The sequence below is a fragment of the Miscanthus floridulus genome, chromosome 2 (genome assembly GCF_019320115.1).
Source record: "Miscanthus floridulus cultivar M001 chromosome 2, ASM1932011v1, whole genome shotgun sequence".
In the NCBI taxonomy this organism is placed as follows: Eukaryota; Viridiplantae; Streptophyta; class Magnoliopsida; order Poales; family Poaceae; genus Miscanthus; species Miscanthus floridulus.
The window spans coordinates 178,752,817-178,824,299 of record NC_089581.1 but is presented as its reverse complement, the minus strand read 5'-3'; the positions used below and the strand labels follow the sequence as shown (position 1 = coordinate 178,824,299).

Genomic DNA, 71,483 nt, shown 5'->3' with positions numbered 1-71,483 from the left:
CCTTGGCAAGGGATACTTGTTCTTGATGGTGACTGCGTTCAAGTTCTGGTAATCAATGCACATTCTCATTGAGCTATCCTTCTTCTTGACAAATAGAATAGGGGATCCCCAGGGTGAAGCACTAGGTCTGATATATCCCTTTGAGATGAGCTCATCAAGCTATTTCTTGAGCTCCACCAGTTCATCAACTGACATGCGATAGGGTCTCTTGGCAATGGGTCCCGTCCCTGGCAACAGATCAATGATAAACTCTACATCACGGTCTGGTGACATACCCGGTAATTCTTCAGGGAATACATCGGGATAGTCTCTGACTACTGGCACATCATGAACTATCTTCTCCTCTTTTTGTGATTCTGAATTTGCTTTAAGGACACATAGGATAGAGGTGGATTTTCCAAACTAGGGTTCACATCTAATGACTTGGCCTGATGGGTGGGTCACTTGGATGTATCTAGGTGAACATGATATGATACCTTGGTGAATGGTTAACCAATCCATACCTAGGATGATATCTAGGCTAGTGGAAGGTAAAAGGGTTAGGTCAGCTTTAAAGACAAGACCCTCAATGGTAAGACTCACTCCCTTGCAGATGTGGGTGCATTTTAGGTCTCCTAACGGTGAACTGGTGATGATAGGCTTTTCACGTGGGGTTACAGGCAGGTCATGCTCTCATGCAAACTTGGATGATATGTATGAACAAGTTACTCTAGAGTTGAATAGAACTGATGCAGTGTTGCCATTAACTAAAAACATACCATACACCACATTAGGGGCAGCTTGTGCTTCCTCGGTGTCTAGATGGTTGAGACGTCCATGAGTAGCAAATCCCTTGAGCTGAGACTTCTGAGCAGCTAAGTTCTGAGGGCACTCAGCGGCTTTGTGACCTGGTTGGCCACAAGCAAAGCAGGTGAAAGGCATACTGCCTGTAGGGGTTGGTGCGGTTGCCGTCTAGTTTCCAGTGCTTGGTGCGGAGTTGTTCTGTGCTGGGCGTTTATTCACTGAGTGGGGACGGTTAAAATGGTCCTGAGTGTTGCGATCCTAAGCATAACAGTCCTGGATGTAACAATCCTGAGCAGGGCGGGAGTATTTGGCGGTGTAGCCTCCACTTCCCCTACTTGATCTAGGGTTGTCATCCCTGTTGTGGCGAGAGCGTTCCCTGGATGGTGCATCTCTATGGAACCTCTTGCGATCATGACCATGGAGAGACTCCTCAGGCTTATGCTTTCTCTCCCTGTACTCTTCTCTAGCTTCAGCATGGTCCTTCTCAATCTGGATGCAGTGATCCACCAGAGCACGCAATGTGTTGCTCTCAATACCGCCAAACTTCAGCTTGATGTGCGGGTTAAGTCCCTTGCGGTAGTAGTACAGCTTCTCCTTCTCAGAGTTCACAACATAGGAAGGGGCATAGCAAAGAAGATTGGTGAAACGAGTAGTGTACTTAGTCACCCTGTTCTTTCCCATCTTGATGTTGTGGAACTCCTTAGCTTTGGCCTCGATGATACCCTTGGGAATGTGGTACTCAGTGAATGCTTCAGTGAACTCATCCCACAAGATGTGGGCAGGGTCCTCATGGGAATCACTGAAACTGTCCCACCAGGCGCATGCTGCACCTGTGAGCTAGTGTGTGGCAGCTCCAACACACTCATCATCGGTGAAAGTAGTGAGGTCAAGCTTCTTCTCCATCTCCTTGAGCCAGTCATCAGCTACAAGTGGGTTAGGGTCGGTGCCATTATAGGTAGGTAGCCTTAACTTCAGGAATCCCTCTAGCTTCCTTTAGAAGTCATTCTGCTGACCTCCCTGGCGATGGTTTGCTCCTTCAACAAGAGCTGTAAGAAGCTGGGTCTGCTGTGCCATCACTTCTGCCAGGTTTGGTGGTGGTGGTGGAGGAATGTTCTCCTTAGGCGGCGGAGTATTCTCTAGGTGGAAGGGTATCCCTCCACATCCACGGCCACGGCCACGGCCACAGTTGTTGCCACCACATCCCCCATTTGGTTCAACTGGTTCAGGGGTGGGCGCACGTCCACGGTTCATTAGGCGATTAGATCGGTGGTTCGGCATCTGCAACATGGATCATAGAGAATTTAGTGCTTATGCCAAAAGTGCTTATAATTCAATCTGATTACATGATTTTTGATGATTTAAAGAAAAACATTTACACTATCCAACACTCATTACAAAGAAGCAATAAGATCCATAAGATGCAATAAGATCCAAAATATTCATTACATGGGTTTTATTACATGGCATCATCTCCAGTAGCTACACTTGAAGACGTGCGAGAATCGTGTTACACATAATGTCTCATAATACATCTCATAAGGGGTACATCATGGGGTACATCTTATGGAAGCTACTGACATGACTCATGACCATGCAGGGTCATTCTACTCTAACTCGTATACCGTGGCTGGGATACGATTGTTCTTGATCTCGATCTCCTCGTCAGACTTGTGAAGTCGGGACACGTACTTTAAGGCCTCAGCAAGCTCCTCAGTAGGCTTGGCTCCAGGTAGGGTAGGATAGGCGTCTAGGTTGAGGCGAGTCAGGGCTAACTCAAACTCCTCTACCCAAGGCTTCGTCTTGCTACAAATCTCCTTAGGTAGCTGATCCCACATACCCTTCATCTCCCTGAGGCGCTTCCTATTGGACTTCTGCCAGGCCTGTCGAGTCCTCTCACACTTGTCCTGTAGGTACTCGTTCTACCTGAGTGCCTCGATTAGGTGACCCTGGTTGCAAATGGCCTTCTTTCTGAACTCTTCTAGATCTTGAGTCATGGTCTTGTTTCGGGACTAGATCTTCAGCATGTCAATCCCCTTGGATCTCTCTCTATCTCCTCTGCGGTTGAACTCGGCCTTCTTGTCATCCAACTCTCTCTGCAACTCCAAGACCTTACTGTCGAGGTAGCAGTTCCTATTGCCTAGGTCGGTGGCTTTGTCCCGTAAGTCGTCGACCTCAGCTCTATGGACTTCCTCACGACGGTTGAGCTCATCCTGTAGCTTGGCAACTGCCTCCAATAGACTAGCTCGCTCCTATGCTCCCTACGAGTCTCACTCCTAGTACTCCCACCGGAGGGCCTGGTCCTGACGTCTCCTCTGCTCCAGCTGGGTCATGTACCTATCCTGCTCCAATAGGTGAATAGCTAAGACACGAAGGCATCTATCCTCCTCGACAAGGATAACTCTGCCTGCTGTGAAACTCTACTTACTAGGGGTAAGGCTGAGGTCGAGGGCTTGGGGAAGTAGACAGAACTCTATCATCTTCAGGTGCTCGTAGTGGTCCCTCATCACTCTGCATAGTGCCTTGTGTGAGATAGCCTGCAGTCCCTCCTCGACTATGTCCTCTATAGTCAACTCGGTGAAAGCTAGGACAGAAGGTGAGGTAGTGCTAGCTGGGAACTCCACTGAGGTGACAAATCGATCCTTTGATTCCTCCTTCCTTAGCTGGCTTCTCGGTGTAGGTGACCTTGACAAGCTCGTCGGGGACACCTAACGTGATGAGAACTCGGCAGAGGGTCTATGCAAAACACCCGAGCTCACGTAGGTCAAAGGTAAGCTTGACGTGGTCCAGAGGTAGCGGTCCTAGAGGCGGCCAGTCGACATTCGTTGCCATCTACATGTTTCAAGGGGACATGTGTTAGCAGCTCAATAAATAGATAAGCCTTGCATAAAAGTAAATGCAGGGTCGGTATATAACCGAAAGAAGGGTTGTCCACATCCTATTCTATCATCCATTTCTGAGGGTTTCGTCCTATGGTCCAGCCGTCCCGCACCATATAGGGCGAGTGGTACGTAAGGTTTCCCGATGAATCTGAGTACTAGTAAGTCCTTAGGGATGACCAAGCCACAATGTCTCCATTAGGGTTTCCATTTACCGTGACACCACAGCACCTCCATCCCGGGCTCCACCCGTCACAGGTTCACACCCAGGTCCATCTCATATACCATTTACCCACCACAGGTATCCATTTCTAGGGGTGCCCAGGTAGCATCCCATAGCAAGACTTGCCCCAGGCTCGTTGTATACTCCAACTTGATCGATACAACCCTCACCCTCCACACACCCAAGTCACACACACAGCACTCTCCCCGTAGTCCAGAATACACCACACATTAATGTAGTATAAGCGTAGTAGAAGTACAAGCAATTAAAATATAGCAGTAAGCGTGTGTCTAACCTAATAGCAGGGTATGTAGGGATAAGGTTGCGTCAAGGTAAAGGCCATCAAGAAAGCATACTACCATGTAAGTCCTATCATAGTATGATTATAACAGTAAAGTAAAGCAATAGCAGTTCTACATTAGCCATGCGTAATAGGTGCTACAAGATTAGGTGGGATGTGGCACCTTTAGTGTAGTCGTCTCCATACTCCTCACAGTACTCATGATCCTCGTCTGTCTGTTTCTCCTCTGAGTTTATAAACGATCGCATTATAGTCGCGTTAGCGACGTCTATAGAATAGCACAAAGGAGCAATGAAAATTCAAAAGAGCTAGATGCACTCAAACATGGGTTCATTGCGTAGGGCTCGATTTTAGATGAATTTTGGTCCTAGTTTCGTATTTTTCTGAGGTCATATGAATTAGTTATGAATTTCCAAAGTTTAAATCTATTTCTGAAAATGGAAAAAGGCTGAATTAATCCTGGGCTAACACGTGTCATGCTGTGGTTGGTCCACGTGGCTTGCTGACGTCAGCATGATGTCAGCATCACGGTTCTGAGCTGATAGGTGGGGTCCAGCTAACGTCAGCATGACATCATCAACGTCATCGTTACCGACAGGTGGGGCCAGAGGCTATTGAGTCACTGACAGATGGGTCCGGTCAAAGTCAATGTCGGTCAACGTTGAGTCAACGGTCAACAGTCAGGGTCACTGACATGTGGGGCCTGGGCTACTGATGTCAGCAGCTAATGTCAACGTGACATCAGCATGATGTCACCCTGGCTGCGGGGGCTGTTGTCATGTGGGTCCCGTGTGACGTCAGCGCCTGTCGTGTGGGTCCAAAGTGTCCGTGTCACTGACATGTGGGGCCAGGTCAACGATCAACATTGACCAGTCAACGGTCAACACGGACGGGTCTCAAACGAGCTTCGGGTTGGGCCGGTTTGGGCCGGGCCGGGCCGGACACGTGGCATGCTGTGACGCAGCCACGTCACGGCCGTGGGCCTTTATTGGGCTTTGTCCACAGCGCGACTCACACTGTGTGGCTCACGGTGGACCAGCGCTCATGGTCCATAGACCTACGGCGGGGCGCATGGTGGACCAAGTCCACCATCTCTTCTCGTTGGCTCGGCTCGTGTGCACCGAGTTCACGCACAGGTGGCCGGTGAGGGAGGAAGCCCTCTGTTTCTCCTGCGGCGGTGCCCCCGCCGATAGCGAGCTTGCTTTGAGCCCCTATGGTGGCGCTGGTGTCCGATTGGAGAGGGGAAAAGCTTCCCCGGGCCACGACGACTACGTTGGTGGGGTCAAAGTGGTGGCCAGAGCTTCCCAAGGTGTTGGCCACGGTGAGCGACGGCTCGGTAGTGCTCGCCGGTTGCGAGGTCGCGCACGTAGCCCCACCAGTGGCTAGTGCTGGGCAGATGAGGCTTCTATGGTTTCGTGGGTGCACGGCCAAGGCGTCCAGGGCTCACGGCGAGGCTACGGGTTCCCAGGTGGCCGGTAGAGACTCCAGCGGCCACGGCGACGGTGACGACGGTGAGGTGCGCGGGTGATCTATGGGGCTCCAGCGGGGTAGTCACGACATGGTTGCAGTTGTGCGCGTGGTGCATGTGTTCCCAGTGGCCGAAGACAAGGCACTGGCCTACGCGCTCTCGGGGTGGAGCGCCATGGCCGACGGTGAGGTTCGGCGGCAGAGAGAAACTGGAAGGGGGCTTACCGTGGGTGGCGTGGAAGAATGGATGGCGATGTCATGTTGATTCGAGGCCGTGAAGCTCCGGAAGCCATGCAGTGCCGTGTCGAACCGTGTCGGTGATGTAGACGACGGCGTCGCTCTCGGCTACGACGACCTCCTCCCCCGCGGCGGCTTCGGCGTTTTCTCCCCTCCCCTTCCTCTTCTCCCTCTTCTTTCTTGGCTCGGTGTGCTGTGGACGGCCACCAAGTGGCGGCAGGTGACTGGACGAGTTCTAGGGCTCTCGGCCGAGGCTCTTATAGTCGAGCGGGAATCGGCGAGCTCGGTGATCGGCGGTTGGGGATTCAAGGGCGATCGGGGCGCGAGCTTGCATCCAACGACCGTGAGGGGTTTCGTGGGCGTGGCACAAGGGGGGGCAAGGCCATGCCCCAGGCGTGACCCCCTGGCCCGCTCCCTGTCAGTGCTGTCGGCGCTCTGTCGGAGGGAAGAATCGGCGTGGGCGTGGAGAAGATGAACAGGGAAAAGGCTGACGAGTGGGGTCCGTTGGCAGCGGCTGTAGGCGAAGGAAAGAGGGGCGTGCGGGTGAACAGCGCGTGGCTGACGTGCGGGGCCAAATGGCAGCGACCGCAAGTGAGCTGAGGGCGCGCGGGCGTGGGCGGCCTATTGGGCTGGCTTGCTGGGCCACGTGCGCATGCGCGTGCGCTGAGGCTGGCTGGCCGGCGCGGGCCGAGCCTACGAGGCCTTCTTCTTCTTTTTCTTTTTATGTTTTTCATTTCTTTTCCATTGTTTGAATTTCAAATTTGGTTTAAAATTTGAATTTAAAACTGAGGTAACTTGTTCGGCAATGTATCAAGTGCAAACCAACCTCTCCGTGCAAACCATGCAAACCAACTGCGGGGGAGAGGTGGGAGGGGGGATTTGCAAAAGTGTGATTAGGAGCGGGCGTAATTACACTTTTGCAAATCCCCCCTCCCACCTTTCCCCCGCAGTTGGTTTGCACGGTTTGCACGGAGAGGTTGGTTTGCACTAGATATGTTCCCAACTTGTTCACTGTAGTTTAGAGGATTTTGTTTAATAATAATTTTATGGTTTATTACTTTAATGAAATTGTTAAGCTTAACATAAAACAAATGAAAACCCAAGTCACAATTTAAGTTAACATTGTATGCAACATCTATTTGTTAGAAATTAAATAATCATAATCAACATATGACATGCCATGCTTATGTGTTGACTTAGGTTGGGTTACTTCTAATGCAACTCTTAGGTCGGGTTTCTTTACATGACACTCATTATCACATGGGAGCTTTGAAAAAAAAATTTGTAGTTGTGTCGGGGACCTAATACCAGGGTACCCCAGGAGGTGGAACCGATAACCACCAAACGTGAAAAACTTCCGGACGCATAAAGGCGTCATGTCATCCCTTGTTCGAGTAACAGGAGTTTGGTTCCGCCTCGCCCGACACCTTTGGGACGGGCTCGGTCTCGCCCGAGGGCCGAGGGATAAACTCCGTCTCGCCCGATGCCTTGAGGGCGGGCTCGGTCTCGCCCGAGGGCTAAGGGATGAGTTCCGTCTCGCCCGATCCCGGAGGGGCAGGGTCAGCCTCACCCGACGCCTTTGTGGGATAACCCTGTCTCGCCCAAAGGCTCAAAGCCAAACTCCATCTCGCTCGACGCCTATAGGGCGGGCTCGGTCTCGCCCGAGGGCTAAGGGATGGATTCCGCCTCGCCCGATCCCAGAGGGATAGGGTTAGTCTCGCCCAAGAGATAGGGATTGATCTCCGCCTCACCCGACGGCCTAGAACGAGCCTCGCCCTGATCGATATCTATCCCTCATAATGATGGATACAGGACGAGACAAGACGTTCAGGTCAACCATGGCTCCAACGACCATACCCTGCGCCTTGGTAGGAAAAGGACTGCCAGGGAGCAATAGGACTGATGCTTTAGACCCTTCCGGGCACCGCTGAGCCCAAAAGGTATTACAGGTGCGTGCATCTCACTCGGTAGAGTTGTAGGCGCCGCCTTCAGCTCTGGGACACGGAACCCAACAAAGATATACGACAACCGCTACGCTCTGAGAACGGATTTGCTATCTCCATGAGCGACGGATACTCCGTCACCGCGCTATGGACCCGAGGGAGCGGGGCCCTCTTCCCGACCCCTTAGGTCCTCCTAGTCAGAGGGCCTTGGCCACGGCGCTACACCGGACCCCAACCCTGAATTCTCCCTACAAGAATCATGGGAACCAGAAGGCGTATGGAGCAAGGCTGGGGGGAGGCTCCTAAGTCAAAACCACTGTACTACAGCCCATACCCTGCGCAGGGCAGCATACTGTGACTAACCTGACATCCTACAGAGACATCGACAATATGGTAAGCACTTATCTTCCTTCGCACTCATCAGAATTGAGGACCTGACCAGATAGACATGAGCCCCAAGGCTAAGTAGAGTACGCATCCTGGAGCCCTCACCCTTGTAAAGCCAGCCCCTTCATCTATAAAAGGGGATGCACATCCTCCATCAAAGGGACAGAAAAAATAGGACCGAACAATAGAACGCACTCATACACACGAGCAGCTACGAAGCTCTCGACCACCTTTCAATCCTTCGATCAGACTTGGGACCAGTCCCTCTCTCAGCAGTTTGTATCCCTTACTACAGACCGTTCACGGTGCTAATAACACAAGCAGCAACAAACTGGACGTAGGGACGTTCCGCCCGAACCAGTATAAATCCTGTGTCCTTTAGCGCACCATCCGAGCCTAACGCGCATTACTATAAATTTACTTGCCGGTGCTTGTACGAAACACCGACAGTTAGCGCGCCAGGTAGGGGCTTTGCGCGTTCCAAATCAGGTCTTGGATGGCCACCCACGCAATCACCTGGGCCCCGGGCGCACACCTGCGTTTCGGCGACCTGGATTTCATCATCACATTAGGAGGAGAGCTGGCGCTGACTCACTCAGCCGCTCCGTCTCTCCCTTCCATCAACCTGAACCGTCTTAGGCTTGAGGGTCCACCGGGCAACTCCCGGGGAGACTCGTCACCCAAGGAGGCCTCTCACAATGCCACCATGTGTCCGGAAGGGTCCGTATGGAGCGCCCCGACAGCGTTTCCGTTCGGTCTCCGCAACATTGCGGCAACCGTTGGCCGCCTTCTGGCGCTACGTGTGGTTCAACCACCCACGGACATCGAGTTCGTGAGGGCGATTGAGCGGGATACGGAGACCCTCTACGAGCTCCTCAACGAGGAGCCCGTATCGCTCTCCAGCTCAGATTCCAGTAGGGGGAGTCACCACCCTTCCCGGGAATGCTACATGACACAGACCCCCGAGGGTCACGTCGAAAGCGCCTCTAGGGAAGAGGCCACCCCTACAAACAATCCTGACAGCAGATTCGGGGAGGAGGAGACAGCCCCATCTCACTTGAGGATGGAGTAGCTAAAGGCTCGTCAATAGGAAATCAATGAGGCCGGGCAAGGGCTCGCACAGGAATACGCGGACATCAATCGTGAGATTGAACGCCGCAAAGACGGTGGGCGCGCGCGCGCCACAGCCCGCACCGTACATCAAAGGATCCTCACCGATGATGGGGCCTTTCCTCACTTTGCTCGAGCTAGCCAGAACATCGCCGCAGCAACCGCCTTGCTGCATGGCCTCCCGGAGGCCACGACGTCCGACGATCGACGCGCTTATCGGGAGATTCGCATGTTGCTCGAGCGTGCAGCAGCACAGCAGGCGGAAAGTTCGTTGTCTCGACGACGCGAACCCGACACCAGCCAGCGCGCGCCCTCAGTGCGTCCCACCAAAGACGCATCCGTACACCAAACACCGCCAGCTGGCGGGCAGCCCTCCGTCGTCCCTATACATCAACGCCTCGGCCATGGCCGCGACGTACGTAGCATCATCGACGCCCGGAGACGTGCCCTGTAACATCTCGGATGTTTAAATGTTAAAATCTGACATGTCATCATATGCATTGCAAAGCATTTGGCATTTGGTGAAAACTTTGATGTGCATTTACTAAAACAAGTTTACATTTGTGTAATGAGTGTTGAATTGTATTGTTTGACTCAAGTTCAAAGTTTGCCTGGGTTTTGAATTTTTTCGAGAAAACCCCGCGTTTCAACGTGTAAACCCTACCCTAAAAATCCATTTCAAAATCTAAGCATATTTTGGGGTTGGGCCCAAAAGCAAAAGTGTAGAGCTTGGCAAGTTATACAAAGTTTGTTTTTGGAGTTTTTCAAGTTGTTTAGAAAATTTTTGAGTAAATCAAAAAGGCGTAATTCGGTAAATTTCCCTATTCAAATTCAAAAGTTCATTTCAAAATCTAGACCGAATTAGGAGATGGTTATAAAAGCAAAGTTGTAGAACTTTTGATTTTGAACAACTTTTATTTTTGGAGATTTTTGAGTTGTTATGAAAATTTGAGAGTAATTTGTGAAATTTGGCGAATGGCAAACTTGTAATTTCTGTGAACAGTACTCACCGCTCAGGCTACACCGGCGGCGATCTTCGGCTTGCTTCCAGTCGCGCGCGTGGCCGTCTGGGCGTCGCGTTGGCGCGCTGAAGACTTCGTTGTGGCTTCCTTGCGCTTCCTTGGCTGCCCTATAAAGCTCTGGAGCCGCCGTCGTTCTTCTCTCTTCGCTCTCTGTTTTTCCCATCGCCGCTGCTCCATCTCCGGCGAGCCCGTGCCGTCGTTGTCGTGCTCCACCGTCGTTGTTAAGCTAGTCCCAGCTCCGCCTGAACCTTGCGCGTCCATCTGACCCACCAATTTGGCTTGTCTTCACCGGGAACTCGAGTTTCATCGCCTTCTTCCTCGCGGCCGGTAACCTCACCGTCGCATGCGCATCTTCGTGGCCAGAGTCCGTCGGTGAGCCGTTGCCTTTGATTGATGTCCCTTTAGCTTCATCTCGATGCCGTAGTGCTCATTTCACTATTATTTGGCCGTTTTATCCACTGCAGTCGCCGGCACACCGTCACCGACGATCCTTGCTCCGCCGTCGTTGCTGTTCACGTCGACCCGTGTCTACGTTGCTTCTCCGGCCTTAATTCTTGCTTGAACGTGTTCGTGGTGAGCTACTGGATCTTCCCATGCCCTCTGTTTCCCCGTTTTCGGCTTTGTTTCGCCGGTGTAACGTCGCCGAGCCACCGCATCCGCCATGGCCGACGCCAAGCTCGTAACTCGTAGTAATTCGTCTAGCTAGTGCCTTCAGTCGATACGCCGGGATGATGTGGTCATTTTGGTACCTTGACCGTCGCCTTTGGACTCACCGTCGGTGAGTTTGCGCCGGTCAGCGCCGTCGTCGTCGTAGTCAACACGCGGGAGGTAGATGATGACAGGTGGGGTCCGATGTCAGTGACTCAACGTTCAAATGGATTTTTTCTATTTTCAGATTTGAATGAATAGTGTCTATTTTTGTTATTTTTGTGTAGATTTATTTAGAGCTCCAAAAATTATGAAAATTTTTGTGTGACTTCTCTGAGATGTATAGTATTTAAGAAAAATATGAAATAGTGTTTTTCAGTAAGTTTTAAATGTGATAAAAATTGCTCAATTTATTCATAAATGGATTTCCAGGATTTTTCTAGGCTTATTTATTTATCCAAAAATTATGAAATTTGTTTTGCCACTTAGTTAACATGTAATGAACATGTACTAAAATTTTGGGCTCAATTAGAATAAGTTGATTTATTTCATAATTTTGAATTAAATAATTAATTCATAAAAGCAAATAGTAACCTTTAGTGATTTAGGTTTTGTTTGGAATTTTGGATTGAGTGATGACCTTGGGTCATTTGTTGTTAATGATCCTTGGCAGTTGATGTATGTGTTTACGAAAAAGAATTAGTTTGTTTGACTTGCAACTGTACCGCGAAGGAAAGTTGTATTCAAATTATTAATTTTTCATCCCTCATCGAGCATCATGTTTCGAATTCCGCATCATGTTAAACATGGCATTGTTATTACGTGTAGTGAACGAAGGTGAAAACGTGGTAGTTAATCAAGCCGTTGAAGAGGTTAATCCGTCTATTGAGGTCGGGTCGAATACTCGTGTAACGTCGCAGGAACCGGACTTTTCCGTCAACGAAGGCAAGCCCCGGATGCATACAACCCTACCTTGTGTTTTATAAATTAATTTCGCTTTTGCTTTCCGTTACTGCATTAAGTGATTAGGAGTTAAGTAAAAGCCTAATTGTTGCATTACCACCCTTGTTATTCCATATTTACCATATTACCAGTTTTAAACTCGTATATGCCTAGTCTTGCTTAGCTATGCGTAGAACGATGAAAGTCGGGTGACTACCTGCCACCCGCAAGTTACAAATGGAACACTGGTTAACTATGTTAACATGTGATATGGGAATGTGGAGTAATAAATCTAGACCGAGCGGACTCGGTGAGTGTGAGCCACAAGACATGGAGGTCTTGTGAGTGGGTTCTTTCCGCCTGTGTCGATTAAGGCACGTCCGTTGTTGAATTGCATGAGGTGAGAATTTGTAGTACTAACCACATACTCCGGTAAGCCTGAACTTGGCAATTCTACTACGAGAATGGCTACTCGCGCACTGGGAGTGGAGAGATGGCGGGAATAGCGTGTACCCACGTGGCCATGGGCTAGAATGGTGGAGTACTGTGTTCTCGGGTGGCACGGACCTGTTTTTGTTTTAGAGGATCCGAGGGTAGGTTGGTATATGTAGGTCAGGGACCTGCATATGTCGTGTGGTCTGGAATTCCCAGCTGGGTGTTAATCGGTTCGAATCGTCGTTGCTCCTCAGTTATGGAGACTCAACTCACTGTTCATCATCATAGAATTAATAACCAGAACTTAAATAAGGCTTGTGAAGATGTTGGATATGAAGTTTCATGATCTCAGTGCGGATCGTGTCAGCTTTGTATATAATTCTCGAGAAGTTTTCTATATAAAGAATGTTGTTAAAAGAGCTTTTACGTAAAAGAACTTTGATCATTGTTAAAGATATACCTTGAATCCTTGAGCCTGCATTACTGAGTTTATCAGTTAAGATTTCGGATAAGTCTTGTTGAGTACCTTTGTACTCAGGGTTCGTTGACCCCTTGTTGCAGGTGAGCCTCATGAGCAGATCTGTTTTGGATCGTGCTGCATGACTATCGTTCGTTCTGACGATGAGAATTAAATGTGTGATCCTTGGGCAGGATATTTATTTTGTGTGTTAAGTATATGTTAGTTATGCCACTCTACTACTACTATGGTTTGTAATAATTATGGAACTTAGTTTGTAAGGTTTGAAACAACTGTTTGTAAACTATGTTATTGTAAGACTTCCGCTGTTTTTACTCTGGTTTTGATATTTGAATAAATGTTGTAATACTACAATGACTCTGTAACGTGATCCTGCTCAGAAATCGTGGATGATTCGGGGTTCCCCGAGGACACCCGACAGTCTTTTTAAGTTATTGGAAACATATGCATAAATGTCAAAAGGTCGTCGGACAGTGACAGGTGCATGTGGGCCCTATAACTTAGGAGGTTCTGCCACAGAATGGTATCAGAGCGATCGTTACAAGGTTTTTGTTGTATTATTTTACGAAAACTTCAAAATGAATTGGGATGACTAAATTTAACTTGATAATTTGGTCCAAATTGCTTCTGACTTATCTTAATTCTTTCTCACCATTCCCTATTTGATTAAAATGTTTTGTGTGGTGGAGTAGTAATTATACTATGCCCTATATAAAAATAAATGTTGTTTATATGCGTTATAAACTTTGATGTTTTTGTTCATAAGAACGATTCATGCATCATGAATAATTCACTCGTTACTTCCTTCACCTCTTAGTCTGGAGTTAAGTAGTGAGACTGGTTTGAGGAATGTAATCCATCTTAGCTACTCTTTGGATTTTGATCAAATGGTCTTACTTGGATTAAATTGGTTTCCTACAGTATGGCTCGTGCCAAGATGACGCCCCATAAGTCCACCGGACCCAAAGGAGTTCCTCGTCACCAACTTGCCCCTAGAAATGATGGTGCTAGCAGTAGCAGTACTAGGCCTGATCCCCAGGCAGAGATACAGAGGATTTCCACAGAGTTAGCACAATCTACTAGAGATAGGGCTTTGGATGTTATGCAAATAGGTGAATTACAGGGTCAATTGAGGCAGCTCACCACCGCGCATAGGAACTGCGAAAGTATGTTAGTTCGTACGGTGGAGGGAAGAAATGAAGCTTGGCACAGGGAAAACATAGCTAGAGCTAGAACTCATGAGCTAGAATTCTATGTAGAAGATTTAGAAGAACATAATACATATCTACATGAGGAAGTTCATAGGCTTAGCAATCTACTGAATCCAAATCATGAGCCTCAAGCTGATGCCATGGACCCCGGTGTCATCCTTGCCGATGATGATGAATTAGGAGAGGAAGAAGAAGAAGATCCTGAAGAATTAGTAATGATCGATGAAAGTGATGATGAAGGCGGTAATAATTCCGGAATGGATACCGAGCCTGAAGTTTGAAGAAATTGAGGAAAGGAGGAGAGTTGTATAATAGTAGCTCTAGTTAAGTTATGTAGTTCTGTTTTCGTACCCGTAGGTTTGTTTGTACATTAGTAAGCTCCATGTAATGTGTCTAGAGTAAGCTTTGGTACAATTCAATAAAGACATGTGAATAAAGTTTGGTTTGTTATGAGCAGATGCGTCGTACACGGGGTTCGTTTATTCCGGGAACTTCACAAGATGAGGACGGTATTCCTGATCCGCCACCAATTCCAACCAATTTAGTTGATGCTATAACCGCACTTGTCAATGTGACAGCTGAAAATTCTCGTTTGCTTCATGAGATGGCTCAGAGTAATCAGAATCAGATGTACGGAAACCGTGGACGCCACCATAACCGACAGGAGGCTACATATGTTGATTTCACAGACACAAGACCCCCAGTGTTTACTAAGGCAGATGAACCATTGGAGGCTGATGACTGGCTTCGAACCATGGAGCAGAAATTTGACCTTATCCCATGCACAGAGTATCAGAAACCTACGTTTGCCGCCCAACAACTTAGAGGAGCAGCAAGTGCTTGGTGGGCAAACTTAGTGGCTATGCAACCAACTGGCATTCCAATAACTTGGGCTGAGTTCCGTACAGCCTTCAGAGCCCATTATATCCCTGAAGGAGTAATGGCTATGAAGCTAGATGAATTCCTTGCTTTGAAACAAGGAGATCAAAGCGTGATGCAGTATGTGGGAAGATTTAATCATCTGTCCCAATATGCATCCGAACATGTCAATACCGATGTCAAGAAGAAGAGGTGGTTTATGAGAGGCCTGAATACCAAGTTGCAGACTATGATGACCACTTGCACCAATGTCACTTATCATGAGGCAGTAAATATTGCAATTGCTTCAGAATCAAAGTATCGGCAGCACAAGGAGCTCAAAAAGAAAAAGAGTGTGCCGTCTAGATCTTTTGGGGGAAATCCGAAGAGGCAAAGGGTGATTTATCATCTAGTACATCATAATCGTCCTCCTTATCGTCCGCCACAGTTCCAAGCCGGGCAACAGTCAAATGTCCATCCTGCTATAACCTATTCGAGTTCACAGTCAACCAATGCTCCTGGTGGCAATGCTCCAACATCCCAGGGTCACAACTATCCGTGCTATAATTGTGGAAGGACTGGTCATTTCTCCAGGGAATGTCCATATCCTAGGCAGGCTAATCAAAATTATCAGAAGGCTCCTGCCAATCAACAATAGGGTCAGGCACCAAACAAGAATCCCAATCAGAATGCTCAGAAGGGCAAAGATGAGAGGAAGATAGGACGGGTGTTCTATATTCAAGCTAGAGAAATTCCGGAAGGGGAGCCAGTAATGATGGGTATGTTTCCTGTTGCCAATCACCCTGCAGTTATACTTTTTGATTCTGGCGCATCGCATTCATTCATCAATAGAACATTTGTCGTGAAGCATGAAATTTCGATTGGGGCAACAAAGGAAAGTTTCTTTATACAGTCGCCCGGGGGACGTCTGTGTACTAAGGAGATGGTATACCAGGTACCCGTAAACCTGGGTGGGCATATTTTTCCCACTACCATGATTATCCTTAAGGATCAGGATATAGATGTAATCTTGGGAATGAATTGGATGTATCAGCATAAGGCTGTTATAGATGCTTTGAATAGGACCTTAAGAGTGAGTTTGCCTGATAGTAATTCTCAACTTCTTATCCAACTTCCAACCCTAAGAAGATCAGTGAGTAAGATTTGTGCAACTGTTGTCAAAGAGATTAGTGATATTCCGGTGGTGTGTGGATTTCCGAATGTGTTTCCTGAAGATTTACCCGGTCTACCACCTGATAGGGATGTACAGTTCAATATAGAGTTACAACCTGGAACAGCTCCGATTTCTCGGAGAGCTTATAGGATGCCACCTAAGGAATTGGCCGAGTTGAAAACTCAGTTACAAGAATTGATTGAGAAAGGGTTTATCCAACCTAGTTCTTCACCTTGGGGATGTCCGGCAATTTTTGTGAAAAAGAAAGATGAGACCCTGAGGTTATGTGTTGACTATCGTCCATTGAATGAAGTGACCATCAAGAATAAGTATCCATTACCTCGGATAGATCTGCTTTTTGATCAACTGGCCGGAGCCAAAGTTTTCTCCAAGATAGATTTGAGATCAGGATATCACCAAATCAAGATAAAGCCTGAGGATATTCCCAAAACGGCATTTACCACAAGATATGGGTTATATGAATACTTGGTAATGTCTTTTGGTTTGACAAATGCTCCAGCTCATTTCATGTATCTTATGAACTCAGTATTCATGCCAGAGCTAGACAAGTTTGTAGTGGTGTTTATTGATGACATTTTAGTATATTCCAAGAATAAGAAAGAACATGCAGAACATCTCAGAATTGTTCTGACCCGCTTGAGAGAACATCAACTATATGCCAAGTTCAGCAAGTGTGATTTTTGGCTTAAGGAAGTGCAATTTCTTGGACATGTCTTGTCAGCCGAAGGAGTTGCACTTGATCCCAGCAAAGTGAAGGATGTGCTTGATTGGAAACCGCCAACCACAGTTCATCAAGTTCGGAGTTTTCTGGGTTTGGCGGGATATTACCGTCGGTTTATTCCAGACTTCTCAAAGATATCAAAGTCCATAACTGAATTGTTGAAGAACCAAGTTAAGTTTGTCTGGTCATCAGATTGTGAAGAGGCTTTCCAGACTTTGAAGAGACTGTTGACTACTGCGCCAGTGTTAGCCCAACCTGACATCGAGAAGCCGTTTGATGTTTATTGTGATGCTTCAGGTATTGGTATTAGATGTGTGTTGATGCAAGAAGGCCGAGTCATTGCCTATGCATCTAGGCAACTTAAGCAACATGAAGAACATTATCCGACTCATGACTTGGAGTTAGCGGCTATGGTTCATGCTCTAAAGATTTGGCGGCATTACCTGCTTGGTAATACGTGTCATATGTATACAGACCACAAAAGCTTAAAGTATATCTTTACTCAGTCAGAGTTGAACATGCGACAAAGAAGATGGTTAGAACTGATTAAGGATTATGATTTGGAAGTACATTATCACCCTGGTAAAGCAAATGTGGTTGCAGATGCTCTCAGTCGCAAAAGTTATTGCAATTGTTTGACAGTGAGAACAATGGGTTTGAATTTATGTTAAGAAATGGAAAAGTTGAATGTAGAAGTAATTCAACAAGGAAGTTTGACCAACATAATTATTGAAGTCACTATTCGAGATCAAGTTATTGTTGCTCAGAAGGAAAACAAGGGTATAGCCCATATTAAGGAAAGAGTCAAGAATGGAAAAGCGGAATGCTTTAGCATTGACAATGAAGATGTGTTGTGGTTCAAGGATCGCCTGGTGGTACCAAAAGTTCCTGAGTTGCGGCAGTCAATTCTAGATGAAGCACATGCTACTAGGTTATCCATTCATCCGGGAAGTAACAAGATGTACCATGATTTGAAGCAAAGATTTTGGTGGACTAAAATGAAAATAGAGATTGCTAGATACATAGCAAAGTGTGATATTTGTCAAATGGTGAAAGCTATACATTTGAGGTCTGCTGGTGAATTACAACCATTACCTATTCCATCTTGGAAGTGGGAGGACATAAGCATGGACTTTATTGTTGGTCTACCCAAGACATCAAAGGGATTTGACTCAGTATGGGTTATTGTAGATCGACTCACTAAGTCAGCGCATTTTCTTCCAGTCAAGACAATATATCCTACAATCCAATATGCCAAGATGTACTTAGCAAGAATCATGAGTTTGCATGGAATACCCAAAACTATTGTGTCAGATAGGGGTACACAGTTTGTCTCCAACTTTTGGAAACAATTGCATTCTTCGTTGGGTACTAAACTTCTATACAGTACAGCTTATCATCCACAGACTGAAAGAGTCAATCAAGTACTTGAAGATATGTTAAGGTGTTGTGTCCTTAACTATTCCAAAAAGTGGGATGAATGCTTACCTTTAGCCGAGTTCTCATACAACAATAGTTATCAGGAAAGCATTAGAATGGCTCCATTTGAAGCACTCTATGGTCGTAGATGCAGAACATCATTGAGTTGGTCTGAGCCTGGAGAAAGAAGATTCTTTGGAGTTGATCTTGTGAAAGAAACAGAAGACAAGGTTAGGCAAATACATAGTAATTTGAAGATAGCTCAGTCCCGCCAAAAGAGTTATGCGGATAGACGACAGAGACCATTGGTATTTAACAAAGGAGATTTTGTATATCTGAAAGTATCACCAATGAAGGGAGTTAACCGTTTTGGTGTTAAAGGAAAGTTGGCACCCCGATATATTGGACCCTATCAAATTTTAGAGAGGTATGGAAAAGTAGCATATCGTTTGAAATTACCTGAACATCTTGCAGCTGTGCATGATGTGTTCCATGTTTCTCAATTGAAGAAGTGTCTCCAAGTGCCTGAACAAAATGTTGAAGTTGAAGGAGTGGAACTAGAACCGGATTTAACTTATTCCGAATATCCTATCCGAGTGTTAGATCAGAAAGATCGTGTTACTCGAAGACGGACAATCAAGTTCTATAAAATACAATGGAATCAACATTCAGAAGAGGAAGCTACTTGGGAATCAGAAGATTACTTGTTAGAAAAGTTTCTCGAATTTTTAGCGTCAATATAGAATCGAGTAATGTTAGTTGAGCTCGGTAGTACATGTTGTGTTTTGTAAAAGTAACCTTAGCTGTTTTATGGACAGAGTTTGTATGTGTTCTTGCGACACATTTCCTTTTCCATTACATACCCTATGGCTTTGAATCTCGGGGCGAGATTTCTTTTAGGGGGAAGGATTGTAACATCTCGGATGTTTAAATGTTAAAATCTGACATGTCATCATATGCATTGCAAAGCATTTGGCATTTGGTGAAAACTTTGATGTGCATTTACTAAAACAAGTTTACATTTGTGTAATGAGTGTTGAATTGTATTGTTTGACTCAAGTTCAAAGTTTGCCTGGGTTTTGAATTTTTCCGAGAAAACCCCGCGTTTCAACATGTAAACCCTACCCTGAAAATCCATTTCAAAATTTAAGCATATTTTGGGGTTGGGCCCAAAAGCAAAAGTGTAGAGCTTGGCAAGTTATACAAAGTTTGTTTTTGGAGTTTTTCAAGTTGTTTAGAAAATTTTTGAGTAAATCAAAAAGGCGTAATTCGGTAAATTTCCCTATTCAAATTCAAAAGTTCATTTCAAAATCTAGACCGAATTAGGAGATGGTTATAAAAGCAAAGTTGTAGAACTTTTGATTTTGAACAACTTTTATTTTTGGAGATTTTTGAGTTGTTATGAAAATTTGAGAGTAATTTGTGAAATTTGGTGAATAGCAAACTTGTAATTTCTGTGAACAGTACTCACCGCTCAGGCTACACCGGCGGCGATCTTCGGCTTGCTTCCAGTCACGCGCGTGGCCGTCTGGGCGTCGCGTTGGCGCGCTGAAGACTTCGTCATGGCTTCCTTGCGCTTCCTTGGCTGCCCTATAAAGCTCTGGAGCCGCCGTCGTTCTTCTCTCTTCGCTCTCTGTTTTTCCCGTCGCCGCTGCTCCATCTCCGGCGAGCCCGTGCCGTCGTTGTCGTGCTCCACCGTCGCTGTTAAGCTAGTCCCAGCTCCGCCTGAACCTTGCGCGTCCTTCTGACCCACCAATTTGGCTTGTCTTCACCGGGAACTCGAGTTTCATCGCCTTCTTCCTCGCGGCCGGTAACCTCACCGTCGCATGCGCATCTTCGTGGCCAGAGTCCGTCGGTGAGCCGTTGCCTTTGATTGATGTCCCTTTAGCTTCGTCTCGATGCCGTAGTGCTCATTTCACTATTGTTTGGCCGTTTTATCCACTGCAGTTGCCGGCACACCGTCACCGACGATCCTTGCTCCGCCGTCGTTGCTGTTCACGTCGACCCGTGTCTACGTTGCTTCTCCGGCCTTAATTCTTGCTTGAACGTGTTCGTGGTGAGCTACTGGATCTTCCCATGCCCTCTGTTTCCCCGTTTTCGGCTTCGTTTCGCCGGCGTAACGTCGCCGAGCCACCGCATCCGCCATGGCCGACGCCAAGCTCGTAACTCGTAGTAATTCGTCTAGCTAGTGCCTTCAGTCGATACGCCGGGATGATGTGGTCATTTTGGTACCTTGACCGTCGCCTTTGGACTCACCGTCGGTGAGTTTGCGCCGGTCAGCGCCGTCGTCGTTGTAGTCAACACGCGGGAGGTAGATGATGACAGGTGGGGTCCGATGTCAGTGACTCAACGTTCAAATGGATTTTTTCTATTTTCAGATTTGAATGAATAGTGTCTATTTTTGTTATTTTTGTGTAGATTTATTTAGAGCTCCAAAAATTATGAAAATTTTTGTGTGACTTCTCTGAGATGTATAGTATTTAAGAAAAATATGAAATAGTGTTTTTCAGTAAGTTTTAAATGTGATAAAAATTGCTCAATTTATTCATAAATGGATTTCCAGGATTTTTCTAGGCTTATTTATTTATCCAAAAATTATGAAATTTGTTTTGCCACTTAGTTAACATGTAATGAACATGTGCTAAAATTTTGGGCTCAATTAGAATAAGTTGATTTATTTCATAATTTTGAATTAAATAATTAATTCATAAAAGCAAATAGTAACCTTTAGTGATTTAGGTTTTGTTTGGAATTTTGGATTGAGTGATGACCTTGGGTCATTTGTTGTTAATGGTCCTTGGCAGTTGATGTATGTGTTTTCGAAAAAGAATTAGTTTGTTTGACTTGCAACTGTACCGCGAAGGAAAGTTGTATTCAAATTATTAATTTTTCATCCCTCATCGAGCATCATGTTTCGAATTCCGCATCATGTTAAACATGGCATTGTTATTACGTGTAGTGAACGAAGGTGAAAACGTGGTAGTTAATCAAGCTGTTGAAGAGGTTAATCCGTCTGTTGAGGTCGGGTCGAATACTCGTGTAACGTCGCAGGAACCGGACTTTTCTGTCAACGAAGGCAAGCCCCGGATGCATACAACCCTACCTTGTGTTTTATAAATTAATTTCGCTTTTGCTTTCCGTTACTGCATTAAGTGATTAGGAGTTAAGTAAAAGCCTAATTGTTGCATTACCACCCTTGTTATTCCATATTTACCATATTACCAGTTTTAAACTCGTATATGCCTAGTCTTGCTTAGCTATGCGTAGAACGATGAAAGTCGGGTGACTACCTGCCACCCACAAGTTACAAATGGAACACTGGTTAACTATGTTAACATGTGATATGGGAATGTGGAGTAATAAATCTAGACCGGGCGGACTCGGTGAGTGTGAGCCACAAGACATGGAGGTCTTGTGAGCGGGTTCTTTTCGCCTGTGTCGATTAAGGCACGTCCGTTGTTGAATTGCATGAGGTGAGAATTTGTAGTACTAACCACATACTCCGGTAAGCCTGAACTTGGCAATTCTACTACGAGAATGGCTACTCGCGCACTGGGAGTGGAGAGATGGCGGGAATAGCGTGTACCCACGTGGCCATGGGCTGGAATGGTGGAGTACTGTGTTCTCGGGTGGCGCGGACCCGTTCTTGTTTTAGAGGATCCGAGGGTAGGTTGGTATATGTAGGTCGGGGACCTGTATATGTCGTGTGGTCTGGAATTCCCAGCTGGGTGTTAATCGGTTCGAATCGTCGTTGCTCCTCGGTTATGGAGACTCAACTCACTGTTCATCATCGTAGAATTAATAACCAGAACTTAAATAAGGCTTGTGAAGATGTTGGATATGAAGTTTCATGATCTCAGTGCGGATCGTGTCAGCTTTGTATATAATTCTCGAGAAGTTTTCTATATAAAGAATGTTGTTAAAAGAGCTTTTACGCAAAAGAACTTTGATCATTGTTAAAGCTATACCTTGAATCCTTGAGCCTGCATTACTGAGTTTATCAGTTAAGATTTTGGATAAGTCTTGTTGAGTACCTTTGTACTCAGGGTTCGTTGACCCCTTGTTGCAGGTGAGCCTCATGAGCAGATCTATTTTGGATCGTGCTGCATGACTATCGTTCGTTCTGACGATGAGAATTAAATGTGTGATCCTTGGGCAGGATGTTTATTTTGTGTGTTAAGTATATGTTAGTTATGCCACTCTACTACTACTATGGTTTGTAATAATTATGGAACTTAGTTTGTAAGGTTTGAAACAACTGTTTGTAAACTATGTTATTGTAAGACTTCCGCTGTTTTTACTCTGGTTTTGATATTTGAATAAATGTTGTAATACTGCAATGACTCTGTAACGTGATCCTGCTCGGAAATCGTGGATGATTCGGGGTTCCCCGAGGACACCCGACAGTCTTTTTAAGTTATTGGAAACATATGCATAAATGTCAAAAGGTCGTCGGACAGTGATAGGTGCATGTGGGCCCTATAACTTAGGAGGTTCTACCACATGCCCACGGCGACGATGGAGAAGCAGCGCGCCGCGGCTATCATCCCCGACGTGGTGGGCGCTACGACAGCAACGAGGACCGAAGCTCGAGCCCCGTTCTGCCAGGCCCTCAGGCCTTTGGCCGGCACATCCTCAACGCTGTGTTCCCCCTAAGGTATCGTCCGCCTACGAACATTCCTAAATATTCTGCTGGCGAAACAAATCCCGGGCTTTGGCTCGAAGACTATCGGCTTGCATGTCCAGGCCGGTGGTGCGAGTGATGATAATTTTATTGTTCGCAATCTCCCGCTGTTCTTGGCCGACTCGGCACGAGCATGGCTGGAGCACCTACCATCCAATGCTATTCAGAGTTGGGCGGATCTAACTGAGATCTTCGTGGGTAATTTCCAGGGCATGTACAAACGCCCTGGAAACCCATGGGACCTCAAGAACTACCGTTAGAAGGCCGATGAAACCCTCCATGGGTACATCCGGTGCTTCTCCCGACAGTGCAATGAGCTCCCGAACGTCGCCGACGCCGACGTGATAGGAGCCTTTCTGTCCGGAACGACCTGCGAATCCCTGGTCCACAAGCTAGGACGCAGGGGCCCACGAACTACCAAGGAACTTCTGGACATCGCCACTAGTCACGCCTCTGGAGAAGAGGCAGTCGGAGCCATCTTTGATCGCTCCGACAGAAAGACCAGGCGGGACGAGGACGCCAGCGAAGGCACCTCCAACCGTCCCACCAAAGGGAAAAATAAGAAGCAACAGTGCGACAACTCACTCGCGGCCGCTGCCGACCGCAAAGGTGGCCGGAAGCCCGCGGAGGGCACTCTAAACCACTTCGAGAAAATGCTCGAGGGGTCATGCCCAAACCACGCCTTTCCGGCCAAGCACCTATACAAGGAATGCGGCCTTATGCGCAAATACTTGGCCGGGGGTCTGCACAAGGAGGAGCAGGGGAAGGAGCCTATTCCCACCACTAACGACACGGAGGAGAAGGACGACACCTTCCCAACTCCGACCGGTGCCCTCATGATCTTCGGAGGATCAACGGCCTACGACTCCAGGCGCCGCCAGAAGGTCGCACGTCGAGAGGTCTATACCGCTAGACCGGCTATACCAGCTTATCTCCGGTGGTCAGAATCCGCCATAACCTTCGACCGGACCGACCATCCAGATACCATCCCACACCTGGGAAGGTATCCGCTTGTCGTCGACCCGATCGTCGGTCCAAAGCGGCTCACCAAGGTACTGATGGATGGGGGTAGCGGCCTCAACATCATGTACGCCAAGACGCTCGACAAGATGGGCGTCGACCGAACGCGCCTCCACCCCGTACGAGCACCTTTCCATGGCGTCGTGCCAGGAAGGCAAGCTATGCCGCTAGGGTAGATTGACCTGCCTGTCACTTTTGGGGATCAATCTAATTACCGGACTGAGACCCTCACCTTCGATGTAGTGGGGTTCCCGGGGACTTTCCACGCCATATTGGGGCGACCATGTTACGCGAAGTTCATGGCCGTACCCAATTACACATACCTGAAGCTGAAGATGCCGGGCCCCCATGGGATCATCACCATTGGCACCTCCTTCCAGCGCGCTTACGAGTCCGAGGTCGAATGCTGCGGACACGCATCCGCGGTCATCGCATCCGAAGAGCTCACCACCCTCAGGGAGAACGTCATTGAGGGGACACCTGACGCAAAAAAGTCGTCTGGATCGTTCGAATCGGTAGAGGGCTCCAGGGGCGTCCTCTTGGATCCCAGTAGCTCCGAGGGCAAAGAAGTCCGAATCGGGACCACGCTCTCCTCCACATAGGAAAGCGCGCTCGTCGACTTCCTCCGTGCCAACAAGGACATCTTTGCGTGGAAACCCTCGGATATGCCGGGCATCCCGAGGGAGGTCATCGAGCATACTCTCTAGATCCTCCCGGGCTCCAAGCCAGTAAAACAACGCCTGCGCCGCTTCGACGAGGAGAAACGCAGGGCCATCGGCGAGGAGATAGCCAAACTACTGGCCGCAGGATTCATTAAGGAAGTATACCACCCAGAGTGGTTAGCAAATCCTGTTCTTGTCTGGAAAAAGAGCGGGAAATGGAGAATGTGTGTTGATTATACTGGCCTCAACAAAGCGTGTCCAAAGGATCCTTTTCCTTTGCCACGAATAGACCAAATAGTCGATTCCACCTCGAGGTGCGAAACCCTCTATTTCCTTGACGCATACTCAGGCTACCATCAAATCGCGATGAAAGAGTCCGACCAGCTCGCGACATCTTTTATCACGCCCTTCGGATCATTTTGCTACGTCTCAATGCCATTTGGTCTGAAGAACGCTGGGGCAACGTACTAGCGCTGTATGCTTAGTTGCTTCGGAGACCTCATTGGGCGAACCATTGAGGCCTATGTCGACGACATTGTAGTCAAATCTAAGCGGGCTGACCACCTTGTCGCCGACCTTGAACGCACCTTTGTGAAACTCCGGGCGAACGGCATCAAGCTCAATCCTGAAAAATGTGTTTTCGGGGTCCCGAGGGGCATGCTGCTCGGCTTCATCGTCTCCGAGCGTGGCATCGAAGCCAACCCAGAGAAGATATCAGCCATCACGAGGATGGGCCCGATCCAAAACATAAAGGGGGTTCAGCGGATCACCGGGTGCCTTGCCGCCCTCAGCCGATTCATTTCACGCCTTGACGAACGAGGACTCCCCCTTTATCGACTCCTGAAGAAAACTGACCGCTTCGAGTGGATGGCCGAGGCTCAGGAGGCACTTGACATGGTTAAACAATTTTTAACTAAGCCGCCGGTCCTAGTTCCTCCATGCGATGGAGAATCTCTCCTACTATATATATCGGCCACCACCCAAGTGGTTAGCTCCGCCTTAATAGTAGAGCGAGAGGAAGAGGGGCACGCCTTCAAGGTGCAGCGCCCTGTATATTTCATCAGCGAGGTGTTATCCGACTCCAAAACCCGCTACTCCCAGATCCAGAAACTCCTCTACACCGTCCTCATCACCAAAAGGAAGCTATGCCACTACTTCGAGTCACACCCCGTGACAGTAGTAACGTCGTTCCCCCTCGGCGAGGTCGTTCGTAGCCATGACGCTACGGGAAGAACCGCAAAATGGGCACTCGAGCTGATGGATCAGGGCATTTCTTATGTCCCCCGAACGGCGATCAAATCTCAGGCACTAGCTGACTTCATCGTGGAGTGGACCAAGGTCCAGATGCCACCAGCAGCCGTCGATCAAGAGTACTGGATAATGTACTTCGATGGATCACTGATGAAGAAGGGCGCCGGAGCAGGACTAGTCTTTGTATCCCCCCTCGGGGTCCACATGAGGTACATGGTTCGGCTTCATTTTCCCTCATCAAACAATACTGCAGAATACGAAGCGCTCATCAACGGCCTACGAATCGCCATCGAGCTGGGCATCCGATGCCTTGACGTCAGGGGCGACTCTCAGCTGGTCGTCAACCAGGTCATGAAAGAGTCGGGCTACCACGATACCAAGATGGAGGCATACTGTCAAGAGGTCCGACGTCTGGAGGACAAATTCGATGGCCTCGAACTCAATCATATCCCCAGGCACCTCAACGAAGCGGCCGACACACTCACAAAAGCAGCATCCAGCCGAGAGCCAGTTCCAACAGGCGTCTTCGCCAGTGACCAACACAAACCCTCGGTACGCTACGCGGGGTCGGAACAAGCCAACGATGGCCCTTCTAGTCCGACCCCCAAGGCCGATCCGCCAACTGTTCCTCCCGACCCCGAGGTCATAGAGCTTGAAGAAGACCCAGCAATGGAGTCCGATCCTCCCAATGACTGGAGAACGCTTTACATCGACTATCTCCTCCACGATGTACTACCAACCAACAAGACAGAAGCCCGACGGCTCGCGCGACGCGCCAAATCCTTCGTTCTTGTAGAGGGCGAACTCTACAAACGAAGTCACATCGGAATTCTTCAGCTTTGCATCCCTGGCGAACAGGGAAAACTCCTACTGAGTGACATCCACGGTGAGGCATGCGGACACCATGCCGCACCAAGAACCTTGGTTGGGAAGGCATTCCGACAGGGTTTCTATTGGCCCACCGCAGTAGCCGATGCCGAGCAAATTGTACGCACCTACGAAGGGTGCCAATACTACGCTCGGCAAACACACCTCCCGGCCCAGGCTCTCCAGATGATCCCCATCACGTGGCCCTTCGCGGTCCGGGGGCTTGACCTGGTTGGGCCACTTAAAAAAGCGCCCGGAGGCTTTACCCACCTGCTTGTCACCATAGACAAGTTCACAAAATGGATTGAAGCTCGGCCAATATCCACAATCAAATCCGAGCAAGCTGTGTTGTTCTTTCTCGACATCATCCATCGCTTTGGAGTACCGAACTCCATCATCACAGACAACGGCACGCAGTTCACCGATAGGAAATTCATTCGTTTCTATGATGAACAACACATCCGAATCGATTGGGCAGCCGTCATGCACCCCCGGACGAATAGACAGGTCGAGCGCGCAAACAGCATGCTTCTTCAAGGCCTCAAACCCAAAATTTTCAACCGGTTGAACAAGTTCGGCGCGCGTTGGCTTGCTGAGCTCCCGACTGTGCTCTGGAGCCTAAGGACGACTCCTAGCCGGACCAACGGCTACACACCCTTCTTCATGATCTACGGCTCCGAGGCCGTTCTCCCGACGGACCTCGACTATGGAGCACCAAGAATCAGAGCATATGATGAAAAGGGAGCCGAGGCATCTCACCAAGACACCATGGACTAGCTGGACGAGGCCCACGACATCACCCTCCTCCGTTCAGCCAAGTACCAGCAAGCGTTACGGCGGTACCACAGCCGATGGGTGCGGGGTCGAGCCTTCAACGTCGGAGACCTCGTCCTCCGCCTTGTGCAGAGCAACAAGGATCGTCACAAACTCTCCCCGCCCTGGGAAGGGCCCTACATCATCGCGGAAATACTTCGCCCAGGCGCCTACCGGTTGAAAACCATCAAAGGCGAGGTCTTCACCAACGCCTGGAACATTGAGCAGCTACGTCGTTTCTATCCTTAAAATAAGCTTACACTTTTCTTTATCAGTTTTTGTCTTAACAGAACCCCGATCCTTAGTGATTTCCGACCCCTGCAAATCGCGAGGGGTCAGACCTCACTCGGGGGCTGGCATGTGATCGTAACATATGTTATGTGTAATACAAGTATCGCGCTTGCAAAAAATCCCTGTGTTATACTTACAAACATTCTATAAGTTTTCCATTTGCCTCGTAAATAAGTCTCGAGGGCTAAGATCTTGGGAACCAATTCTGAATACAACTGGTAGGACTGCGAGACACCCACGCCCCAGTGGCTGCAACCTCTTTGCTCACCAGTTCAATCAGAATTAGTTCGCCCACGTTCCTAACTTCCTATGACTTAGACCATGAGAAGAGTTGGAAAGCGCTAAAATGACTTGCCATAAGCAAAGGATGTAATTTTGTTCATTTTTTGCACGAATTCACCACTTATGAAGCAATGTCATTACAAAAAGGAACAATATATTCGGAGGACTGTTTACTCGGGGGCTTCCCCACAACGTTATTTCATTACAGTCTCGGCTCAGCTCTACCATAAGTACTACTGCGGTCGCCGTGCCACGCTCTCCATCGGTGACGTCCGAGGCATGTACACGGGCCAGCTCGTCTACTGCGGTCGCCGTACCACGCTCTCCATCGGCGACATCTTCGCTGGATCCTCAAAGGCGCCACCATCTACGACGCCTCCACCGGAGCGTCCGGGGACTACGCCATCGTCGTCAGCCGCGACCCCGGCAGCAACGCCACCGCCATGATGTCTGGAGACTACGCCATCATCCCCAGCCATAACCCTGACAACGGCGTATGGGCAGGAAACGCCTCCCGCTAAGGGAGGAGCACAGCGAACGACGGCGCAGTCAACGACGTACGACGCCCACCGACGCCTCCTTTCCTTTGGCAGCAGCGACTCCTCAGCAAGGGCCGCGCGCACCATCTCATCTACGTTGGATAACCTCCGGCTCGACATCATGCACTAGACTCACGAGCAAGTTTGTAAGTTCTCTATCTCTCTCTGGCATTACTCTTCCTCACTCAGGAACCACCGCGACGCATGGACGCGTTTGGCGGAAAGGAAGAAGAAGGAGAGATAGCGGCTCGGAGGCAGAAGGGGAGGTGGGATGAGAGCTCCTCTCCCCCTCCCTATTTAAAGAGGAAGCGTTGTAACTAAGGAAAGGCGAAAGGTCGGACGAAAAACCCTCTCCCTTCCCTCTTTTTTTTAATATGCAATCAATGCTGATTGATATCTAAGGGGACGCGCTAGAAGTGACGGGACGAACCCCAGTCTGCGAGGCGTCCCTCTTCGCTCAAACTAAACACTGCCTGGGTACGGCCCGCCACTGACCCGCTCCGGACGCGGCGATTAAGGCACCCACATAGGCAGACAACTTTTCGCCTCCCCATGCAGGACCATGGACGACCCGACGACGGGACCTTTCAGATCTCCTGGGTTGACCGTTCGGCCCAGAAGACACGACGAACGAACGACCAAAGAAAGATAAGCCTCTCAGCTTTCTCACTTTATGCATTAAAATTCGTTCGCAAGATTCCGATCCCGTCAAATAGCAGGGACGCGAGCATCACTCGGGGGCTACCGAGGATGACTACCAGTCTAGACATCCTCTTCACCCAACCCCTCCGAACGCCTGAAACTAAGGGCGCGACATACAGGCACAAAGCTTTGAGTAAAACTGGACGAACTAGCAAACCCTACGCCCCGATAGCTACGGTGTTTCTGTTTACCAGAAAAATCCTACTCAACGCCCCTCGCGTCTCTAGTTTCGACGTCTGCCTTCTCAAAGAAGGGATCGGAGGGGCCCGCCTATAGAGTCTCCCCCAAAGGAGAAGCTGTCAGGCTGCCCAAGTTAATCAAACGGCTCGGATCGTCACCGAGACACGAAAATAAAGAATAGCAATTCTTACGCAGGTTTTTTCAACCTCGTCACAAATGTCAGGGCCCGAACCCATCTGGTAGGAGCTTTTCCGCCACTCATATCACCAAGGTAACGTTACCGACCCCGCCTTTATTTTCAATTAAATGTTGCATTCAAAACATTTCATATGCAAAAAATTGCATCCCAACGATTCGTGTCGCACCACGAAACGGTTGTCGCCTCATTCGATATAGGCAACCATAGGCTGAGGTTCGAAGGTCGGCCCGCAAAGGGCTCGAGGCCACCTCACGCCGAATAGGGCCAGGGAGAGATAACCAAGACGAGCCCCAGCGGCCCTGCCCGATCCCGCTTAGAAGCAAACCGGGACGTCTCGACCTTCTCTCGTTCGATTCTAACCTCGAGCCAAACCCACAGAATCTCCATCGAGGAGAGGCCATCGGCCCCCTGAGCTTATCGAACGACTCAGGCATCTACCGGGAGGCGGGTTAAGAAGTTGTGGAGTGCCACCAGAGGGCTCTGCCGACCCCATCAGCAAATGATGGACCCGGATTCCGCACGAACGTACCCGTTAGCGAGCTCGTTGAGCGCGGTACTCAAGCCGTCGAGGCAAGTGTCGTTCACTCAGCCCCTCCGATTGCGAAAACCGAGGACGGGGTAACACGCAAATAACGGCCGACCCCTATCAGACCCTAACAAGGCTCGGGGGCTCAGGCCAAATAATGCAGGGACACAGGTTCAAAGGCCCCACCTGGCCGAGCCCATAGAGTCCCCAGTTGGGATTTCTGTTGGAAGACAGGGTGGGGATTATTGCGATGACATCCATTGTCACCAAAACCACGATTCTGGTCTCCAGTAACACCCGACCCCAGCAGGTGCGGGGGTCGGACCTTACTCGGGGGCTGTTAAGGTACGGCCACCTCCTTTCCTCCCTTCGGAACAATCTCCTCGCATTATAATCAGCGGCATAATTCAGGGGAACATATTAGTAAGACCGTAAAAAATCAAATCGCAAAAAATCAAACAAAACGAAATTAAGACGCAAAAGCACGAAAGGCGTCCAGACTCGAAAAGTACCGACACTTGTCCACATATTACATATAAGCTGTTCTCAAAATTGTTCGATTAATTACTCCCACGAAGGGAGAACCATTTCTTTCAGACTGTCTGCCAGGTTCTTCGCAAGGGGAGCGACCATCTTCTCCATTTCCTCCAGCTCTTCATCCTCGTAGGTGGACGGAAAGCCTTCGCTCATCACCCTCAGGTTTATTTCCTTCTCATAATGGGCGTGGGCGACGGTGAAGGCCTGGGTAATCCCGGCGTGAAAGGCACTCTCCTCAAGTTGGCCCACCCGAGCCGTGATACCTCTGACACGAGCCACGAGCGGGCTGGTCTCCACCGGCTCCGTCACATTCAGGGCATTAAGGACCACCCCGACCGCAGCTTGTAGAAGATCATGCTCATCGCTCTCCGCCTGAAGGGCCCTGCGCGTATAGGCAGCCTCTTTCTCCAGCTTGGTGGCGACGTTCTCGGCACTCAACTTTCCTTTCACCGCGTCATCAAGCTCCGCCCGGAGAGAGCGGACCACCTCGACGTCCTCGTCCACCTTCTCCTGGAGGGCTGTGGCCCTACTCTTGGCCTTTTGCCAGAGGTCCCGCTCCATCTCCAGCTCCTTCAGGACTTCGCCGGCCTTCTCATTGGCTGCGGCATTCCTCTGCAGCAGCTCGTCTCGCTCTTTTTTGAGTCTGGCAATCTCCTCTCCATCCAGCTTAGACCTCGCCGACAGGTCCTTGAACATCCCGTGCGCCTCCTCCGCATCCTGACGCGCCTGGGCCTCCCGCTCTTGGACGATAGCAAGCTGGGCGGCCATGTTTGCTCGCAGCCGGGCCTCCTCGGAGAGGCGATCCCACTCCGCCTTCTGCTCACGGAGGAATTGGGATTTTTTCCGGCTACGAGCAACAAGAATCTGAAGAAGAAGAAGACTGATATCAGAAATGCGAGAACCCACAAACACACGAAGAAAGAAAAAAGAAAGTCCAGAAAATACCTGAGAGGTAGGGATAACGATCTCACGGAGGGCTCCTCTGGCCTGGTCCAGGGCGTTCAGCATGGTCGAGATCCCGATGTCAAGACCTTTTCGCTCCATACTCTCGGAATGATCATCGAGCGAGAAAAGAGCCGACGTCGGGTCCTGAGCAGCCATCCACTGGAGCGGCGGCTCCCCCCGCGCAGGGGAGCGGCTTCCTCCCGATAAAGGGGCCAGTGGCGGCTCCCTCCTGACCCTGTGCGGCACCACCGCCGCACTCAAGGACCCTCCGGCTGGACCCTCCTCTGTCTGGACCGCTTCGGGCGCCACGGGCGGATCCACATGGGCACCTTGCGAGGCGGATTGCACCACGCCCTCGGGTGCCACCACGACCGCGCCCGGCTGATCCTGGCTCGGCGCAGTCATGATCACCTTCACCGGCGGTATGCGGTCCTCGGCCGGCTCTTCCACGCCTGCCACGGAAGAAGCCGCTCGCTCAGTAGCCTCCGCGAGCGTGGGAGCCACCATGGACGCCGTCGGTTCGGCCAACGCGGCCCCAACGTCGGCACCACCCCTGCCTGAAACAGGGGTGACTCCAGGCGACGCCGTCTGTCCCGCTTGAAGGGCGAGACTCTTCTTGGGCGCCAGCCCCAGGGGGTGACCCGTCCGCAAGAACCTACACAAAGGTAATAACCGTTAAGTCAAAATAAAAATGGAAAAAAGATGAAAATAGAGGAGTCAAGAGCTTACGTTGACGTCCTCAGCCGGCGGAAGCGTTTTGGGGACAGATCCCTAGATCCCTGCCCTGACTCGTCCGAACGGGACCGTTTCATGCCTGCCCCTGCTCCGGGGCAGGGGGTTCATCTCGTCGGGCGCAGCGCTGGAGTCGCTCCCCTCCATCATCTCGTCGGGCGCGGCACCAGAGCCGTCCCCCTCCCTCGTCTCACGGGGCGCAGCACCGGAGCTGCTCCCCTCCATCACCTCACAAGGCGCGGCACCAAAGCCGGGCGCGGCTCCAGTACCACCCCCCTCCACGATCGCCTCAGGGTCGGCGGTAGCAAGCCCGGCGTCCCCCATCCACCGATCCTCGGCCGGCACGCCGTGCGAAGCGGCGGACTCACCGGCCTCCACTGACCTCATTGATTCACTTCCCTCTGCGTGAAAAGTGAAGGGCCCCTGCACGGGTGGGTGGCCACTTGTCAGCGTTTCCTCATCCTCCAGGATGCCCCAATCCACGTCGACGGCTACCTCGTTGTCGTCGTCGTCATCATCATTGTCGTCGTCATCCTCACTGCTCACATCCTCTCCCTGATCCCGTGCCTCCTGCTTCAGTCGTTTCGCCTTCTTCATCTCCTCCTTTTCTTTCTTGTCCCGCTCGGTCGCGAGTCGATTCGCCGCTGCCACAGCCCTGTCCTTTGGCAGTGGAGCCGGACTATCCTTGAAGACTAGCCCCCTCGGCTAGCCCCAACATCACAAAAGCAAGTATTAAAAAAGGGAGATTCAGGAGAAAGAAAAGAGTGCAGGAGAAGAGGGCTTACGAATTCAAAGAACCCAGGCTCCGGCCGCATTGGAGGATGCCCGGGCACCGGATACACGATGTCGAGGACCATGCCGGTAGAATCCTTCGTCGGCTCCGTCGCCTCCTTGACACGCTGCGCCACTTCCGAATAAGGGAGCGCCTCGTCAACGAGCACCGTCGCCTCGAACGATATCCCGGGCATCATTCGATGCAGGGGAAGCACACGCGCCATCAGTGGCGCCACCCTCCTCGCGTGGTAGGCACCGATAATCCCTGACCCCTTTACACCCCGACCCTTTAGGGCATGGAGGGCGGAGAGAAGGTTGGAGATGTGCTTCTTGTCTTTAGACTGGACGCCATAGCCCCACGACGCCGGAGCATCCACAATAAGACATCCGGTGTACTTCGGTAGGGTGGCACTCACATCATCCCTAATATAAAACCACTGCGAATGCCATCCCTTGTTGGATGTAGCCAGACGCATGTACGGGTAACCCTTCGACCGGGTATGGCGCAGATGAATGCTGGCACACCCCATCAGCGCGTTCACTTCTTTCCCCCCCAATCTTCCTCTTCGACAGACTAACGCTAAAGAAATACCGATCAAAATGGGGATCGATCCCCAGGAAACCCTCGCACAGGGCAACAAACGTTGCCATATGCTGTATCCCATTGGGAGTTAGATGCTGCAGCTCTACCTCATAGTAATCTAATAGCCCCCGAAGGAATCTATGCGCGGGTACCCCGAATCCCCGCTCATGGAAGAGGGCAAAAGAGACGACATACCCTTCAGGCGGCACCGGCTCACCCTCGTCGCCAGGAAGCAACCACTCCTGGACGGCGGACAGTGGGCGGAGAAGGCCACGACGGACGAGGCCCTCCAGACGCCGGGAGGTGATGCTTGATCTACCCCACAACTCCATTGAAGCAGTAGGGGGGAAGGGCAGGCGCGAGCTTAACGGCGGCTGGAACACGAACGCAGGCCGGTCGACGGTGACGATGCGGGCGCGAGAGGCTAGGAAGATTGGCGGCGGATGTTTTAGAACGCAAAGGAAGGGGAGCGAAATACGGGACCCTAGGGGCGAACCCCACGGTTTTATAGGGGGTGACGGACGCGAGAAGGGCAACCGTCCGCCTCGATCTCCAGGCCTGCCACGCGCGTCACCGCGTCACGTCGCGGGACACGCGCCCGTAGTCCCTATCCTCTCACCCCAAAAATCTCAGCGGACGGTTCGCCTTCCCCAAGCGAATCCGGACTCTCTACTCACCTGGGAAACGCAAGCCACAAAGGCCTGTTCTTTTTCTCTCTAGCCCACCTAGGGCCCAGAAACTCGCCACCGGCCCAACCAAGAAGGAATCCACGAACAATCCGTCATCAAGGGCAGAAGCACCAGTTAGGACAGCCCCGAATCAGTTCCCAGCGAACGGGACGCCACGACCCACTCGGAAGAACATCCAGTTGATAAAAAACTAAGTCCTTCAGCCTTACCCGCGAAGGGGCCGATACAACCCCCCGGGCAGCTCTACTCGAGTCACCCGGAGGCTCGGGGGCTACACCTATCGGGTGCGCTCGCGCGCACCCTCCGGCAAATTACCTTCGACGAAATCAAAAACATCCTCTAGGCGGTTCTACACGAATCACCTAGAGTCTCGGGGGCTACTGTCGGGGACCTAATACCAGGGTACCCCAGGAAGTGGAACCGATAACTACCAAACGTGAAAAACTTCCGGACGCATAAAGGCGTCATGTCATCCCTTGTTCGAGTAACAGGAGTTCGGTTCCGCCTCGCCCGACACCTTTGGGACGGGCTCGGTCTCGTCCGAGGGTCGAGGGATAAACTCCGTCTCGCCCGATGCCTTGAGGGCGGGCTCAGTCTCGCTCGAGGGCTAAGGGATGAGTTCCGTCTCGCCCGATCCCGGAGGGGCAGGGTCAGCCTCACCCGACGCCTTTGTGGGATAACCCTGTCTCGCCCAAAGGCTCAAAGCCAAACTCCGTCTCGCTCGACGCCTATAGGGCGGGCTCGGTCTCGCCCGAGGGCTAAGGGATGGATTCCGCCTCGCCCGATCCCAGAGGGATAGGGTTAGTCTCGCCCAAGAGATAGGGATTGATCTCCGCCTCACCCGACGGCCCAGAACGAGCCTCGCCCTGATCGATATCTATCCCTCATAATGATGGATACAGGACGAGACAAGACGTTCGGGTCAACCATGGCTCCAACGACCATACCCTGCGCCTTGGCAGGAAAAGGACTGCCAGGGAGCAACAGGACTGATGCTTTAGACCCTTCCGGGCGCCACTGAGCCCAAAAGGTATTACAGGTGCGTGCATCTCACTCGGTAGAGTTGTAGGCGCCGCCTTCAGCTCTGGGACACGGAACCCAACGAAGATATACGACAACCGCTACGCTCTGAGAACGGATTTGCTATCTCCACGAGCGATGGATACTCCGTCACCGCGCTGTGGACCCGAGGGAGCAGGGCCCTCTTCCCGACCCCTCAGGTCCTCCCAGTCAGAGGGCCTTGGCCACGGCGCTACACCGGACCCCGACCCCGAATTCTCCCTACAAGAATCATGGGAACCAGAAGGCGTATGGAGCAAGGCTAGGGGGAGGCTCCTAAGTCAAAACCACTGTACTACAGCCCATACCCTGCGCAGAGCAGCATACTGTGACTAACCTGACATCCTATAGAGACATCGACAACATGGTAAGCACTTATCTTCCTTCGCACTCATCAGAATTGAGGACCTGACCAGATAGACATGAGCCCCAAGGCTAAGTAGAGTACGCATCCTAGAGCCCTCACCCTTGTAAAGCCAGCCCCTTCATCTATAAAAGGGGATGCGCATCCTCCATCAAAGGGACGGAAAAAATAGGACCGAACAATAGAACGCACTCATACACACGAGCAGCTACGAAGCTCTCGACCACCTTTCAATCCTTCGATCAGAGACTTGGGACCAGTCCCTCTCTCGGCAGTTTGTATCCCTTACTACAGACCATTCACGGTGCTAATAACACAAGCAGCAACAAACTGGACGTAGGGACGTTCCGCCCGAACCAGTATAAATCCTGTGTCCTTTAGCGCACCATCCGAGCCTAACGCGCATTACTATAAATTTACTTGCCGGTGCTTGTACGAAACACCGACAAGTTGGTATTTTGATGTGTGGATTTTTGGGTTGTTACAGAACATTGACGCAAGTGCAAGCGCAGGCAGAGGCAGATGATCGAAGTGGGGTAGCTCGGATAGAGTGGTTCATGCAATGGAGTTGGTCAAAGATGATTGGATACTAGAACGACGTATGACACCACAAGATATATGGGAAGTGATGTATAAGTCTCAATATGAAGAATGTTGCAAGAACTGTGATGTCGATAAAGATTTAAAAAAAAGTGGAACAATTTAAGTCGAACTGAATAATCAGTTTTTTTATCAAACAAGTTTTAATTGTTGACATTATCGATGCCATGTGAGTCGTGCTTAAGGAAATAAACTTTTATTCACGTTATCTATATCTCAACAACAATTAAAACCCGTCTGCAATGTGAGTTGCCTTTAAGAAAAAAAAAACTAATCATAAATCGAAGCTCTAGATGCTTCACGGATCTTGTTTATTTGTTTATTGGAAAGCATAGCCAGTGATGTTTTCTTCGTCTTAATTTTGTTGTTGCGACCGGCTCATTTGTTTAGGGCGTGTTTGGGACCGTGGTCACCGACCGCGTGGTGCGGTATGGGCACCGTGAGCTCCGAGTCACGGTGGCGTAAACGCGAGCACCGCGAGCTGCTAGTTCATTTTCGCGACTCCCGTGCCGAGTGCGGTTGAAAGAATCATTGCGTCCGCAGGGTGTTTTGCGCGATTGTTCGATTCTTTCCACCGTCACTGCGGAATATGTGCTCCAAACACGCCTTTAGGTATCTATTTGTTCCTGCGTCAACGTATCATTTTGTCTTTTGCTAACTCCTCTTAACGGAATACTCCTACATGCTAAAGCATGTTCGTGATTTTTTTTCCTCATTTGCTAGCACACGAGGCTGCCACAAATTTTCCGCTGTAATTGGGCCAGTACTTCATGTTCGACGCCGACTGAGATTGTAAGGTTGTCCATACATTTCATAATCTGGTTTTAGGGACAGAGAGAAATATCGAGTAATTTTATAGAAATCAGTTCAATTTCAAAGAAAAATATAGAACAGAAAATTTCAGTGTTTCAAACAGACCCTAAGCGACGATACTCGCGCTACAAGCCTACAACGAACCGAACGAAGCTTGGCCGAATGTAGAAATGGATAGTCCAAAAGGGTGGCAGTGGCAGTGGCAGTGGCAGTGCCATTGTAACGCAGGCAACTCTAAAAGTGATATCTTAATGCATTACAGCGCGTACACTAAAATACAATACTAGTACTAGCAAAGTACGGGCAGTCGTCTAACGTTTTTCGCAGGCATGGGAGCAAGAGTCCGGAATGGGACATGTATAGCACCCCACTAGTGGTAGCGAGGCCGAGACAGCACGCGCGCGTCGAACCACAGCTACGAAGAAAACACACCATGCTGCCACGCGAACACAATTAGACGTACGCTTGGTTGGGGAAGTATTAGCATTAGTGCGTCACTAACTCGCACGCCACCTAATGCTTGCTGCTGCTGCTGCTGCTGCCATCCTGTCCTCTCCTCTCATCTCCCCGCGCCGCTTCTCTTCTCCTACCTCCTCTGCTCGCCACCTCCCGCCCTTTTTAAACCACCACCACTACCAAATTTGCTTGCCTCCCACCACCGCTTGCCGCGGTCATCTAGCTAAGCTAGCTAGTTAGGCCACGGTTACATCGCCGGCTTCGACACGACGCGACGCGGATTAAGCGACACGACGCCAGCAGCCTCCAGGAGGGAGTTGGAGGAGCTAGCTAGGCAGGCGTTGGCGTTGTGCTGGTTGGTGTCTGTGATGGGGTCGTCCACGGATCACGGCGGCGCCGGTGGGCGGGGCAAGAAGCAGGCCGGGTCGCAGCTGTGGAAGAAGGCGCTGCTGCATTCCTCGCTCTGCTTCGTGATGGGCTTCTTCACCGGCTTCGCGCCGTCGTCCGTGTCCGACTGGACGTCCGCGGCGGTGGCGGCGGGCCGGGTGGGCAGCAGCCACGTGGTCCGGGCGCTGCCGACGGCGGCGGGCGGGGGCGGGGCCGTGAACCGGAGCCTGCTGGCGCACGGCGCGGACCCCCTGCTGGGCGACCCGGCGTCCCCGCGGCCGCTCCTGGTGGTGGTCACGACGACGGAGTCGACGCCCGCGGCGTCCGGCGAGCGGGCCGCCGCGCTGACGCGGATGGCGCACACGCTGCGGCTGGTGGCGCCGCCGCTGCTGTGGGTGGTGGTGGAGGCTGCCCCGGACGTGCCGGGCACGTCGCGGCTGCTGCGCGCCACGGGGCTCATGTACCGCCACCTGACGTACAGGGACAACTTCACCGCCGCCGACGCCGCCGCGGGCAAGGAGCGGCACCACCAGCGGAACGTGGCGCTCGGACACATCGAGCACCACCGCCTCGCCGGCGTCGTCCTCTTCGCGGGCCTCGGCGACGTGTTCGACCTCGGCTTCTTCGACCAGCTCAGGGAAATCAGGTACCGTACCACCAGCCAGCCAAATCATCCTTGCTTCGCGTCGCGTATTGCCAAAGCAAAACTACTCTCCTTTTCATTACGCAGTAGTAGTTAAACAAAACAAAGGAAGAGGATTAAAGCGCCGATCTTTCTTGATGCGAGCAAGCTAAGCTAGGCGCACGTAGACGCCATGGCGCCATGGCGATAGCGCCCAAAGCACACTAGTCATCTCTCGGCTAGCGACTTTGTCAGGCTGTCCCGAGAGCAACAGCTCACGCACAGCAACACCGCCTGGTGACCACTGCGGCGGGGGGCTAGTTTAATCGGCGGTGAGAATCCGGGGCATGTGATGTGAGGAGGTCGCCCTACCCATCCCGGCATCCGCCATTGAAGGGTCCTTTCCCTTTTAGCTGTCCACCTCAACTCCTTTTTCCGGCGCCTGCGCTGTACTGTACGACTACTCCTGCTTCCCGGTTCAGATCTCGGCGTACAGACAGAGAGACAGACAGACGAGAGCCCCAGCATGGCAGCTGCTGCACTCCGCGCTCCTTGGCTGGTTGGCTTTGCGCCTTTGCCTTTGTTCCCTTGCGTCCTTTTTTTTGTTTGTTTTACTGCAAGTGTCGCGGTACAGCCGTGCTCGGGCGACATCACGACGGGTGGTGTCCGGTAGGCTACCTGTTTGGTCATTGGTGCTGTGGTACTGGTAGCGTAGGAGACGCCCAATCGTGTCGGCGAGATGATGATTGCCACCCCTCAACTAACGGAGCCGCCTGCTGCGGATCTGATAGGGCGCCCGGAAAGAAAGAAATGGTGGTGGTGACCGCGGACGCCAAAGCGCGGTTGCATGCCGTTGGACGCACGGCCGCTGCATGAGCCCCCTCGCCGCCTCACAAAAATCTCAAAAAAAAAAAAAAACTCAGTTCCCGGTTTCCAGTCACGTTTCTTCTGAAGTCGATGTGCCGCGGCCCGCGGCGGGTGCGGCAATTTGCAGAAATGGCTCCATCTGCAGGTTGTCTGTTCAGTATTATTTGTTCACTCTTCTTTCCTTTTCGACAACGTAAATCCGCTCTTCTTTCAAGTTTGCTTTGCTTCAAAGCCTGCCTTTGTTGGTGGTTAGCTATCATGCTAACCACTTTTCGCGATTCAACAAATGTGTGTCCATCCAATCTGTACTGCCATTTCGCCTACCTGCTGCTGTCTGATATCAGCACCGCCGGCCATCATCACATGATTTAACCACTGTTCTGGTTAGATCATACGGCCGGCTACGGCTGGCTACGCCTGCGGCCTGCCTATTAATAAGTGCCTCAGTGATATTTTTTGGGGCGGCATTAATGCTCAGTGATTAGCAGCTCAGCTTTACTTTGGCATTTGATTGCATCTTCGAAACCAAAACGGCAACGTGACATGGACACTGCGCTGCTGTTACGTCTGTACAAAGTACACTACACATGAGCACTTCGGACACAACTAATCACGACACGACGTGTCTTGTGACGATGCTGATCGAGAATCTGACGACGCTCTCCTCCCTCCGCTTAATTCTCTGCAGCGCGTTCGGTGCGTGGCCGGTGGCGACGATGTGGCGCGACGAGAGGAAGGTCGTGGTCCGGGGCCCCGCGTGCAGCTCGTCCGCGGTCACCGGCTGGTTCTCCCAGGACTTCAGCAACGGCAACGGCACCGCACCGGCCTCCGCCTCCACGGCGAGGCCTAGCGAGGTGGACGTCCACGGCTTCGCCTTCAACAGCTCCGTGCTCTGGGACCCCGAGCGCTGGGGCCGCTACCCAACCTCCGAGCCCGACAAGTCCCAGGTCAGTCGCCGCAATCACCCTTCACGCATCTATCTACTTACGACACGACATGCATAATGTAGTACAGCGCGCGGCGTTGTCATGTGTCAAATTGAAGAAACCCAGAATATAACTAGCAAGCGCTCGCATCGCCTTTCGCACGGCGCCGTGGTGGTCTGCACGCCCTTGCGTTGCAGACGCCCGGGGTTTTTTGGGGGGTCACGTTAAAGGAGGCATTTCCGCCATGAAAGCGGCGTTTCGGCCGTGAGCTAGCGCGCCGATCATCATGATTCATGTCTGCTCTGCTCGTGCATGTGGCACGGGTAGCTGTGGTAGGGGTAGGGAGGGACGAGAGGGGGAAAAAGCCATGTCTCGTGGGCTCGTGGCCCATCTGTCCTAACTTTCCCGTGTCAAACATATCCGTCCGTGTCACCGGTCACCGGTCACTAACACAGCCTCCTCATGTGCGCGTAAAGATCAGTGTTCCCATTTGATCAAGAAGATTAGTTAGTTGCTGGTTTCTTCTAGCAAATGGCGTGGGTGTCTGTAGCCGGTATACAGTGCAGGTACAGCGATCGACAAATAAAACAGATCGAATCCCAGAGGATCTGGAGACGGCATTTGCAAATGCCAAATCGTGCTTATATTTCTTTGTTATTATATTCCGGTGCGTTGGACTGATTTGGTGCGGTAGGAGGGGAGGGGTCCATGACTCATTGGCTAAGTAGGAGTAGGATCTGTGCAGCCATGATGAAGTCCTTTGCAAGGCAAACACAGTTGGTGGCTGTGGTTTGGCTTGTTGTAGCAGTAGGACACTGGCCCTTTTAAAAAACATTTCTTTTAGGTTTATAATTGCCCCCCCCCCCCCCCCCCCCCCCCCCCCCTTTTTTTTTAAATAGGTGAGCATCTTATAGGGTTACAATTGACTGCTGATCTTTCTTGATCTAACAACTAAAGCAGCCCGCTTGTTGTGATGGTCAATCACCCAGGGCTGTGTTCATTGCTCCTGTGTGATGCCAAAGGAAATCATGACTCCTTGCTTCAGAAGTCCAAGATTACTTGCCCTGACATGTTTTTTGGCTTCTACTGTCTTTCAGGACTCCATGAAGTTCGTCCAGCAAGTGGTTCTGGAAGATTTAAGCAAGGTGAAGGGCATTCCTTCCGATTGTTCAGAGGTCATGGTATGGCACGTCGATACGGCCGCGCCTTCTCTCTCGTCTTCGCAACCATCTATGCAGAACAAGAGAAGATAGAAAGAAATGTGAACCATAGAAGAAGAGAACGGACGAGCTGGAGGACGGCCGGAGTGGTGTACATTGTACATGCATGGCTACACCGTGAAGGAAAATTTTTTTGGGTTTCTCACCAGAGGATGGATCAACCTCTGACCCCCACTTCTCCATCATAATGTACAATTTTCCACTATTCTTTTCTCTAAAAAATTGTGATATATGTATAATTTCTTCTTTTCTTTCCTTTTTTTTATTCAAGAGGGTTTAGGTGAATACATACATAATACCCCCTTGAAGTGTCTCTCAAGGATGTAATGGATAGAAGGCAAGCTAAAAATCAACTTAACAATGATGAGTACACATTATGTTCTCTTTTGTTCAGAAGTTACTCCAATGTCCAATGCAAGGTGTCCAGCTCGTAGACAGGATAGACACCTGCACCAACTAGCTTCGGAAGCACACAAAACTATGGCATTGTTCTTGCCATCTTGGTGGCCCATGTACCCGTTCATTAGGAGCAAGATAGGGGGGCTCTTCAGTACCGTGGCATGGCTGTTGTTGGCCCATCGCCATCGTGCGGGAAATTAACTACAATGGTGAGGGCTAGGAATTAGGAGCTGATGTGGATTGGACACATGCTTTTGAAAAAGGAAGCTTCAACAGTCTACCTGCAACAAGCGGCCATTATGGAACGTAGTCTTGTTATGTTGTACTATAATCTGCAGGTGTCTTGGGACATCTTTTTTTGCCATCTTGTCGCCGACACTGTTGCAAATTGTAAGAGCCTGTTGCCATGGCTTTCATCTGCAGTAACGGGTAACAGACTTGCTCCGATGTGCTTTGTCGTGTCCAGCAGATAATCCATGATCAATTACTTTCTTGTTTATTAGAGCCTGAGGGGAAGGGAAAACAAAAACAGAGCAAAAACTCTGCACCACCTGGCAAATGTTTCTCTCGTTTCTCTTTTCTCTGGAGCAGTACCCTTTCCGTTGGTTCTGAACTTCTGGATGCCCTGCGGTACGAAAATCTGAAGAACTGCGTGTCCACAGTCCAAACGACAGTAGTAGTGCCGTTGTGTAACGTACGGCATAGTCTAATGCCGCAGTTTTTACATGGTCCTGTACTTCTGTCGGTTGTTCTTCGGCGAATGGGCGTGGTCTGTACTCTGAAGATCTCTTGGCTGATTAACTGTAGCTCTGATTATATACGCAAAAAGTCCCAACAGCTTTTGTGCAAGCGAGCTCCGCAAGCACAAGCTCTGAATCGCACACGCATAGAACTCGTTCTCACATTTTAATTTAGCCTCTCCACCTGATTATCGTGGCTGTCCAGCTCGGATTGCTGAGCTCAGCTGTGTGCATCGATCCGACATCCTTGTATCTTCACATCGTGGAATTTGTGCCCTATGTCGTGTTGCTGTGATGGAGAGGAAAATATATACACATGCGTAATGCAGTATTCCTGTCCTCGCAGGTCGCAGCCGGCCTGCCCTGCTGGGCAACTGACTCTGCTGGCCCGTTTGTCATACACATACAGTAGGTTCTATGGAACCTTGCGCGCTGTAGCAGAGAGCCTTTTTCCTCTTCTCAAAATAAACTAAAAACCGGTGTAGTAGCTCCAGCTCTGTAACCGAAAAACTCTACCAAATGGACCCTTAATTCCATTGATCAAGTATCTGAAGGGGTTCAGTTCCAACATGCCGCATAAATTTACATTCAACCACCAGTTTAACCGTTGGGAGATGCGCAAGTGACATAAACCGACCTTTGTATCGTTGCATTCTAATCATTACTTAAGTTTGTCAATGTGATGAAACCTATGGTATGGAGTACAGCTTCCATGAACTGAGTCGGACTTGTACTTCGAAGAGGAATACTCAGATACAAGGTCATTTCTTTCCTGTAAATTGGCTTTGTAAATGCCAGGATACAGGACAACGTTGCAAAGCATTGTTCCTTGTCTAAGCCACATGCTTTGCTGAAACTCCCCTACCTCAATCAGCTTGGAGCTTTGCCTCACCTGCTTTCTCAGCTTCATTCAACACAAAGTTCTTCAGTGATTCCACATCCCTAGGTCCTGCAGTAGCATGGGTGAATCCAGTTTCATATTATTGTCAGCACTGAATACTGTCAAATGAACCAAACGAAAAGGAATATGTTCATACGCAAAAGCACCGTAACAGGCATAAAGATACAAAGGACAAGTAGAAACCAAAGTAGGGAAGAAACAAATAATTGGCAGTTACGAAGCATCGACTTGTTCTCAAACAAAAATGGCTAAAAATTTGTCGCATGTACTTAATGTTAAGTGTAAGCTAGCAGATCCATGAATGCAAATGGTGAATTTTGAGTATTGGGTGATGAATAGAAATGCAAAAATGACTATTGCATATAATCAGCTTTGGGGCATGGTCCAAACTCCGAAGGACATGAATTCGTTAGAGTAATAAGTAGCTACTGAGCTACATAGGCAGCTTGTAAGCAACAACTCCAACAATACAGTACCATATCATTCAATGGCTACAAAGAGTTCAGCAACATAAGCGATATTCATTTTGATAGTAGTCAGGATGATCAATAAATGGCAATTTACTTATTTATGAAATATGATATGTTCTTCTCATCATTCAGTTACGTGATGTTATTGCCTCTGATATTAAACCTAACCGTATCCGCACCACGATTAGTGGATTTAGCAAAATCTTCATAGAAGAGGTGACCTACTGATCTAAAAGTAAACTGTCCATGGAACGGAAGCGAGCACTTATCTGATATACAAAACGGTTTAAATGTCGAATTTGATTTTGATTTATATTTACAAAGATTTTAGACTTTGAGATCCCACTCCCACTCTGAGTATAATCCATAGATGTTCATAAGGGGTGTGGGCCAAAACTAGAAGAACAAACATGGTTTTAAGTTGGAATTTCAACCTAAAAGCATGGTGAACTGGTGAAACAAAGTTTACCTTTATATTTTGCTACTTCTTCGCCTTCATAAAACACCTTGAATGTTGGGTAGGAATGGATATCCACCTTTGAGCATACTGGTTTGCTGACACCACAGTCAACTTGCCCTATCTCAATTTCATCCTCACCTTCCATAACCTTTCCCAGGTCCTCCCATAGTGTTCCAATGTTCTTGCTGCAAATGTCATACCCTTAACAAATCAGCTTTGCGGCAATAAAAAATCTATACATGATAAGGCAACATTCGTCTAACCCCTATGAGAAGCATGTCTTACCAGTGTTTACACCAGGGGACGCAAAATTGCACAAACCAGATTGTGTCCTTCTCCTTTATCTAAACAAGAGAAAAATATCTCAGAATCAAACTTGCTTGACCAAAACAAACATTCAGGCACCAAAGAAATTTGAATAGCATGCATACTGGAACAATAAAGCAGGTCACAGTAGCACTCTCTGGCTTTTGTTTGACTACTAACAATTCTCATTAGAAAGTAGTAACTAAATAATAGATTTGAACTCTTGCACTGTCGATATCAGGCAAGAGGACTGCAAAGGTTAGGATCAATCCGTTTCATAATGGCGAGTGGCAACGTAGCAACTATGGACTCATCGAAGTGAAACCATTGAACGATTTGGCCTACAACTGCCAAATCTCGCTCCATGACTAAGCATGTCGATCTGTCTAGTGTGTAGCGTCGCTAATTCTTGGGTCCATTAGCGCAACACAGAAAAGTTACAGCCGTGCCAAGTATCCCCGACTGGAAGGTAAGGCGGAGAGAAGAGAGACCGAGAGAGAAGGGCACGGCAGGGGTACCGGTACCTTGTCGGAGAAGGTCTCTTCGGTGAGGGTGATGACTTCGGCGCTGGAGCGCACGGTGAGGACCACGAGGACGGTGAGCGACACCAAAAAGAGGTGGATCGGTAGGCGCCCTCGTCGGGGAGCGCCTAGATCCATGGCTCGCACGGACGGCGACGACAGCGACGGCGAGGGGAGAGACAGGGGAAAGAAGGGAGGGGGGGTGGGGTGCGGTGTGCGAACAGTGAGTCGATGATGACTTGGTATTTGCTGGGCCGTTATGGGCCGATAGGTACGATGCCTTTATCGTATGAACTTATGGGCCTCCGCAGTGTCTTCGTGAGTGCAGCCCAGTTCGCATTATGGTGTTACTCAAAAAAAAAAACTCGTCAAACAGCTTTTGATGGTTTCTGCAATTCTGCGGCCTCTGCTCTCTCCTGTGTAGGATATCTGTTACCGTCTGTCTGTACTGCTGTCTCCACTCCGATCTCCTATCAGACTCAGGCCTGGTTTAGATTGCAAATTTTTGCAACCTAAACATTGTAGCACGTTTCGTTTGTATTTGACAAACTTTGTCCGATCATGGATTAACTAGGCTCAAAAGATTCGCCTCGTGATTTACAACCAAACTGTGCTATTAGTTATTTTTTTTACCTATATTTAATGCTCTATGCATGCGTCCAAAATTTAATATGATAGAGAGAGTGAAAAAACTTAGAATTTTAAGGTAATCTAAACAAGGCCTCAGAGTCCATTTTTTTGCATAAGTACTACAGTAATAATTGATGCAGCAGAGCACGGCAGGCTACCGCGAGAATTTCGCAGACTGCAGACGCTGCAGCGACCGACCGAGCAGAGCGGCAGAGGAGGGGCATATTCCCTTCCCGTCAGCCACAGCTAATCAATCAGCTCGCCGGGCGATCCGCTGGTTCGTCCGGGTGCACCGTGATCCGTGCACCGACTTTTTCTTCGGAGGGCGGAAGCAAGGGCTGCTAAAATTTTTGGCAAAATATTACTGCAGTGTTTTTGTTGTTATTTAGCAATCAGTGTTTAATCATAGTCTAATTAGGTTTAAAAGATTCGTCTCGTGGATTTCGTCTAAACTATGTAATTAGCTTTATTTTTTATTTATATTTAATGCTTCATGCATGCGTCTAAAGATTCGATGTGACGGAGAATCTTAAAAAATTTGACATTTTGTGATGCAACTAAACAGGGCCCAAGCAAAACTGCAAAAGGAAGAAACAAGCGGCCTGTTCGCTGGTTGGTTTCTAGGCTGATTTGAACTGACTGGTGCTGGTTTATTATGAAAAAAAATACTATTAGCTGACTAATTTGAGCTGACTGAAATACAGAAAAGCTGCACTGCACCGACCGTCCTACTAGTTGTTGACCGGCAGTCTGGCAGACACCGCTCGTTGCATAGTGCCTACTCCTACTCAAGTACCCATCCTGCTACCACCTCTATCGACTACTAGTATCATCTTTTAGGGTCTGTTGGCAGGACTGAAAAATACTGTTCTGACTGATTGTTATGAAAGAAAAATACTGTTCTAACAGAACATAAATAGTGATTTCGTGAGAGACACAACCAGCCAGCCAGATTGGAACCAGCCAGCCGAACGGCCTCATACGGCTCCAATGGTCCAGTGCTCCGTCATCCACGTTGAACTGGAGCTTGTTTACTTCCCCTGATCGGCTGGCGTACTCCATCTCCATGTGAATGTGTGATTCTCGGTGCTGGTGGACCTTCAGTTTGCACAACTTGGGCTGTCATTGCAAGAGAGGACCATCCGGCGACAGCAATGGTACGGGCCCTGCCTGGCCTTCCCGCCTGAGTGACCCCTGCCATGCGGCGGGCGCAACAAGTGACCACCGCCAAAAATCCACACGCCACGTCTCTACTGGGGGTACTAGTTCAGAAGATCACGGAAGAAGAATCAAAATCAAACCGTTGGGGGCTTTAGCTACCCCTACCCAACCCGACACATTCCACCGTGTTCCCCCAGGGCACCGTACCACAACCTCCTGCTTTCGCAGCAGCGGCTGCCCCTTTTTACTGTGTTCGGCTAGTATTACTCTAACACTGTTTATACTGAAATTTACTATTTATACTAAAATATTGTAAGAGAAAAGCATTGCTTCAGCTAAAAAAAAGCGAACCAACCACCCGAATATCACCAGCCGAACACTGCCATGTCAACCACCCAACGCACGGGCATGTTCCGCGCCGCCGGTCCCCCTCTGTCTCTCTCTCTCACTCCATCGGCGGCGGTGCACCCGCGCGTGCGCGCGCACTCTCTCCCCCTCCCTCTCTCCACTTGCGCTCGCCACCGCTCCCTCTCCCGGCTCCCAAATCCGACGAGGAGGCCGGCTGCCCACTACCACCAGCACCACTCCGCCTCCCGGTGCCACCACCAGCACCTCTCCGTCCGCGCACCACCACCAGCTCTTCTCCATCTCCTGGCGCCCAGATCCGGCGAGGAGACCGGCCGCCACGCTCGGATCCGGCCAGTAGGAGGCGCTCCCTCTCCTCCTCCGGCCGTGCGCCTCTCTCTCTCCCTCCACCGCCCCCGCGGTGCTCGCCCGACGGCGCTCCGGTGCGGCCAGGCCTCGGCGGTGTCCGCAACCGTGACCGGGCCTCCGCGGTGCCCGCCCCCGGCACAGGCGCGGGAGCCCCTTCCTCTACCGGCGGCGCTACGGCGAGCGCACCCCCTGGCGGCGGCCCTGGGCGGGCGCCCCGCCGCGGTCCTCGTCGTCATCTCGTCCACGGGCCCACCACTATGGGCGCAAGATTTTTGCGTCATCTCTCCTCGACGACGCTTATTTGTCTTCCGCGTCGCCTCCGACCTAAAATGTGTGCTGTGTTTGTGTACTCGGTTGGAGGCTATTTTTTCCCGTTTATCCACTGTGCACAACGCATTTTTGGGATGAGTTGTGTTATTGGAGACAGTCTTACTACTGTGCCTTTGCATGTCACCTTATCTCGACAGGTGAGTCGGTGATGTCTCGCTGGATGGGCATCATCTAGTCCGTCCTTTTCTTTCGAAATCAAAGACGCCAGAGAACTAATTATCGTGTGATGACTCATCAGCGGCCCCACGATGGATTGATGGGGCCCAGCCACGGCCTATTATGATGCATTGCCTCCTCACGATCCTTGGATGGACGCGCTTGCTCTCGATCCATCCGCTTGTCATGGACAGCTCACATCTTGGTTCTAGAAGAAAAGACCATATGCAAAACGAATAAAGATACTCATCAACTTGCCTTTCGTTCTACTGTTTTTCTTTTCTTTTCTTTCCCGCCTTTCAGTGTCATGGACAATTGTCATCCAGAATCCAGCTTTGCATCGTAATCCCATCGGCGTTACTCTATGGGAAACCGACACCCACGACGTGTCTTTCATGGAATTTCGGTCGAATAAGTGGTGTCTGGTGGACCAGATTCTCTCTTTGAGGGCTGAGGCACGTGGCAGCTCTTTTGTTTCATTGATATACCATGTGCAGCTCTTTTCTCTGGATTTTATTTACTAGTCCCTCTAGTCCAATTTATAAGGCATTTCTCATACGTCAATAATCGAACTTTATAATCTTTGACCCATAGTTTAATAATACTTTTAACTATTGATACATTTGATACTATTAGTTTTGTAATCAAATGTAATATCCATAAATTATCAGTTTATAATCATTTAAAATAAATGAATGGTCAGAGTGTAATTAAGAAGACCGTGACATGTTAGAAGCCAAGACGCCTTACAAACTAGATAAAAGACGCCTTATAAACTAGACCGGAGAGAGTGATTAACGAAATGATTTATTGTGCATGCAAAATATGAAAGCTAAGATGGTTCATGTGGAAGGAAAAAAGTGTTACCTCAATCCTAAAGTATAACTACGTTTAGTCTTCAATCAAACAAGTTAAGTAAAGTGGTAAAATATCATAAAATATAACTACATTTAGTCTTTAATCAGACAGGTTAAGGAAAGTGGTAAAATATCATGAATTACAACTGCATTTAGTTTTTAATAAGACAGGTTAAGGAAAGTGGTAAAATGTCATATATGGCATTCATTAACTTGTTCATGCACACATGATCTACGTACGACAATGACGTCTACTTGCATTTCTCCATGCGGATTGATTTTTTCCATCCAAATTATCCGGTACATACACAGATTCCCGTAAGACATATATGTGCACTCACTCCTATGAACATATGCATACAAACCATATCCTATAAGCATATCCGGAAGACTGTTAAGCTAATAGATCTGGAGAGAATGTGCTACCATCTATTGATTTATAGAGGTATACTTTCATCCATTCATATTTGAATTATGTCCGGAACTCAAATGTAGTTGTATGGAGACAATTTTAAACTCTAAATGTAATTGTATTATATGATGGAGTACCTATTTTGTTTCATTTATGCACCTTTCAAATTTCTTTAGCTGACTGTCGGGTTCATAAACTCAGGGTCCCGCTCAGTAGACGACGTCGTGAACAACGCGCAACTCCTGGGCCGGCCCAAAAACCTAACGACGGGCCAGAAGGGTGATCCAGTCTCCGACCAGAGGGTCTGGCCAAGGACGAACGACGCTCGCTCGCCTCCGACTCCGGCCCGCCTCTCCGACCGGAAGGCCTCGCTTCCGACTCCAGCCCGTCTCTCCGACCGGAAGGCCTGGTCAAGGAGGAACGACGCCCGCTTCCTACTCCGACCCGCGTCTCCGATCGGGGATGCACCGAACCCCTACTTATAGCTCTTCACTGACTGGCGCAGTCGGAGCCGACTGGAACCAACCGACCGGGGACGCCCGCTCGGTGACCAGGAAACGGGCAGAGCAAGTAAAAGTAGGACGCTCAAGTCAACCGCAAAACCGAGGACCGTACCCTGTACACCTACAGGACAGTATCGACAGAGCATGTTAGAAGGGTACCCTGCAACCTTTCAGGCATGTCAGGACCCAAGCAGTGTTGTAGGTGCCGACGTTTTGCCCTACGGTGTTATGGGCGCCATCAATTCTCATACCATGCGAACACGGTAAGACTCCCTATATGCCTCTGGGCATCAACAGTGTTGTGGGCGCCGTCATTTACCATACATATACGGTAAAACCTCCCACATGCGTCTGACAACAAATAGTATTGCGGGCGTCTACCATCATCTTGTACCCGACGGCGTTAGCAACAAGACTTAGTAGCATACGTACTCTCTCTCTCTCTCTTGCTTGTAAGACCGTCTCCTTCATCTATAAATGGGGATGCGCTCTCTCCCAACAAGGAGATGGATGACTGACCGATTCAACACACAACAACAGAACCACTAGGTTCAAACCTCGAGCACACGCTCGAATATTCAGCGCACACAGGAGCTCTCGTCACTCTTGGCCCTTTAGACCGGAGTCCAACCGGGCCTCTTATACCCCCCATCTTTCTCCTTCTCATTTGTAACCCCACAGCAAACTTCAAGCACCTGGGCTCAGGAATAAAGTCATTGACCGACTCAAACCGGACGTAGGGCACGTTGCCCGAACTAGTATAAACCATGTGTCATTGAGTGCTAGGCTACTTCCGATCACAACGTACGGCAAAACTATAAATATTTACGTGTTGGTCACTTTCTGCACCGATAGTTGACGTCGTCCGTGGAGAAGACGATGTACGTTCACGCTTTTGGTCATCGGATGGCCCACTTTTCTGCCATCTTCGCCATGGCGGGCTTAAGCGATACGACTCGTTTTGGCTCGCTGGAGTTTCCCGCACTCCCACCTATTGGATGTGGGTTCCACCCATCGTCGAGCCGTCCCAGGCCTTCCTCTTCGGAAGCCTAGACTTCATCGCCGACTGGCTCGGCATGCTCCACCTCCGCGAGGAGGCACCCATCCCTGCACCCGTCGGAGGGACGCCCTCCGTCAGCTCTGGGACTCCCGACGACTTCAACGACGAGGCTCATGCGCTTCGTTCCGAGCATACGCTCTGCTCAAACCCCGCTGTGAGTAACATACATATTGTTATTTACTCGCCATTTACTATCTTTCGTCAGTTATCCGGAGGGACCCCGTTGTCCGCACCGCGTCTACCATGCGACCGGTTCCCCTATGGCCTCGCGTCCCCCGCGGAAGCGTACGCTCGGGGGGCTCCAAAGAACGCTGGCGCCGTCCCCTCTCACATCCAAATTCGTGGGAATGGCGAGCTACGCTCCCACCACTTTCCACGAACTCCTGGATAACGAGGTTGAGAGCGATGGCTCTAGCATCAGCGACGTGGCACCTAGCCACCGTCCGTCCCAGGAGTGCGCTATGGTGGATGCTCTGGGACATCCACCGGTAGTAGTAGAGTCCTTGCAGACTCACACCCCTCTGGACCCTCGTGCGGGGGCCCTCGCGCTTGCACAAGAGCATGGCGAGGAGCTACGACAACGGCGGCAGAACCAACCGCCACCTGCGCCACCGCGCTCGGTGCACCACGCTGCGCCCTGTGCGTGTAACCCGGCGAGCGGTGCCCAGGGTCACGCCCGCCAGGTCCAGCGCAACATCATAGACAGGAGAATGATCTCCCACAGTTCACTTGCCCTGGCCAGAACATCGCCGTCGCGGGCAATGCTTCTGCGTGGTCTTTCTGAGCCGAACGACTCCCAGGAACAGGCGATCTACCGGAACCTCCGGGCACTGGTGGAAACCATCGCCGATCAACAGGCGGAGAGCTCCACATCGCGACTCCGACTCGCGGCCTCTCTCCTCACCAGGGGAGTGGGGACGCGCCAAACGGATCGCTCCATTCGCTCACCGCTATAGCCACCAAGCGTGGCACAGGATGCCACAGCTGCGCCGCGGTCCAACCCGGCGCCTGCTCCACAACGACCGTCGGTATGCGAACGGCTCGGTCCAAACCAAGACGCTCGTAGTGTCATCAGCAACCGGCATCAGGTCCGGCATGATGATGACGTCCATCGGGCGATGGTGAGGGCAGGCGACACGGCCCCTACCGGACCATCGAGGGGAGTGATGAAACGCGCCCCAGATATGGTCGTCGGTCGGACGATCGAAGTCCCAACCCGGATAGCACGGTACTCGTGGTACGCATAGAGCATCTCTGTCAACCTGCCCGTCCATTTAGGGCATGTTTGGCATGGCTCCACTCCTAAACTCCAGCAACTCCATAAAAAATTCAGCTAAACACCATAACTCTGAAACTCTATGGAGCTGCCGACTCCATGGAGCTGTAGTACAAATAGAGGTGGAGTTTTGGAGCACCTCTTTTACAGCTCCAAAACCACGCAATATGAACCTCCTTGTGGAGTTGGTGGAAAATTACCCACCACTGCCACTGATTACACAGAAAAACGGTTCGATTCTATTTCTCCCGAGCCCCCCGGCGCAGTGACTCCCTCCCTCCTGCGCCGTCGTCTTCCTCCCCCGCCGCCATGGGTGGCCGCCGATCTCCTCACCAAAGCTCTCCCCCACCTCGATTTTCTTCTGCGTGGTCACCATGATGACCGTCGGGTACGGCGACCTCGTCCTAGCCAGCAACGTCGCCAAGTTGCTCGCCTGCGCCTTCGTCTTCGCCGGCGTGGCCCTCGTAGGCACGTTCCTCAGCAAGGCCGCCGACCACCACGTCGAGAATCAGGAGGCGCTCCTCTTCCGCGCGCTCCAGCTCCGCCGCGCCGACGACCACAGGGCGCTGCGCGCCATGGAGGCCAACAAGGTCTGCTACAAGCTCTACACCGCCGCGGCGCTCTTGGCCGCGTTGCTCGCCTCTGAGATGGCGTTCCTGGTGGAGGTGGAAGGGATGCGCCCCGTGGACGCCTTCTACTGTGTGTGCGCCAGCGTGACCACGCTCGGGTACGGCGACCGGAGCTTCTCGTCCGTGCCTGAGCACGTGTTCGCGGCCGCCTGGATCACCGTGAGCACGGTGGTGGTGGCGCTCTTCTTCCTGTACGCGGCGGAGCGCGGCGTGCCTGTGGTCGCCGTCGACGGCGAGTTCGAGGGCTACCTCCGGCTTCGGGACCTCATGGACGCCGCCGAGCCGCTGACAGAGACGAAACGGAGAGGAAAAAAAGAAAATAGATTAGTCACTGATAGTGGGACCCACATAAACCGGGCAAGAATGACAATCTACCCTCAGACTCCACTTTTTTTTTGAGCTGGGGACACCCTCCCAGCCAAACACCTCCATCAGACAGTTCCAACTCCACCCAGAGCTGGCTCCACCTGGAGTTCTGAAGTGGTGTAGCTCCATCCAAAGTAGAGTTGCAGCCATGCCAAACAGGACCTTCAATGGCAGTTGCGAGCCGCCGTGCCGCCGCTCACATTTCCTACGGCCTAGATCCGTGGACGCTCGTGGGGAAGAAAGCAACCCAGGAACCACCAAAGCCAGGGACACCCACCGAAACTCCTACCCACACAGCCTAGCGGGACCCACAAGTCAGCCAAAACGTCTCAAGCTCCGCCATTTCGCCTCCGTTTCCAGCTCCCAGTGCCGGTCTTCCCACTCCCTCTCCTCGCTTCCCAATTTCCAAACCTCTCTCTTGCACGAGAGCACGGGAGCACGTACACGCGGAGCGAAAGCGATCGGCGCCGCCGCCGCGGCCACGATGACGTGGCACGAGGACCTGCCCACTCTCGTGGGGGACACGGGCGTTCGCCTCCCCGGCGCCGGGGGGCACGCGCCGGCGGCGGCGAATGTTGCGGCGGTGGGGGCCGGGTGGTACGGGGAGGAGGAAGAGGGGAGGGCGGAGGAGGAGGGGTGGGCGCTGCAGGCGAAGGGGTTCGCGGAGTCGACGGCGGAGATGCTGCGGGAGCTGGGCCGGGGGATGTGGGACGTCGCCGCGCAGAGCCTCGCCGGCGCCGAGGACAGCGAGCTTGCGCGGCGGCCACGGGGAAGCGCTTCAGCTTCATGAACGAGTACCTCCCCGAGGAGCGCGACCCAGTGAGGTGTTGGCTCATCGTCGCCGCAGTCGCATTCGTCACGCTCCTAGGTAACCGCTGATCTCGCGTCCGCCGCTCTTCTCTGCGTCAGCACCGCTACACCGCGCGCTGGCGTGACGCGTCTCTGCCTCCTGCTGAGCGTGCAACTGTGGTTGTGGCGTCCCGCAATATGCTATGTGCGTTTTATCTTGTATTTGTTCTTTTGCAGGGACGGTTCTAGCTGACTGCGGAGAATCGGGAATAAACGCGTGTTTCAGTTTCTGTTGAGGGTTTTAATTTGAATTTTGGATTATAACCTCTCTCATCTGTGAGAAGATATCTATTCTGTAGTACGTTTCACTGTCGAATTGGTTGAAAAATGTGACATTTGCATCCATACATTTTCAGACCCTGGGATCCATGCCTAGTTTGCTTGGGCAACGTTGCTTTGACAAGAAAAACCCACAACTACACTAATGTTTTATGTGTATTCTGGGTTTGTGTTTGATCCGCTGAATCAGTGCAATGGTTAAGGATACCACTAGTCAATTGTTCTACTTTTTGAGAATGGGACAAGGGAAACTGCTTGACCCTATTTCATTCACATTTGTACAGATGGTTTGTCTAGTGTGTCTAGTTTAATTAATTGATTTTCATGGAGGCACTGTCTATTTCTCATCCTTATCTTTCACCATAATATGATGAGTATGAACCAAGTCAGTTTATTTTTAGTCCGATTTACTCTGTCACTGATTTCTTATGTACATTTTGTGATCAGTTTGGTTCATTGTGAACCAAAGCGTCTTACTTGAGAACTGGAACATGTTAATTTATATATATTTCGAAATTCGAATAATATTATGAATTTAAGGTGACTTCATTCTCAATATCCTCATGCTATTAATTTATGGCCCAATGCAGCATCTATCCAGTAGTGCCATATTAGACATCCATTTTGTCAGTGCACCGTGGTCAGTTGATCCACGTTACAGTTTGTCCATGTAGGAATCAGTGCACCACTTTAATTGCATAATGAGAATGTTCTCCATGCAGTTTTAGGTGTTGGGAGTGGCAATGAAACTCCAGTAGAGCTTCCAAAGAAACTTATCATTGGTCCCCCAAGTGCCGATAGAATCCAACTTCCTTATGGACGGCATCTGGCTTATGAAGAACTAGGAGTCTCAGCTGACAGAGCAAGATTTTCACTGATTGCTCCTCATTCTTTTCTTTCATCAAGGCTGGCAGGTAGGGAATCTAGTCGAGTTGGTATGGCATGTTAGTTTATCAGAGCATCACATCATTTGCCGAATAGTGTTGGCATTTCCATGCTTTCTATTTGATCTACATTGTTCTTTCTCATGCAGGAATTCCTGGAATCAGTGCATCTCTTCTGGAAGAATTTGGAGTACGACTTATGACCTATGATCTACCTGGTTTTGGTGAAAGCGATCCACACCTAGGCCGGAATCTCAATTCTTCTGCACTGGACATGCTCTATCTGGCTAATGCTCTCAATATTCCGGAAAAGTTCTGGGTTGTGGGCTACTCTGGAGGTGTCATGCATGCATGCCTGGAGTGTTCTTCGCTACATTCCTGATCGAGTTGCTGGTACCTACCTCATATGGTTTTCTTCTATATTGTTTTGGATCTGTAAGTTTATATGTTGGCGAGTTCTTGATGGGGATGCCTCTTTGGTTGCAATTGTTTTTGACACTAGCACAGTGGAGCCATTGTTTTCAGCCTGTGGATATGCAATGTCATACCTTGCTTATGCCTTTTGAACTTCAGAAGACTTAATTCTTGAAATGATTGTGACCTAAACATAATGCCATCCATGCTTTACATTTTTGTAAGTTTGTTAGTATATCACTTTTGCCTCAATGATAATGAAATGCGGGTGCTCTATTCAATTGGATTACTCAGAACATCGAAATCTGTAACGATATTTTTGTAACTGAAAGCACAGATGCACATATGCCTTCCTTGTTTGGAACCTTGATCTGGTCAAGGCATAACTACCATTGCATCTTAAGATTAACATGTGGTTATTCCAGTCAAAAGCATTTATTGCTTTTGTCTTCAAAGAACACAGACCTTACATGCTTATTGTATATGTAAGTATTCCTGTTAGGTCTGCTGATATGTAATTTATTATTCCGTGTCCAGGTGCAGCAATGTTCGCACCTATGGCAAATCCATACGACTTCAAGATGACCAAAGACGAGAGGCGTAAAACATGGGATAGCTGGTCAACGAAACGGAAACTGATGCACATTTTAGCTCGGAGGTTTCCATCACTGCTACCGTTCTTTTATCGCCAAACCTTCCTTTCTGGAAAGCAAGGACAGCCAGAGAGTTGGTTGTCACTGTCATTGGGGAAGAAGGTATGCTGATATCAGTGTTATGTACTATCTCAAAGTACCAATGAAAAATTGGGCCTGCTGCTGCAGGGCAATATGGGAATGACATGATTATTTGCTTTACCATTCCTGCTCTTACTTTATAATATAGAAACCTTCTGTTTGTTTCAAGGCATAGGAAAATCAGATGTAAGATGTGTGGTATCTTGTACAACAGACAATCACACAAGGAAGAAGTGGCACTGGATTTTAGTTAGATAAATACCTTTTTTTAAAAAAAAAATCAGCTGAAAATTTGGAGCATCTATATTTATCTTCCATATGCAACTATACACTCAACATCTGCTCCACATAGGTCAACAACACCAGCATTGTTGTGCTTCATTAACATGTTAGTAATTGATTTATCCATGCCTGATTGGTGCTAGCTTAAGAATTCTTAGTATTCATCCCTTTGATTAAATGTGAACATTTGCCCTTTCTCGTGCCAAGTACTAATATTACGGCATTATTCAGGACAAAACTTTGATGTGACTTCGGCACTACTACTCGGGAGGAGGAAGATGTTAGTTTGGAAGGTCAAGTAGTGCCTAGGAAGGATACCTTTCGATATTTAGGATCAATGCTACAGAGGGACGAGGATATTGATGAAGATGTTAGCCATAGAATCAAAGCAGGGTGGATGAAGTGGCGGCAAGCGTCTGGTGTCCTATGTGACAAAAGGGTACCACAGAAGCTAAAAGACAAGTTTTATAGGACGGCGATTAGACCTGCTATGTTGTATGGTGTAGAATGTTGGCCTACGAAAAGACGACATATTCAACAGCTAAGTGTCGCGGAAATGCGTATGTTGCGTTGGATTTGCGGTCATACAAGAAGGGATCGAGTTCGGAACGATGATATACGTGAGAGATTAGGGGTAGCGCCAATTGAAGAAAAGCTTGTCCAACACCGGTTGAAATGGTTTGGACATGTGCAACGGAGACCTCCAGATGCACCGGTGCGTAGTGGAATCCTAAGTCAGGATAGTAACGTGAAGAGAGGCAGAGGAAGACCGAAGTTGACTTGGGTAGAGGCAATAAAAGGAGACTTGAAAGGATGGAATATACCCAAAGACTTAGCCTTAGATAGGAGTGCTTGGAAGACAGCTATTCACGTGCCTGAACCTTGATTGCTTCTGTTGGGTTTCAACTCTAGCCTACCCCAACTTGTTTGGGACTTAAAGGCTTTGTTGTTGTTGTTGTTGATTCAGGACAAAACTTTACTGGAAGGTCCTGTGTTCAATGCATTCTGGGAAAGGAATGTTGCAGAGTCTGTGCGCCAGGGAGATGCAAGGCCATTTGTAGAGGAAGCTGTGCTGCAAGTATCTGACTGGGGTTTCAGTTTATCTGACATCCAAATGCAGAAGAAAGAGGCTCGAGGCTTTTTTGAACTCATCAAGTCTCTGTTCAATCAGGTTGAAAGAGTGTGGGTGGGATTTCTGGGCCCAATACATATATGGCAGGTTTGTACTCTGTTCTCTGAAACTGAAAAACTTACTCCAGCTATTTCACACATAGCGTGCTTGCACACAATGACGTTGTTTAGAAGGTGTTCTGTAGCCGCCTAGCATCTGGGCTCACCCTGTCGGAGTCTGTGCATGTCAAGGTTACCACTATATATGGCTTCAAAAAAGCTGTCACAGCACAGCTGAAAGGTTGCATCAATAGTAATTGTAGCTGAATAGTCTTGGTTTTGCATGATTAAAGAAAATTGATGCATAAGTTAGGTATTATCGTAATTGGTTTTGTATGTATCAACAAATAGCAACTCCCAAATGGCATAAGAACTGGGAAATGGAGGTGCTATAAAAGCACCGTGTGTTGTCAATTGGACACAACGAATTGGATGTGTCCATTATGTTGCTTGGTGGTTCAACTTCTCAAACTATATGCCTTGCACGTACGTGTAGCCGAGGGAATAAAAGAACTAACCTTTCATATCTCAACAGGGGATGGACGACCGAGTGGTCTCGCCGTCAGTGGCTGAATTTGTGCGGCGGGTGGTTCCAGGAGCCACGGTCCACAAGCTTCTTGATGAAGGCCACTTCTCATACTTCTGCTTCTGCGACGAGTGCCACAGGTAGATATTCTCCACCCTCTTCGGCATTCCCCAGGGCCCTATCAACCCTGCGCCGCAACCCAGCGAGGTCGTTTGAGAGCTCACCTAAGAAACAACAGTACCAGACAATGCCACAGATCAGGAACAAGGAGAATCAGGCCTGCCCTGATCAAGATCAGTTTTCAGGATCAACAGTATAGATACGAGACGTTACTACTACTAAATACAATACCTCAAAAAGACGGGCCTTTCGTCGCTGCCTGTGGACTGAGCTGCTCCTCTTGCGGAAAGTCTTGAAGGATGAAGGCAAAGCATTGGATAGAGGCTGTGCCGTTTCACTTCCATGTACAAAAATGCTCATCACAAATTCGCACGGCACCTGCTCGGTGCGCTCTTAGTATAGTCGGTTTTAAAATTCGATTAACCTGCTATGACTCCGTTAGGACAGTCCCAATAAAAAAAACTAGTAGTTTCTGTAATGTAGGATACCGCATAAAAAAAGTACTGTTTTTCAACCCATGGTTTCTATGAGTAATAATTATTTTCTCTTTCTCTCTCCCAACTCTATCTTCTTCCTCTAATAGGAGTGCGACACGAGCTCCCTAGAAACTGGTGGTTTCTCCCCAATGACGATTTTATGGTTTCTTGGTGCATTGGGTCAAGAGTAGACCTGGTTTCTTCATGAAGAAACTATTTCTATGATTTTTTTCTCTCTTTCTTCATTAATTACATTGTTATGTCAACGTTTTACCTACGTGGTAAGTCATTTAATGAGGATAGAAACCATTATTAATGTATCATTGGGACTGCCCTTGTAGGCTTCTTTTTGCACTTTTGCGCCCTCAGCTGAATTTTGTTCCTTTATTAAGGCTTTATGGCATGATGCAATAGTCCAATCCAGTTTAAGGTCAGTAATGTCTTCGCCTCTTGCTGCCGGTGCACTTGTCAGCTGGCAGTTGACGGATGTGCTGTGCTGCTGCGATACTGTGCGAGTGTTTTGAGATGAGATGTGTTTGGTATCTGGAGCGTTGTTTCCCAAAAACGGGCCGTCCTGTCCTCTCGTTTGGGATGAAAATGGTACGGGAAACTCCCAATACCGACCAGCACCATTTACTCGCGGGGAAAATTTGGTAGAAACAGGAACCAATTTAACAGATCCCGTATTTTTCCGGACCGTTTTCGTGGATTCCGTATTTCAGCGGCATCGTTCTCCCGTAATTTTCGAGACCGTTTTCGCGGATCCCATATTTTAGCGGCAACATTCCCACGGGAGAGTACCGCACTCAGGCTATCCGCAACGAGCACCGCTAAACAGTCCTGCAGCACGCGGTGGCGTACCGCACGCTCGCACCGTGCGCCTGCAAACGGCTCTGCAGCACGCGTGCGTCTGCACACTGCTACTTCCAGCGTACCGGCCGCACAGCACGCTAAACACTGTAGCAGAGAGAGAGTTGGTGAGAGAGAGAAAGGGGAGGGAGGAGAATAAAATATGAAATAGTGGGTATAGAGTATAGAATAGAGATAACATGGGTGTGGAAGAAATGGATATAGAGTAGAGAATCTTGATGACTAGGATAGAATATTCCTTTTAGAGTATGAAAATAGAGGTAGATGAGTGCGAATAGCCTTACCCTACGTGTTGTACCAGCAGCTAGTGCCTTCGCTATCTATCTACACCACTCTATAATACACCAGTTAGAATAAATCGACAGCCACACAACAAATACCTGCTCTACAGTCATGATCTATATTACACCCACACACATGAATGCACCCATAAAATATAACACCATCAAAACAGATGCACCAGATTATCTCTTAGTCATTCTCACTCATTACTTATCCAAATCCGACGGCTAATGTTTAGTGTCTGCCCTCCATCGCCCTCCCGTGGACCTCCTCATAACTCGCATGTCCTCCCGCGCCACGCCCAGCCCCACACACCCGCTCCCGCGCAGCCACAGTTCAATCCCCTCCCCCTCCTTTTCACCGATTGCTTTTTTCAGAAAAAAAAAATCTTCCTTGTGCCGCCCCTACCTCCAACCCTCCCCGTCCCGATCCACGTCGTCGCTCCGTCAGGATCCAGGGCCGCCGCCCCGAACCAGGCCCCCGACCTCGCCCTCCCCATCCCCCCGACGAACACGCGACAGTCGCCTCCTGCTGGCGTTGGTCATGTCCGGGCACTGCTCCACTGCCTAGACGCGCACCACCGCGGGCTGAAGCACCGTCGGCGGAAGCACGAGATCCCCTCCCCAATCAAGACGGTGGTGATGGAAAACCACCGCAAGCCTGCGCGCGCTCGGACATGTCCGCTAACGCCTACTCTGCGTCGACGCCGCCGGTCTCCGACGCTGCCGTCCGGCTACATCATCGGCAGGTACGCCAATCCTCCAATCGCATTAGTACCAGTAGAGACGATGAGAGAGAGAGAGAGAGAGACCGTATCTGTTAGATCCCATCGTGGGGAGGACATTATAGATCCGCACAACTACGATCAATTGGAGCAACAAGCACTGCTCGTGCGCTGGTTGGGCAGCTCACTCGCGCGCTACTACTATGTGCCTAAGGCTGGATAACGAGCTGGCTCGGCTCTGGCTCTGGCTCGTTAAGATAACGAGCTAGCTCGGCTCGGCTTGTTATCCTAACGAGCCAGAAAGTCGGCTCGGCTCGGCTCATTAAAAGCTTGAGCTGGCTCGTTAAGCTCGCGAGCCAGGTATAAAAAATACACAAAATATAATATTTGCATTTATCTAAAGTTTGAGAATAATAATAATATAAAAGAAATGCATCTAGACCAGTTAGATACTTTTTTTTCTAGAAGCTTGGCTCGTTTAGCTCACGAGCAGCTCGCGAGCTGGCTCGAGTTGGCTCGTTATAGCTAAGGAACTAAAATCTTGGCTCTGCTCGGCTCGTTATCATAACGAGCCGAGCCGAGTTAAGCCAACCATGAGCCAAGCGAGCAAACGAGCTTCGAGTTTTTCATCCAGCCATGTCTGTGCCTGAGCAGCAAGCACCGCACGCGATGACGGGGATCTACTGCTTGTGCTGCTATGCCATCCACCGTGATAGAGAGAAAGAGCAGGAAGTAGATAGCAGATAAAACATAGTACGACTGCTTGTTGCTTGTGCCGCTAGGCAGGTATTAAATGCGACAAACATAGAATTCAGACAAGTAGCTAAAAGCACATGGCAAATGATTTTTAACCTTTTCATGAGAGCATATAGGGTCAAAGAGAGAGTGAGAGCATTTATGTAATAGATGTTTTACGGTTTGTGCAACTGAACATCGTACATTGAAATTGATTTTGCAATAACAAATTGATTTGGCTTGTTTAATTCAGCAACTCTTATTGAATTGATTTGCAATGTACTTTGCAGTGCAGGAAGATGGAAATGCCCAGCTTCAATGATGTTTTTGGGAGCAATGTGGACAGCGCTGAGGTTGATTTTGATGTGTCTTATTTTAGTATCTCACCTGAAGGACAAAATGTTGTTGAACAAGCCTCTCAGTTGCCACACCCAATTTTAAGGATTAAATTGAAAATACACAAAACTTGTGTGTGCCCAGGGATCAATCACACACACAAGCTGATAAATTATATAAAGTATCATCACGGTGTCTCTTACATCAGATCCATAATATAACTTAGTCTTACATCACCAGCGGAATATAAAAAGATAACTCTCTCGTGGGGCTTTATCACAGGAAAGGTCAACTGGTTGACCACAAGCCTAAAAATCCTCAGGGAATTCCTTATACCCGTTGTCATCTGTTACCCATCTGAGATTTTTATCCAAATAAAGAAAATAAACAAGCATAAGTACATCCCGTACTTAACAAGTTAACATGGGGTTATGAAGCTAAAAAAGGTTGACTCTGGTTTACTGCAGTTAGTATTTTTAGTAAGTCAAGCTTTTATTCTCAGGTATTATCAAATTATGCTTAAGCTTCCATTTAATCCCATATGAACAGATATCAGGGTCAAGTGTATCATATATCCTCATAGAACAACTTAAATGATCATCAACAAGTAACCAGTTATTCTGTGAGTTTTCTGGGCCACTCGTGACCATGAGCACGGCTGTTATAACAGTTTGTTACCCTCTGCAGAGGTGGTGCACATTCACCGCGAGTCGTGATTCTCATATGCCCGGGTTAATTACTCCCATGTCACTGCCAAGGTGAGCGGACAGAGTACACTATTAAACCATTTCATAGGTTTCTCTAATAAGTTAGGGCCGCTAGGTTTCCTTGGCAGGCAGATGTAGGAACCCCCCTTTCCTATGGCACATATCCATCGCGGCTATACACATAGGAACAGAGACAGCCCTATACCCAACGTGGCAAGCCCCTTTTGTGCCATAAAAGTAACCTCTAACTATTTAGAAAAGGTCTTATTACTGAGCTAAAGTCAGAGCCATATGACTTTCCCGGTTGCACTGTCAGTCCCAGCTTTTGCCGATAGATAAGTCCTTATGGTGGGCCAGGAGCAACATGATCAAAAGTCATTTGCACCTTCGCTCTATGGAACAGTTGTTATAAATCATGTTATATTTTTAGTTCCATAGAATCATTCATCATCATATAGATCATGTTCAGTTAGAGCACTAGCAATCTACCCATATGCAGTTACCCCATAGGAGTCAAGAGAACAAGTCATCAAATATTTAGAATGTCCTTAGGGTTATCAAAATTAGACACATGCACATGAGTAATTGATTAAAGTGATTAGGACATCAAGGTAGGCCCATGCAATACTTACCTTGGTTCATAAACTCTTGCTGGTCCTGCTGGTCGTCGAAGAATTCTTGGTCTCCAACGTTCTCCTCACCGTCTGAACACGACCAACACGGCAACATCAACATTCCAAAGGCATTCATGCAAAGCAAATATTCCTATAATTAGAATAGTACACCAACAGTATAGAAAACAAGATAAAATATTTATGAAAATAATCTACGTCTCGCTATGATCACGTCAACGCGAAGTTCACGAAAAACAGAGCTAAAATGTGAAAGTTACGATTTAAACGGGATTTCCTATAACAATATATTTAATTAAATCTAACCATGAAATTTAAAAGTTCCAAACTTGACTAACAGTGGTTCTAACATGTAGATTATGAAATTATGAAGCTAACGCGATTTGAACGGATCAATTCAGAGCTAAAACGACGATTTTATAAGCAAAACAGTTTAAATGGCATTTCTGTAAATACTAAAAGCGTATTTTGAACTAAAACAGTTAACTTTACGCTTTCAAAACAAGAAAGCGTACACGGGGAAATACGCTAAGGATGGTGGGTTCTAATTCGGGAAAAGGGAGGGGCTCTTTAACAATTTTGCCACGGCGAAAGGGTGTCGGCCATCCTAGGCCGTAGATCACGCGATGGACGGTTGGGATTAAAACAGAGGAGAGAGAACAAGGGGGGGGCTGGCCCGAACAGTGTTCCAGGCGGCTAGGCGCCATGGCCGATGGCGAGGACCCACCGGCGAGCTCGGTTCGGGGGCTTTGGTTCACGATTTGATGAACCGAAACCACCGGATGAGAGAGGGGGAGCAGGCGATCACGTCTAGGCCAAAGAGGTGGCTGGAGGGTGCGGCCGTGGCGGCGGTCGCCATGGACGGCAGCCGGAGATCATCGACACCTGCGGTTATAGCCCTAGGGGCCGTGAAACAATGAATTGATTGCATGGGGAGAAAGAGGGGGTCACGGCGAAGCTCACAGAGTGGAAGAACGGGGTCGGAGACAACTCGGGGAAGACAGGCTGCGCGGCGGTTCCGAGCTCGGCGGAACCCGGTGTTCTTTGGCGGTTGCGGCTTTGGCAGCGCCCGGTGAATGCGAAAAAGAGGCGAGGAGGCAGCAGGGGGGCGCACGAGGGGCTCGGCTTCGCTTAAAAAGAGGCCGGGCGCGGGGAGGGGGCGCTCCCACGACGCGCGTGGAGCGAGCGCGGTTGCGGCCGTGGCTTGACTGGGAGCTGCGGTTGCGGGAGGAAGGGGGCGGCAATGATGTGCGGGCCTGAGCGACATTGACGTGCGGGCTCGGGCGGTTAGCGGCTAGGGAAAGGGAGGCGCAACTGTTTCCAGCAGCGCGCACGACTTGGGCCAGCCCAGGAAGGAAGGAGGAAGGGGAGAGGCGGGTGGCCGGCGCTGGGCTGGGCCGGTGCAGGATGCCAGGGGGAGGCCGAGCCGGGCTAGCGTGTCTGCTCGGGCTGAAAACAGAGGAGGGGAGAAAGGAAAGAATTTTCCTTTTTCTTTTTCCAAACAAATTTTCCAAAAGCATTTTAAATTCAAATTTCAATTCTCTTTGAAATTTTTTATCAATACCAAACATTCACAAAATAATATGCAGCGACATGAATGCACATACATGTTACTATTTTATGATAAATTTTAAATTCATGAGAAATTTATTTATTTCTACATTTCATGAGCACAAAATACAGAATTAAATCCTTTTAAACCTATTTTTCAAAAGAGGCAAATTTTGGGTGTTACAATTCTACCCCCCTTAAGATGAATCTCGTCCTCGAGATTCGGGTGATTGCTTACTCAAACAGTTGGGGATAAGTCTTTCTTAGATCCTCTTCTCTTTCCCAAGTAGCCTCATCCTCTATATATCGATTCCACTATACCTTGCACATCTTTATAGTTCGGCTTCTTGTAACTCTTTCGACAGTTTCCAAGATCTTTATCGGATACTCTTCATAAGTAAGATCTTCCTTGACAGCAAGTTCTTCCAAAGGAATCTGCTCTTCTGGTACCATCAAACACTTTTTCAATTGGAAAACATGGAACACGTCGTGCACACATGACAAACTCTTAGGCAGTTCCAACTGATAAGCTACTTCTCCACATCTCTCTAGGATCTTAAAAGGTCCTATATACCTTGGTGCTAACTTTCCCTTCATATTGAATCTTTTCACACTTCTCATTGGTGACAGCTTCAAGTACACATAATCACCAACTTCGAAAGTCAGCTCTCTTCTGCGAGTATCAGCGTAACTCTTCTGTCGGGACTGAGCCACTCTCAAATTGTCTCTAATCATTCTCACTTGTTCTTCCGCGTCTCTAAGGACATCGGGTCCTAACACTTGAGTTTCACCAGTCTAATTCTAGAACAAAGGCGTTCTACATTTACGTCCATACAATATCTCGAAAGGTGCCATCTTGAGACTTTTTTGATAACTGTTGTTATAGGAGAACTCTGCGTATGGTAGACTCTTATCCCAACTATCACCATACTAAAGTGCACAAGCTCTCAACATATCTTCCAAAATCTGGTTGATCTTTTCAGTCTGTCCATCAGTTTGCGGGTGGTGAGCAGAACTAAAATTCAACTTTGTCCCCCAAAGACCTATGTACTTTATGCCAGAATTGTGATGTAAACTGAGTGCCTCTATCCGACACAATTTTCTTGGGAACACCATGTAAGCACACTATTTTTTCCATGTACAACTCTACTAGTCTTGCACCCGTATAGGTAGTCTTGACTGGTAAAAAATGAGCAACCTTGGTGAGTCAATCCATTATTACCCATATTGAATCATAACTTCTTTGAGTGCGGGCAATCCTACGATAAAATCCATACCAACTTCTTCCCATTTCCATTCAGGAATATTCATTGGTTGTAGTAACCCTATAGGTCTTTGATGCCTAGCTTTCACTCTTTGACATGTGTCACACAAAGCCACATACTCTGCCACATCTCTCTTCAAACCATACCACCAATACTTCTCCTTGAGATCCAAATACATCTTGGTACTTCCGAAATGTATAGAATAAGCAGACTTATGGGCCTCTTGCAGAATTGCATCATGGATAGCCTTCACTTCAGGTACACATATCCTTTTTCCAAACTAAAGAGTGCCATTCTCATCCATTATGAATCCGGGTGCCTTTCCAAGCACTACATTATCTGCTATCTCCTTAAATTTTTCATTCTCTAATTGACCTTTGCGTATCTCTTGCTCCAAAGTAGGCTCTATCACCAATTCCATTGCATTAGTGACAAAACTCAAGTTGAGATACTCCATTTCAGCACACAACTCTACTGACATAATTGTCATCTGAAGTCCATTGGCATAGCTCTTTCTACTAAGTGCATCAGCTATGACATTTGCTTTTCCCGGGTGATAATGCACTTCCAAGTCAGTCTTTGATCAATTCCAACCAGCGACGTTGTCTCAAATTCAGATCTGATTGGGTAAAGATATACTTCAAACTCTTATGATTGGTATAGATATCACTCTTATGTCCAATTAGATAATGTCTCTAGACCTTCAAAGCATGAACCATAGCTGCCAATTCCAAGTCATGAGTAGGGTAATTCAACTCATGCTTCCTCAATTGTCTCGATGCATATGCCACCACTCTTCCCTCTTGTATAAGCACACATCCAAGGCCTAAACGGGATGCATCACAATATATAGAGAAGTTCTTGCTTAAATCGGGTAAAATTAATACTGGAGCTATAGTCAATCTCTTCTTTAGCTCATCAAAGTTTGCCTGGCATTTATCCGACCATACATACTTAGCATTCTTTTCCAATAGAGTTGTCATAGGCTTGGCTAGCTTGGAAAAACCTTCAATGAACCTCCTGTAGTATCTAGCTAATCCTAAAAAGCTACGAATCTCACTTACATTGGTTGATGGTTTTCAATTCAATACATCTTGCACTTTGCCTGAATCCACTGCTATTCCACCATTGGAGCCAATGTGACCCAAAAAAGAGACTTCCTTCAACCAAAACTCACACTTGCTCCGCTTAGCATACAACTTATGTTCTCTAAGCTTTTGCAAGACTAACCTTATATGTTCAGCATGTTCTTCTTCAGTCTTGGAGAATATCAGTATGTCATCTATGAATACCACCACAAATTTATCCAAAAACTCCATGAACACCTTATTCATCAGATACATGAAGTATGCAGGTGCATTGGTTAATCCAAACGACATAACGGTGTACTCATATAATCCATACCGTGTAGCGAATGTTGTCTTGGGTATGTTTGAGTTTCGAATCTTAAGCTGATGATAACCAGAGCGGAGATCAATCTTGGAGAACACATGGGCTCCTCTCAACTGATCAAACAAATCATTAATCCTAGGCAAAGAGTATTTATTCTTGATTGTAACCTCATTAAGTGAACGGTAATCCACACACATCCATTGACTACCATCCTTCTTATCCACAAAGATCATAGGTGTCCCCCATGGGGAAGAACTAGGGCATATGAAACATTTTTCTTGCAACTCTTTTAGTTGTTTCTTAAGCTCTTCTAATTCATTAACCCCTATTCTATATGGATGTTTAGCTATTGGTGTAGTTCTAGGTAATAATTCAATAATGAATTCAATGTCTTAGTCAGGTGACATACCTAGCAAGTCATCGAGGAAAACATCCGGGAACTCCTCCATGACACGATCTTGTTCATTGGCTTCACCATCTAGCTGGTTCACTGTGGCTGTAGGCTGAGCTTGCACTAACACTTCTACACAGATTCTATCTCCATTGAGTGATGTCACAATCACAGATTTCTCCTAACACTGAATCACTGCCCGGTGTTGTTTCATCCAATCCATTCCCAGAATAAGATCAATTCCCGCTGTTCTCAACATAATGGGTTTCACTTTGAAGTCTACCCCTCTTAAGGAAATGCTAGTTGAGGGACTCCAATATGAAGCGGGCATACTACCTCCCGGTGAATTTACTAGTATGGGGTTTTTCATGGCATACAAAGGTATGCTATGTATTCTAACAAAAGCTTAGAAAATAAAAGAATACGAAGCACCAGAATAAAAAAGTACTATAGCAGAGATATAGTTGACGCTGAACGTACTCAACATGACCTCTGGCGTCTCTTGAGCTACATCAGATGACACATAGTTCACCTTCGCAGTGTGAGGTGGTCGGGCGTTGAACTTCTAATTCCTAGTCTGGTTCTGAGATGCTTGTTGATTCTGCTTCTTAGGACACTGATGAGCATAGTGACCTACTTCTCCATAGCGGTAGCATGCATTGGGGTTATTGGGTGCACCACTCTTCATAGGAGCATTATTGGGTGGTCCCTAGCGTGTTACTAGATTTCCGGTCTGTTGCGGGGGACGCTGATTACCATAATGTTGCTGGTACTGAGGGCGTTGCTGGAACTGGTTCCGTTGAGGATACTGACCATGGTTACCCTAGTTAGTTGGTCATGCATTCCTTTGCTGAAAACCCTGTTGGGGATAGGCATGCGGGCGGGTGTTACTTCTAGAAGCTTGCCCTTGAAGCCTCCTCTTCTTGGCTTCCATCTCTTTGCGCTTATCGTCAATCACAATAGCGCGGTTCACTAATGACTGAAAGTTGGGGTAGGTGTTGGACATCAGTTGAAGCTGCAGTCCATCATAGAGTCCCTTGAGGAAACGACGTTGCTTATCCTTGTCCTCAGTCACATCATTTGGAGCATAGCATGACAGTTGAGCAAACTTGTCACGATACTCTGCCACAGTCATGGATCCTTGTTTAAGAGACCTGAATTCCTCCTGCTTCAATTCCACGAGTCCATCAGGGATATGATAAGACCGGAAATTGTCCTTGAACTCCTGCTAGGTGATAGCAGGAGTATTGTTGGGATGTCCATACTAAAAAGAATCCCACCAATCCTGAGCTGCTCTCTGGAGTTGACTAGAAGCATACAACACATTCTCTAGATCATTGCATTGTGCTATATTAAGTTGCTTCTCTACAGCACGTAGCCAATCATCTGCCTCCATAGGGTCTGTGGCATGAGTGAACACCAGTGGATAACCCTTCATAAACTCTCCATGCTTATCTCTGACCTGAACAGGCGGTGGTCCTCTTGCAGGTTCATTGTCCAAGCGCTGCATCATAGCTTGCATCAATTGCGCTTACATTCCCAATATTTGTTCCATGGTCACAGGTGGCGGCGGTGGTGGATTTATGAGAGCATCATGCCCACGACCACGGCCTTTGCCTCTTCCTCCTCTTGTGGCCATCTGTTTTCCGACAAATGCACAAAATTTAGAGATTTTCCAATTATAGAGAGCTTATAAAAGATAAGAAACAATGCTGAGAATTTTCTGAACAAGATTCAAATTCAGTAGTTCAGTAAAACTATTATAACTCGAGTTTCAGAGATCCAACAGAGGTGCACCAAGAATTGTTAGAAAGCTTAGGAGATCAGCTACAACTTTTATGTAGATCACTTTTATAGATTCTGACACACACATGGTCAAAAGTAGAGCTAAACTAAATCTATTCTGGGTTCCAGACAGCGCAGGAACATCAACTTATGACAGCTAGATCTCACAAACCTGAATAGCTATTGATGTGATTCCAGAGACATTTGGAAGATACAGAGGTCTAGTTATCTCCACAAAAATTTCATAATTTTTGACAGCCTAGATTTCGAGATACCAGATAAAGAATACAGTCTACTCTAGAAATCAGCACAACAGAGATAAGATAAAACGAAACATCTGCATTAAGATTTCATTCTAAACTTAAGGTTCTAATCTAAGGAAGTTGTGGACATGCCCACAAACTTCCATCAATCAAACAAATACCAAATCAACCAAGTTCACAAATTAAAACATCTAATCATCTAAGTTCACAAGACCAAATAAGACTAAATATGAAACACAAACTAACGACGTTACACTCCTAATCAAGGCACCTAACACCTATGGAGCGGTGTCAATCATGGTGAAGGACTGGCGCTTCTTGTAGATTGATGGCTGCCCAAGTTGAGCTCGAAGTTCATCCACTTGCTTTTGGAGGCGTCTCTCAGCCCTCTGGGATGCACACAGTTCTCCTTTGACTTCCTCATCCACCCCCTACATAGCATGGACATGCTACACCGTTGCTTCCAGAGTTGGGTCACTCTCTGGTCGAGCCAAGACCTGCCAAACACCCTCATGATCATTGCGAGGAAGAAACCTGAAACGATCCTTCCTCATGGCCTCAAAGCGACGACCATGGTAGTGGATGTAGGTGTCCTATGCTGCATCCTCCATGCCATCCAAGGCATGGGCCCTCCTAGCAGTGGCACGGTGGACAGTCTCCATCTCATGTCCATTCTTGATGTCGTTCCAAGCGGTGACCACCAGCTCTACCTTCCAGAAGACGACCTCCAATGGATGCTGGTACTCTGCACAATGGTAGCTAATGGAGGCGTGCGGGTCGGGTAGTAGTCGTCCAACATGTGAGTGAGGAGGGTGTGGTAGTAGGCCGTCTCTGGGGCTGGCTTGAAGTAGTACTTGCACTTCCAGCCTATCTCCTCATCCACCATGGGGACAACTGGGGATGGTGCAGGTGTAGGGGAAGTAACCGTCGACTCCTCAGGTGTAGCTATGATAGGATAGACCGGTGCGACTGCTGGAGTAGGAGCAGGTGCAGGTGTCGGGGTAGCCATCTCCTCATCGTCGAAGATGTTCACAATCTCCTTCTCCGCCTGTGGAGCTCGTGGGGTGAACAGGACACGA

General features: G+C 49.0%; 3 protein-coding genes and 1 pseudogene across 3 annotated transcripts; 3 read left to right on the top strand and 1 right to left on the bottom strand.

Moving 5' to 3' along the window:
* The first annotated feature begins 37,736 nt into the window (after positions 1–37,736).
* LOC136535887 (probable glucuronosyltransferase Os03g0287800) lies at positions 37,737–42,576 on the top strand. Its single transcript, XM_066528325.1, has 3 exons — positions 37,737–38,857; positions 40,389–40,647; positions 41,724–42,576. Exons 1-3 carry the CDS (start codon positions 38,193–38,195, stop codon positions 41,877–41,879), a joined length of 1,080 nt encoding a protein of 359 aa, XP_066384422.1. The 5' UTR covers positions 37,737–38,192; the 3' UTR covers positions 41,880–42,576.
* Positions 42,577–43,484: 908 nt separating this feature from the next.
* LOC136540847 (protein disulfide isomerase-like 5-1) lies at positions 43,485–45,842 on the bottom strand. Its single transcript, XM_066532875.1, has 4 exons — positions 45,647–45,842; positions 45,102–45,160; positions 44,826–45,001; positions 43,485–43,934 (listed from the first exon to the last, which is right to left on the bottom strand). The coding sequence occupies exons 1-4, from the start codon at positions 45,779–45,781 to the stop codon at positions 43,852–43,854; spliced, it is 453 nt and encodes a 150-aa protein (XP_066388972.1). The 5' UTR covers positions 45,782–45,842; the 3' UTR covers positions 43,485–43,851.
* Positions 45,843–53,116: 7,274 nt separating this feature from the next.
* On the top strand, positions 53,117–53,770 carry LOC136537520 (two pore potassium channel b-like). The gene has a single exon (XM_066529463.1). It carries the CDS (start codon positions 53,117–53,119, stop codon positions 53,768–53,770), a length of 654 nt encoding a protein of 217 aa, XP_066385560.1.
* Positions 53,771–53,999: 229 nt separating this feature from the next.
* Positions 54,000–59,572, top strand: LOC136535886 (uncharacterized; annotated as a pseudogene).
* Positions 59,573–71,483: the final 11,911 nt, after the last annotated feature.

What these genes read in the sequence shown, in the direction of transcription:
- LOC136535887 (XM_066528325.1), top strand. Translation starts at nt 38,193, where the DNA reads ATGGGGTCGTCCACGGATCACGGCGGCGCCGGTGGGCGGGGCAAGAAG. An exon ending in GACCAGCTCAGGGAAATCAG is followed by an intron (nt 38,858 to 40,388) that starts GTACCGTACCAC and finishes AATTCTCTGCAG; the next exon opens with CGCGTTCGGTGCGTGGCCGG. An exon ending in CCGAGCCCGACAAGTCCCAG is followed by an intron (nt 40,648 to 41,723) that starts GTCAGTCGCCGC and finishes ACTGTCTTTCAG; the next exon opens with GACTCCATGAAGTTCGTCCA.
- LOC136540847 (XM_066532875.1), bottom strand. Translation starts at nt 45,781, where the DNA reads ATGGATCTAGGCGCTCCCCGACGAGGGCGCCTACCGATCCACCTCTTT. An exon ending in AAGAGACCTTCTCCGACAAG is followed by an intron (nt 45,161 to 45,646) that starts GTACCGGTACCC and finishes TCTCTTGTTTAG; the next exon opens with ATAAAGGAGAAGGACACAAT. An exon ending in AGAAGTAGCAAAATATAAAG is followed by an intron (nt 43,935 to 44,825) that starts GTAAACTTTGTT and finishes ATGCTACTGCAG; the next exon opens with GACCTAGGGATGTGGAATCA.
- LOC136537520 (XM_066529463.1), top strand. Translation starts at nt 53,117, where the DNA reads ATGATGACCGTCGGGTACGGCGACCTCGTCCTAGCCAGCAACGTCGCC.